The 72,089-nt window shown below is 34.5% G+C and overlaps 1 pseudogene; it reads left to right on the top strand.

The window, feature by feature from the left end:
• Positions 1-43,780: 43,780 nt before the first annotated feature.
• LOC150015779 (U4 spliceosomal RNA) lies at positions 43,781-43,902 on the top strand (annotated as a pseudogene).
• Positions 43,903-72,089: the final 28,187 nt, after the last annotated feature.

Below are 72,089 nucleotides of genomic sequence, written 5' to 3'. Positions count from 1 at the left end.
CATATCATCAAAGCAAAGAAACACCAAGGATATACAGGCATTGAACAACACACTAAACCACATGGACCTAACTGATATATATAGAACTTTCTACCCGAAAGAAGCAAAATATACATTCTTTTCAAATGCACATGGGACATTTTCAAAGATAGATCACATGATAGGACACAAAACAAGCCTCAACAAATTCAAGAAAATTGAAATTATATCAAGCATCTTTTCAGATCACAATGACTTGAAACTAGAAATTAATCTCAGAGAAAAAAATCAAAGACACCCAAACTCATGGAGATTGAATAACATGCTATTAAATAATTAATGGATTAACAATGACATCAAAAAAGAAATCAAGACATTTCTAGAAACTAATGATAATGAGCACACAACAGCCCAAAACCTGTGGGACACAGCAAAAGCAGTCCTGAGAGGGAAGTTCATAGCAATACAGGCATATCTGAAAAGGATAGAAGAATCGCAAATAAAAAACCTAACCATAAAGCTACAAGAACTAGAACAACAACAACAAACAAAGCCTAGGGCAAGAAGAAGGAATGAAATCATCAAGATCAGAACAGAACTAAATGACATAGAGACTAAACAAACAATCCAAAAGATCAACAAAACTAGGAGCTGGTTCTTTGAAAAAATAAACAAAATCGACAAGCCTCTAGTCAGTCTAATCAAGAAAAAAAGAGAGAAGACCCAAATAAACAAAATCGAAATGAAAGAGGAGAAATCACGACTGATACCACAGTAATACAAATGATAGTTAGAAATTAGTACAGACAAGTGTATGGCAAGAAATTTGACATTCTAGAACAAATATACAAATTTCTAGAAACATACAACCTTCCAAAACTGAATCAAGAAGTGGAAAGTCTCAAAAGACCAATAACAAAGAAGGAAATTGAAACAGTAATCCAAAATCTCCCGGCACACAAAAGCCCTGGACCGGATGGCTTCACAGGCGAATTCTACAAAACATCCAGGAAAGAACTAACTCCTGTCCTCCTCAAATTGTTCCGAAAAATCCAAGAAGAGGGAAAAATCCCAAACTCTTTCTATGAAGCCAGTATTATCCTAATCCCAAAACCAGGTCAAGACACAACAAAGAAAGAAAACTAAAGGCCAATATCACTGATGAACATAGATGCTAAAATCCTCAATAAAATATTGGCAAGCAAGATCCAGCAATACATCAAAAAAATCATACATCATGATCAAGTGGGGTTCATCCCAGGGATGCAAGGATGGTTTAATATTCACAAATCAATAAATATAATACATCACCTAAACAAAATGAAAGACAAAAATCACATGATCATATCAATTGACGCAGAAAAAGCATTTGATAAAATACAACACCCATTTATGATGAAAACACTCAGCAAAATGGGAATAGAGGGAGCATACCTTAACATAATTAAGGCTATATATGAGAAGCCTGAAGCCAACATCATACTCAATGGACAAAAACTAAAATCATTCCCCCTGAATTCAGGAACTAGAAAGGTTGTCTACTCTCTCCACTCCTAATCAACATAGTGTTGGAAGTCCTTGCCACAGGAATCAGACAAGAAAAAGAAATAAAAGGCATCCAAATTGGGAAAGAGGAAGTAAAACTTTCATTATATGCAGATGACATGATAGTATACCTGGAAAATCCTATAAACTCCACTAAAAGACTACTCGATATAATAAGTGAATTTGGCAAAATAGCAGGGTACAAAATAAATATACAGAAATCTACGGCATTTCTGTACACCAACAATAAAATATCAGAGACAGAGACAAAAAAGAAAATACCATTTACTATAGCAACAAGAGAAATAAAGTACCTAGGAGTAAACTTAACCAAAGAGATAAAAGACCTGTACTCTGAAAATTACATAACATTGAAGAAAGAAATTAAGGAAGATACAAATAAATGGAAGCAAATACCATGTTCTTGGATGGGAAGAATCAACATCATCAAAATGGCCATACTACCCAAAGCAATTTACAGATTCAATGCAATCCCTATTAAAATACCAATGACATATTTCACAGACCTAGAAAAAATACTCCAAAAATTCATATGGAACCAAAAAAGACCCCGAATAGCAAAGCAATCTTGAGACAGAAGAACACAGCAGGAGGAATCAAAACACCAGACATCAAACAATACTACAAAGCCACTGTGATCAAAACAATCTGGTACTGGCATAAGAACAGACCTATAGATCAGTGGAACAGAATAGAGAGTCCAGAAATAAACCCAGGCCTCTATGGTCAACTAATATTTGATAAAGGAGGGAGGAACATAAAATGGAGTGAGAAGAGCCTCTTTAACAAATGGTGCTGGGAGAACTGGATAGGGATTGCAAAAAAATGAAACAAGACCACCAACTTACACCACACATGAGAATAAACTCAAGATGAATCAAAGACTTAAATGTAAGCTGTGACACCATAAAAGTCCTAGAGGAAAACATAGGCAAGAAAATATCAGATATCTCACGCAACAATTTCTCATGGATACATCTCCTAAAGCAAGAGAAATAAAGGAAAAAATAAATAAATGGGATTACATCAAACTAAAGAGTTTCTGCTCAGCAAAAGAAAACATCAGCAAGATGAAAAGGAAACCAACCATATGGGAAAACATATTTGCCAATGACATCACAGACAGGGAACTGATTTCCAAAATATATAAAGAGCTGATACGACTCAACATCAAGAAAACAAACAACCCAATTGAAAAATGGGCAAAGGACCTGAACAAACACTTCTCCGAAGAGGACATACAGAAGGTCCACAGACACATGAAAAAATGCTCAACATCATTAGCCATCAGAGAGATGCAAATAAAAACCACATTGAGATACCATTTTACACCAGTCACAATGGCCATCATCAACAAATCAACAAACAACAAGTGCTGGCGAGGATGTGGAGAAACGGGAACCCTACTGCACTGTTGGTTGGAATGCAGACTGGTGCATACACTGTGGAAAACAGTATGGAATATCCTCATAAAAGTAGAAATGGAACTGCCTTTTGAACCAGCGACTCCACTATTAGGATTATACCCGAAGAATCTTGAAACACCAATTCAAAAGAACTGATGCACCCCTATGTTCATAGCAGCACTGTTTACAATAGCTAAGTGCTGGAAACAGCCTAAGTGCCCATCTGTAGATGAGTGGATCAAAAAACTGTGGTACATTTACACAATGGAATACTATGTAGCAGAAAGAAAGAAGGAACTCCTGCCATTTGCAACAACATGGATGGAACTAGAGAGAATTATGCTTAGTGAAATAAGCCAGGCAAAGAAAGAAAAATACCATATGATATCACCTAATTCAGGAAACTAAAGAACAGCACAAACAAAGGAACTAAATAGAACAAAGAGCAGAATAGCAGTCAATAGGGGGAAGGGGAGAGGAAAAGAAGGGGGATAAATAAGAGAAGGGTTTAGTCAAAGAACCTGTGTAAATGACTCATGGACATGGACAATGGGGAGGGATATGATTGCGGGAGAGGGGAGTGTGTTGGGTGGGGGAGAGAAATTGGGGGAAAAGGCGACAACTGTAATTGAAAAACCAAAAAGAAAAAAAAAATGAACTAATAGAAACACACTCAATTTTATATATAAGCAAAATTATTTTTAATAGTTATTTGACTTTCAATTATAAGAAGGTACCCTACTAATGCAAATTAAATATTCTGTAAAACATTAAAATATTTTTAATTTTTTTACTTTAACATTTTTTATTATTTTTTGATTGTAAAGCTCCACATAAAGATTTCCTCCATACTTACTCAAAACATACATGTCAGCTCTGGCCAGGAGGCTCAGTTGGTTGGAGCATCATCCTCATACACCAAAAAGTTTCAGGTTCAATTCCCAATCAGGGCACATACCTGGTTGTGGGTTTGATACCTGGTTGCAACACATTTGGGTACCAACCAATCGATCTTTCTTTCTCACATTGATGTTTCTCTCTCTCTTTTTTTCACTTTCCTATGACACCTCATTCTCTCTCTCTAAAATCAATCAACATATCCTAAGGTGAGGATTAAAAAAAAAATCTAGCCCTGGCTACTAAGGCTCAGTGGGTTGAGTGCTGGCCTATGAATCTAAAGGTCTCTAGTTTAATTCCTGGTGGGGTATATTCCTAGGTTATGGGCAGGTCCCCAGTTAGGGAAAACCAATCCATGTTTCTCTCCCTCTCTTCCAGTTTCTCTAAGAAGTAAATTAAATCTCTATCAAAATAAATAAATACATACATCCACTTCACAGTGTCATGGTATCAGTGATCATATACTACTTGAATGAAATGTTTCATACAAAGTGTACCAAAAACAAAACATACAAATAAAACAGAGAACACAAACTCTTGGAATAAGAACTTATTAGACTCTGCAGAGGATACAAAAATGAATGATTCTCTTATCAATCGAAATAATTTTTTAAGTATTCCATTTACATTTTAATAATCTTACTTCAGTAATTCATAATGTATAAATGTAGATGTGCATCAAAAGACATTAAAAATTTATAGTATTGCCCAGGCTGCTGTGGCTCAGTGGATTGATTCCCAGTCAGGGCACATGACTAGGTTGCACATCAGGTCCCCAGTTGGGGGCACAAGTGAGAGGCAGCCAAACAGTGATGTTTCTCTCCCTCTATTTCTCCTTTCCCTTCTCTCTAAAAATAAATAAACAAACAAACAAATGAATAAATTATTTTAAAAATTTATAGTATCAAATATATATATAAGATAAAATACATAAAATGAAATTCAAAGAATTTTGATTCTAATATTTTATATAAATACTTTATTTTTAATTAAAATTACATACATATATTCTAAAACTATCACACACTAAATATTATACACAATAAAATCTTACATACCATTTTTCTTTGCCCATACCAGTGTATAACCCTGGAAGTAGTCACTCTTAGATTCTTTCTCTTTTTCTTTCACCTCTTTTTTCTTTCTTTCTTACTTTTTAATCTCTCTCTCTCTCTTGCTTCCACTCCCGACACATACACATATACACACTTACACAGATAAGCATATGTATCTTGAAATTTTTAATTATATTTAGCATTATTTTGGGAATATTTTGATGTGATTACACCTCATTCTTTTCAAGAATTTCATAATACATATGTGCCATAATTTATTTTTTCTATTTCCATACAACAGGCATAGACATTGTTTCTAATTTTTGACTACAGCACATAAATATTTACATATGTATGCATAAATAAATGGCTGTATATGTTTATATGTTTATATCTGTGCACATGGTCAAATATTTATGAAAATATATCTTTTTAGAAGTGAATTTTGCTAGTACAGTTTTCTCAGTTTTTTTACTGTTATCCTATTACAGTTGTCCCAACTTCACTAAGTTTTTAAAGAAGTTTTTAAAAATAATTCGTTGGTAAGTGCTCAATATATTGTGAATATGAATTATTTTTATAATTGTGCATTGCAAAATTTTATTCCAGTTTGTCTCTAGCCTATTTAATTCCTTCACAGAGTCTTCCTTAAATAAATATGTTCCACATTTTAAGTTATAAAATCTCATAATTTAAAAATACATAGGTATAGTGTCTATTTTAGAAAAACTTTTTACAATCCAAGATTAAAAAATAAAATAAAATCATTTGTTTTTTTCTACAAGTTACACTCTTGCATGCATTTTTAATCTATCTGAAGCTCACTGTTAGATAAAGCTTTGAATAGAGATTTAGTTTTGTTTTATTTCCAAATGCATAATTAAATGTCCAAACTCTACTTATCTTTAAATATTCTTTCTCTTGCTAAACTAAACAAATTGACCTAATATTACGTCTATTTATTTGCCTATGCATATCCTTCTGACCCAAATTTCCTTCCATTTATCTATGTTTCTAATCTTGAATCTATCAATACTTACTCTTTTTAATAATGTTGCTTAAAAAAATTAAAAACTGTTATTGCTGACCAGTTATTTGAGTGAACGGAGAGTCAGTTTGTCCATATTATTAGAATTACTAATCCTTAGGATAGCATAATAATTAAAACACTACATATTAGAATCTAATATTCATATATAAAATCAATGATCGTCTTAAACATTTATTCATTAAATATATATTTATATATAATTAAGTTTTCAGATCATAAAGCTAGAAAAAATATAAAATTTAAAATATCTAATGAAATAATTATAAAGATAAAATTAGAAATTAATGAAATAGGGAAAAGAAATAGAGCAGACCAAATTAGTCAGCAGTATGTTTAAGAATATATAATTAGAAAAATGTCCAACAGAATTAATCAACAAAAAACATAAAGCATAAATATACAATGTATAGTATTTGATATAATTTTCAGTAGGAAAGAAATCTCATCTATGCTGATCTGCTAAATTTTATTTTTAATCAAGAAGAGTTATATTTTGTAGAATGAGTTTTCTGTTTACTGGATGAAGTACCTTGATAGATTTATACAATGGTGAATTATTCTTATATTCAAAGAATTAGCACAACTATGTTCTGATATATTATTTTTGGTACTCCACTCTGATAATACTTTATTTACAGTCTTTAATTTAAATGGCTAATTGAATAAAATTTGCAAATTCTCTGCATACTTTTCTAATTTTTGCATAAAAATTATGCTGTTCTTTGAAAACCAGTTGAATATCTTTCCCCCTTTTTATTTAATGGCTATATTTTACGTAAGTTTGCTATACCTTCAGGAGCCAAATTTGGTAATTTATACTTTACTGGAAAATGTCAATTACATTAAAGTTTTTTAATTTTTTGGCATAAAATTTGTTCTGGTTTTCATTTTACATATATTTATTTATTGTATCACAGTTTTATTTTAGTCCTAATTTTATTTGTACTTTTCTCTTTAATCCTGTGACTATTATTGCTAGACATTTGTGTAATTTATTACTTTCTCAAAAAATAAGCATAAAAATTAATATTTTTACATCTATTTTACTAATAAGTATGTGCATTTATAAACATTATTTGATTGTTTTCTTTCCATTTGTTCTACTGCTTTTTAAAAAATTTGACATTCATTATTTGCTATTAATTTAAAAAAAATAACTTAGGCTCAATTAAAACAAATATATTGGGACAACTGTAACAGCATAAACAATCCATAAAAAAGAAGAGAAAAGAAAAAAGAAGAGCCCTGGCTGGTGTGGCTCAGTGGATTATCAGCCTGTGAAGCAAAGGGTCACTTGTTTGATTCCTAGTCAGGGCACGTGCCTGAGTTGTGGGCCAGGCCCCCAGTTGGGGGGCTCTCAAGAGGCAATCCCACAATGATGTTTCTCTCCCTCTCTTTCTCCCTTCCCCTCTCTCTAAAAATAAATAAATAGAATCTTTTTTAAAAAATAAAAAATAGAAGAGGAAAGAAAATCATATGAAATTAAAAAAAACACTTGGCAAGTGAGGAACAGAATGGGATTTCAGCTGGGTCTCTTTTTAACTTCGAGTGAAATTCATTGTGCCAGTATTCCACTTTCTTAAGTGACTAAGTCAGTCTTGTAAGAGAATTATGTGCCTAATCAGTCACATAAAATAGTAAGTGCTATAAACCAATTGACTCAACAAATACATGTGAAAAGCGAACAGAACTGTGGAGCAAGAGAACTTTTCACTCACTGCTGTGGGAATGCAAAATGGTACAGCTACTTTGGAAACCAGTTTGGCAGATTCTTACAAAACCAAACATATTTTTACCACACAATCCAGCAACTGAGCTCTGGGGATTTACACAAAGGAGTTGAAAACTTACGTCCACACAAAAACCTGTACACAGATGTTTATAGAAGTTTTATTTATAATTGTCAAAGCTTGGAAGCAATCAATATCTTCTTCTTTAGGTGAAGGGATAAATAATGAAAACTATTTAGTGCTAAAAAAGAAATAAGCTATCAAGCTATTAAGACAAGGAGGAAATTAAAATGCATATTACTAGGTGAAAGAAGCCAATCTGAAAAGGCTACATACTATATGATTCCAACTATATGACATTCTAGAAAAAGACAAAACTATGGAGACAGTAATATTAGTGACTGCTAGGGTTTAGGGGGACAGGAGTTATGAACAGGTGAACACAGAGGACTTTTAGGGCAGTGAAACTACTCTGTATGATATCACAACACTGTACATTTGTCAGAATGCACAACACCAAGAAGGAAACATAATGTGAACTATGGAGTTAGGGTGATAATGTTGTGCCAGTGTAGGTTTATCAGTTATAATAGATGTACCACTATGTTGTGGGATGCTGATAATGGGGAAGGCTATATATGTGTGGGGGACAGGAGGATATGGAAATTGTGTGGTCCGCTGAATTTTGCTATGAACCTAAAACTTCTCTAAAAAAGTCTATTGAACAAGAAAAAAAATCTCAGGTTTTCCTGCTACATCAAACTAAAATGTTTAACCATCAACAAAATGAAAAGACAACCCACTGAATGGAAGAATATATTCACCAGTGATACATCTGATAAGGGGTTAATATCAAAAATTTATTAAGAACTTGTACAATTCAACACCAGAAGAACAGACAATCCAATTTAAAAATGGGCAAAGAACCTGAATAGACACACCTCCAATAGACATATGAAATGTTGCTTAATGTCATTGATCATCAGAGAAATGTGAATTAAAACCACAATGAGATATCACCTCTCACACCTTTTAGAATGACTATCATCAGTAAATAAACAAACAACTAGTGTTGATGAGGATGTGGAGAAACGGGATCCCTTATGCACTGTTGGTGGGAATGCAGCCTGCTGCAGCCACTGTGGAAAAGCAGTGTGATGATACCTTTTAAAAAATTTCAAATGGAACTGCCTTATTACCCAGTGAATCCACTTCTGGGATATACCTGAAGAAATTGAAATAATATATGCACCCCTATGTTTATTGCAGCATTATTTACAAAGCCAAAATATGGAAGCAGCCCAAGTGTCCATCAGTAGATGAGTGATTAAACAAACAAACAAACAAACAAACAAACAAAAAACTGTGGTACATTTACACAATGAAATACTATTCAGCAGTAAAAAGAAAGAAATCTTACCTTTTTTTAATAGCATGAATGGACCTGGAGACTATTATGCTAAATGCAATAAGCCAGTCAGGGGGAAAAAATGCCATATGATTTTACTCATATGTTGAATCTAATGAACAAAATAAACTGACAAAATAGAAAGAGACCCTTAGGTATGGAGAATGAAGTGAAAGCTGTCAGAGGGGAGGGAGGTTGGAAGACTTGATGCAAAGGTGAAGTGATCAAGAAAAGGAAAAAAGACTATAGAAATAGACAACACCATGATGATTATCTGAGGGGAATGAGGATGGGTGGAGGCAGAAGAGGGTAAAGGGAGGAATAAATGGTGATAAAAGGAGACTTGGCTTGGGGTGGTGAACACACAATATAATATACAGATGATGTATTATAGAATTGTACATCTGAAACCTATATACTTTTATTAACTAATATCACCCCAATTAATTCGATAAATAAAAAATGAAAAGAAATAGATACAATGTAATAAGATGAAATATTAAATAAACCTTTACTTAGAGTTCAATCTCAACTTTAAAAAATGCAAATTTCAACAAATTAACCAAAGTATTAGATGCTAATGAGGTTTCTACTGCACACACAGTTCTCTATGATTCTTTAACTTTCTGAACATACAGAGTTGAAGGGATGTGGAATCATAATAAATGGCCAGGCTGCCATATTACAATTCTTCTAAATTTATTCCAAAGGTTAAATCAGATAGCAGATCATTGTGAAGTAAATCCAGCTGGAAAACAAATCCCTTTAAAAAATAGTCATTATTTCAAAGGAACTTATAGGTAGAAAATGCTAAATTTAAAACAAAAAAAATCAACTTAAATGTCACATTTATTGCCCAAAATTTTATATGATGTCGCTGGTTAATATAAGACTGACTTGGTCCTTAATAACATTAACTGAACAAGGAAGTTTTGCATGTATCATAAAGACCAGCGACCAGATACTCTTCATTTATTAAAAAAGAAAAGAAAAAAGAGATGAGTTTAATCTGAAGCAGTAACATTTATTACAGTGTATAAAATATCCTCACTTTAAGCATTTTAAGATATTAGAATGAATTAGCAAAATAATACATAGTAGAAAATTTGAAGAAAAAACTATAGTTGAATATGAAATATTACTTTTATCTATTCAGGATAGAAATTAAAATGCAATGTTTAGAAACATCTTTTTAAAAATCTTTCAAAAGATTCAGAATACTCAATATAATGTAAATAAGAATGAAATTTAATATTGTATGATGTAAGGTACTTGGAACCCCTCCCTATTAAGCTATTAAAAATCAAGACTCTCTGTGCAATAGTTTTTAGGTAACAGAGTAGCATTTCTATCTTTTCATTCCTATAACATGTGCATCATTTCACAAAATTTTTTAATGGAAAAGTTGACTGTGATAACCACAGAGATCAGCACAGTTGTTTTGACAAGGATTGTGAATATTTGTAGCTAAGCTAGTAGATGAAATGAACTCAAACTTGAATTAATCACTTTATTTTTTAATTAAGGGAAGGGGAATTTAAGAGTGAATTCAGTGACATTTTAATTCATATGATGCTCCGATGTCCTATTTTATGTTTTTACTATGGTGCTGAGCATTGTAAATAACATTGTTGTTGAACATATTTGCATTACATGTGGTGTCATTGTAATCAGACAGGTTGATCATTATTCAATACTGATAGTCACTACATCAAACTTATTCATTAGTTTAGTCAACAGTCTGCTACTGAGTCTGCTCAAAGCACAGTTCTAGGTATGTGATCATTCTGTACGTTTTATTTTTCTATCTCAACAATGCATATGTCCTCTGATTTTATAATGCTCTATACTCAGTCTTACTTTGCCATCAGGTGTTTTGATAGAGAATTGAAGAAGATTTAGATTAAGTGATTGGGTTTCAGATCTGGGAGAGAATGGAAGTCTTAGTCTGTTTAAATGCACACAGTATTTGATTCTTGGCAAATGTGTTTGGAAGTTACATCAGATACTTTCATGTTTTAATAACAAAATTAAATGAGGTTGGAGGTTTCAGTTAAGAGGATTCAATTTGCTTGATCTAAATCAAGTACTTTCTTTATCTTTCAATTAATAATTACATTAGGAAAACTTCAAATGTCTCATAATTACTTTCTGTAATTTTTCTTTAAGTGGTTTTTATTTTCATGTTATTAATACTATAACTGGTGCTAATTATATTAGGTAATTGATTATTTCTTTGAAGTAAAAAATAATTTCATTGATTTATTCACAGTAAAGGAAGCATTCAAATGATTAGACATTATTCATGACCATACATTAGTAATATATAGTAAAGAAGAGAATTAAAATATACAGAATAGTTCTGCAACTATTTTTTGCATTAAAACATAAAACGGAAATGAAAATCATTAGTATGGGTCTCCTCTTTCAATTTCCATGATAGTGCCCAAACTTTAGTTCTTAAAATACTTTGGGATCATATTGTGTAGTCACATACATATATAAAAGTCCATGAAAAAGCCTTTGTTTATTATATTATTTACTTGAATTTGACCATATGAAAGAGTGGTGAGCAGCTTGAATTTTAAAGAAACTGAAACCATTTTGGAAATGAAACAAAGATAGATACTTATTTAAGTAAAAAGAACATTTAAACATGCTCATGTTGGAGAATGTAAACTGAGCAGCAATTTTCCTTTTATGTATGCCTTCACCAACTTGAAATTTTATATGGAAGAGGATCATTCTGGATAAGGTCAATTGTGTCTGCATTAAGAAGATTAGGAACATTTTAAAATGAAGACAATCTCAACAAAAATGCTATAATAAGGATTATAAAATAGAAGGAAATGTAAGATTTTAAATAAGCTTGACTTACAAAGCAATAACAATGCATACTTATGGAGTTAGAATGGTAGTGATTATTTTAAGGGAGAGAATAACCTCTATTCCTGGAGGTGAAAATCATTACGTATTTACCTATTAGATTAGTTTGACCTCTAAGAGTCTATTTTTACATAGCTGACTTTGAAAATTAACTCAGGTTCACATATTCATCATTGACTGTATGTTCACAATTATACTTAAACTTAAGGTAATTAGAACTCTAGGGTCAACCAAGGGTCAGATAAAAATCATGCTAATGAAGACAATTACTTCAGCAAAGCTCACTTTATAAACTGTTTATTCTGTTCTGAATCAGGAAGTACTGTGGCAGAGTTCCAGTCAGCAATGTTTGAACTGTATCATAAAACTTCCCCTATATCTTACTACACATTTTGGTTTGCCTCAAAAAGGGACAACTATGTATTTTCTTAGAAGGAAGTCCCTAGATTCAAGAATGTGATAAGAATTCAAACTTTACTCAGTAAGTTTTATTATATTCACCTTTCTATTAGAAGTCATCTATTTAGAGGTATGTTTCCATATATTGTAGCATAGTATAATATATTGACTATTATTTATAATCATAATTCACATGATCATATAATGCATAGGTAGAAAATAAAATAAAACAGAAGAGCTGAAATAATTTTGTTCAACAGCCTCAATTTTATTACTTAATTTATTTATCCATTCATTCACACTCATATGATTATTTACCATGGTGAATTAAATGACCACTGCTTCACCTCTATGATTATTTCTCTAAACATCCAACAGCCACTGAACATGGATATGTGACAATGTCAAAATATTTTTGTATTGATTATGTAGTCCAACGACTCTGTTTTATAGAGGAAGCTTGAAAACTATGACTGAGTTTCCTAGTGTTCATACAAGTAATCCAGCTGTGAAAAAGTGATTCTCTTGATTTTTGAGATTAAGACATATTTCTCTACATCATGTTTTATCTTCTTGCTATTTTAAGTTTTTTGTTCATTTGTAGGGGATTTAATTTGTTGATTTTTGAAATGGAAAGAGGTAGTTCTTTAAAAGTGAAATAAATAGAAAGAAAAAAAGAAAGAAAGAAAAAGGAAAGGAAAGGAAAAGGAAAAGGAAAAGGAAAGGAAAGTGAATTCCTGATCTTTGAGCTACTTAAATCTTTGCCAGATAGCTGATGGCAAAAAAGGCTATAGAAATAACATTGCTTATGATATGACATTTGATTGAAGGACAATTTGACATGTACTATGATATTAGTTCAGAATTTAAAATGTTTGAAATTAATTCATGAACTACAAAAATATACATTGTATATAACATACCCAGGTTTTATATTTTGTTGTGCTATTCACATTACTAGTAACTTCAAAAGCAAAATGACAAATAAATATGCGATTCCTCTCTGCACTGGAAAATTTAAAAACATGTATTGACCAAAACTCAAGATCTGGCCCAGTAACAGCATTATTACATATTCTTTTCAAATTAGAAACACAGCATCATCAATAGCATAGCAAAGAAGCACAGCCCCAGCAAACCACAAGCTATAATCTCTTCATTAGTTCAGTAATATCCCCAAAATACTTACTCATATCTTGCTGAAATGTTTTTCTCTTTTCATACAATTGTAATGTGTCACTAAAATATGATAGCAACAGGACAGACGCTATTACCCCAACAGATATGCATTGTCATACTAGTCACATTAGACCAGAGAGAAAAGGTGGATCTAAGTTATCAAGAACAATTTCTAACTTACAGATCTATTTCTTTATGAGTATATAAAAGGAAGAATTGCAGACAAAAATGCAATGAAATCTGGAAATGTTTTGGACTTAGGGATAAAAAAGGTACTATCAATTAAATTGAGAGTTTATTTTATTATTTTATTTAGGAAATATCATTGTCTCTGCTATGGCCCAAATGTTTATGTCTCCCCAAATTCCTATGTCAAACCGAAGCCCAATGTGAAGACTGTTAGGAAGTGGAGACTTTGGAAACTGATTAGGTCATGAGTACAGAGCCCTCATAAATGATACTGGTGCCCTTACAAAAGAGATTCAGAGAGATCCCTGAACCCTTCTGACTCATGATGATATAATGGCAAATCTGCAACTTGGCAGAGGGCCCTTGGGTGCTGGCACCCTAATTTTGGACTTCCAGCCTTTAGAACTATGAGAAATAAATTTCTGGTGCTCATAAGCTATTCATTATGTGTATTTTGTTATAGCAGTCAGAATGGGCTCAGACAGTCTCTTAAAGTAGAAACCTTATGGCAGCAATTTGCAACCTTTTTCATCTCATGGCACACATAACCTCATTACAAAAATTCTGTGGCACACCAAAAATATATATTTTTTGTTGATCTACAAAAAATAGGTATAATTTTGAATCACTCACACTGATGGCTATTGTTGTGTTGGCTGTTGTCATATTTTTATTAGACAATAAATAGCCAGGCATTGCATGTTTTAAAAATTCTTGTGATGCACTGGTTGAAAATCACTGCCCTATGAAAATAGTGTCAACTCTGTTTAGTCAAATGTCAATATTCTTCAGGACTTAGAGGTGAAAAATTTTACTTTTACTATCAAGTCCTCTGGGTTCACAGCTCATGGTTCCCCAGGGCTTGTGTTACTTCCTAATTCTGTACTTTTTCAATGTCCTCACTCCAAAGTGATTGATCTTTGCTTGATAATAGCTGAAGATAGAAAAGGGCTGTATTATTCTACTGTATTTCACTTGGATATCTGTGGATCTGTACACATTCACAGATATATTATCTACCTTGAAATTCAAAGACATATGAACAGTGATATCTAGAGTCAAGTCTTTTTGGAATATTAGTTCTTTAAAGTCATATAGTATCTATTGCATATTAAAATGTGCCACATTTATGAATCAGATGGGATAGAGCCATTGCGGTAATTAGCAAGGTAAAACAGAGCCACACATAAGTCTACAACTGAAGATGAACAGAATGATTTGAAGCACATCTATAAAGCATCATATAGTGATGTACAGTACTGAATCTCAGACTGGATATTCGTTCTTTGTCTTTTAATGTTATATCTTTCCTCCACTTCTTTTCATCATTTCCCATTCACTAGAATATTCATGCACTGGTTATAAGCTGCTTTTTATCTCTGTTTCTTCAGAATTTCATGTTGTGCCTAGTAAATGGTCATAAATTTTTACTCAATGAATAAACCTTGTTGGAACTGGATCTAGTAGGTATAAATGGGGAGAGTGTAAGGAAACTTCAACAAATGGCCTGGATATAAGACTGTTTCAAATGGATATTTTCAATAAATGATTTTGCTGGATACCAGCTGTAATAAGTTAACAATGAAAAGGAGGTCTACTCATAATCCTTACATAATATAAAATAGTAGAACATTATGTAGAGCCTGAATGAAAATAGTAAGATTTTATTAATATATAAGAATCGAGTCAATGAAGAGACAGATTGTTTGTGAATGGAAAAACCTGAAAGTCTAAAAATCTGTTCTTCCAATATTGATTTACTGAATTTAATTTTAATAATCTTTTCAAAATCTTATTTTATTATTCAGAAACTCAATGTTTAAAAAATTGTTCTTAAATATGAAAGAAGTAAATTGCCACAAATATTTTAAAATAGAAGAGTAAAAATGAAATTGTTTTAACTGGTATTAAAACCTATTTAACCACTTCCATAGTTATAAGAATAAACAAACAGATTAAAACAAACAAAATTGATAAGCAGACACTAACAATATTATTACCAGCATATTGGTATTAAAATGAATCATATTTCTATGAACTTGGAAATTACCTGGCTCTCTGAGAGCTGAACTGTGACATCATCACATAACTGTACACATAAAATCACCATGAAGAAGCCATATAATTGTGTACCTTTTAAAGCATCAGTAGCCTAACAGCAAAAACTCAAACTGTTCTTCCATTTAATTCAGTAACGCATACTCCTCCTTTTCCCACCCCCTACCCAGCCATTTTCATTGTTATTCTGAGCTATGTGCCCATCTGCCTTACAGAAATAGAATGCACCCATCCGGAAGACGTAAGTGTGTGCTCATTGTGACACTTATGTTTCTCACTGTAAGTGAATTCATTGACATCTGGCTTTGTATATCAGTCTTGTGAGACTTTGGTGTAGATATATCATTCCCAAGAGGAAAATCTATTTTTGATGTGTTGACAAATAAGGAGTTGGATTATGTCAGGCAGAAAGCCAGACCCTGAAATATAGTAATTTCATCACAGAATTGCCTTTCTAAGAAAGTCTTAGGGGGCAGCCTGATGGCTTCTCTTGATGATATCTGACTTGACTAATGGTTGCACATGATTTTCTTTTGTGATTTCTTGTTTGATATTTAATATTTAATAAATATCATAATTGGTGAAATTTTGTCATATTCAATAAAATATATCAAGAAAGAATATTTAGCAATAAATTAATATAGACTCATTTCTCATGCATTCATAAAAAATAATTCCAGTTGTACTAAAGTGATGAATGTGAAAAAATAAACAGATTAAAAAGCTAGACAAAAATGTAGGTGAATATTTGCCTCATCTCTGGATGCCAATGACTTTCTGAATATAAAACTGATAAAATATCAGAAAGATTAGTAGATTTGACATGAAAAAGTAAAATTTTATGTAAATATAAAAATTAAAGTTACGAGTTGAAAATAAAATTACTATTGGTGGCAAGTAAGGCAATTAGATAATACTATAGTCTTTGAAGATATTCTGAAGAAAATGTCAAAACCCATGATTAATGGAAATGGAACATCTGGAGATATTCACAAAACAAAAAATACATGTAATTGATACATTCATGAAAATGCAACCAAATTGACAGTAAAGAAAATGCAATTTAACACAGAAATGAGGTATTTTTTTTTTACTATCAACTTAGCAATAATTAATAACAACATTATTTTTTAAGGCTTGAATGAGACATATTAACAGATACTATTTGTTGGCAAAAAAAAAAAAAATGATTAAAGCTTTCCAGAAAGAAATTTGTTGATATTTACATAAATCTGATATATGTTTTAAAAGGGAAGGAAAAGTAAATTCCTGTTCTTCAGGGAATAAAGAGATTCTATCTCAGGCTATATAGGCAGTCATTTAAGTAAACTCAAAAATTAAAGAGCAATTCTAAACATGCAAATCTGTAATGCTTATATTTTAGTGGTATTGGGCTCTCTGAAATTATTTCGAAGCTACTATTACCAGGATAGGTCTGAAGACATATTCTTTCTCTCTCTCTCTCCCTCTCTCTTTTTCTCCCCTCACTCTCTCTCCTCCTGCTGTCCCACCCCTTTTGTGTTGGTGGTGATGGGGTGGGGGATACCAGGGAGATAAGAAACTATTTATCTAGGTTGCAACACACACACACACACACACACACACACACACACACACACACACACTGCAGTTTGAATTCTTCAGGAGCAATTGGAGGCTAATTCCCAGTGTCTCAGTTCCTGAGTGTTCTCTACAAAGCAATTAATCTTCATAATGACCTCTTGTTCTTGCTCTGTTGGCTTGCCTTTTTTCCTTCTCCTCTGATCAATTCATTACTGCAGGTGGCACATTCTCATAGATAAATGTCAGACATGACATTAAGAAGAGAAATGATTTTTAAATATTTGGAATCTTAACATACAGTACAATAATTCTTCCTTGGAGACTTTCTTTTGGAAGTATTAGTATTATGGTGTTTGCCAAGGTCATGCTTATGGGGAAAGTAAAAGAAGGAAGATGATTAGAATTTAGCAATTGATGAGGTAATCAGTAGCTTTTATGCCCCATGAAACATTTTCATGGTTAGAACAAGCTCACTCACATGTAGTACATACCTAGAACAGAAGGAACATAAATTCTTGCAGAAAACACATTTTTGTCAGAGTACAATATGTGGACTCCTCATTCCTTAAGGATTTCAATGTCTCCTGAAAGATGAAATATTGTAATTATCTAAGAATTTAGGTATCTTTAATTTAGTCTTTTGTATTGAATCCTTTTAGATATAGGCTCTACCACCTAATGGGTGGTGAGCTCGTATAAATTTGTTAATTTCTTTTGCACATGTTTCTCATCTATATAATGATGATAACATTCTATTGGGTTATAACAACAATTAAATGAGAAAATATATTGTGAAGTCTAATGTAGATGGTAACCACATACTTAATAATATATATTATTACTATTATTGCTTATCATCATTACTGTTTATTTATGAAAGAACAGTGGAAGATTTGAAGATAGTATCTGATGCCTCCCATAAAGTAGCTTAAATCATGGAGGAACAAGATGTAAGAAGGAGCATAGATAGGTTGTGGTAATATGCAATTAACCATAGATTAAATAATGAATTAACCAGCCTCAAGTTTCCAAATTGTAAGATATTAAGTAAAATAATTTCCAACTGTAAGATTCCTTTAGAACAGTGGTTCTCAACCTGTGGGTCGCAACCCCTTTGGGGGTCAAACGACACTTTCACAGGGGTCGCCTAAGACCATTGGAAAACACATATATAATTACATATTGTTTTTGTGATTAATCATTATGCTTTAATTATGTTCAATTTTTAACAATGAAAATACATCCTGCATATCAGATATTTACACTATGATTCATAACAGTAGTAAAATTACAGTTATGAAGTGGCAACTAAAATAATTTTATGGTTGGGGGTCACCAACCACAACATGAGGAACTGTATTAAAGGGTCATGGCATTAGGAAGGTTGAGAACCACTGCTTTAGAAAGAAGCACCATTTTGTATTTAAAGAGATATTTGAGTATGGATTTGACTTAAGGTTGGATTTTCCTAAATAGGAAATATGTAATATCTTTTAATATGCTTAATGTTTCTAAGGTCCAAAATTATAGTTATAAAATTATATTCTGATTATAAAGTAATTATATTTCTTATAAACATTTTTGAAAACACCAAATAATTTGTGTTAAAAAATAATAATGGCAAAAAAGCTAATGAAAACTCCATCTTCCAAATGTAATTGTTAATATTTGATACACATTTTCCAATATTTTTTATTAGACACATATCACAAAAATTTAAATACACAATAAAATCTATAAATATAAATATTAGGGTTTGCCTTAAAATAAATTGTTAAAATTTATTGAAATAAACAGTGATGTGTACTGGATAGGGAGAGATATAAAGATAAGAATCATATAGTATTATACTCATGTTACATCTTAGCAGTAATTAAGATTTCAACATATAATACATAGTTCTAATGGATAGAAATGAGTGTTAGAAAATAAACTTAAATCGAATTAGGGCAGATGCATCAGTTGGGGGCTAGTCAGGAACAGAGAATCTACACCAGATAATTCCAAGGATGGGAAACTAGTCACAGGATGGAGAAAGACCTGAGAGGGCAAATAGTGAACAGTGATCCATCCCAGAGGTTAGTGACAGGATTGTGCCCTATTGGTCAGACTGCAAGAAAAAAGGGATAAGCAAAGCCTAGAAACTGGGATCACTGGGGAACCAACTATAAGGCATATCCAGTAATGAAAAATGCCTAGCACACCTTCCTCCAAAGAAGCCCCTTTTTTTCCCCTTTTTTTTCTTTTTCCCTAACGTGGAACATTGAAAAATTAATCCCTGACTTTTGTCATCTAGTAGTTATGGATTGAATGATGTCCTTTAACCCTGTTGCCCCCAGAATACAACAAGGATGCCAGCCTGTTAAACCAAGCATGCCGTTGTCCAGAGACAGCCAACCAACCTGGAGTCTGCACGATCCTTCCCCATGTGGGAAGGCCGCCCTCCCCTCCACATCCCCACTCTTATTAGGGATTTCTGGACCCAAAGGTAGGTAGGATGACGACCATGTCCAGCTTGAAGCAGCTAGAGGAGCTTGAGACCTTCGCTCATTGTCTTTTACAAGATTACAAAGGGTCTTAATATCTGAGAGGGAGGGATAGTTATTTTTTACAAACCATGGGCATGGACTTGGGGGGGGTTTCTGGGGGAGGGAGATGCTGGGTGGAGGGGAGTAAAGGGGAGAAAATTGGAACTATTGTAACAATATAATCAATAAAGAAAAGCTGGGGGGAAAAAGAAAAATATTTTAAAGTTTATTTAATATTTAATTAACAGTTAAATATTTGAGCCCTTAATGTATCAGTCTCTTCCAAAAGTTCAACAGATTTTGACTTGTTTTAGACTCAAACAACACACAGGTAATATTAATTATCTCCATTTTAAAACTAAGAAAATCAAGTTACAGAGAGTTTTACCTGTTCAATTTTACACAGACCTTAAGTAGCAGAGCTAGGACTCTAATCCAAGCTATTTTGTTTGATGTATCAATTACCAACCTTATTAAAATCAAGTTATGCACATTTACCCAACTGCAGTTAATCTAGCATTTGTTTTTAACCAAGACATATAGTAAAATTTAAACTGTTAATCTAGCTGATTATAGGGACAACTAGTGAATCATGATTTTAAAACCTGCATAGATCTACAAATATAATCTGATGTCCTTTAGTAGCTTTATTCTCAAAAATTTCTATAAGGCAGAGTTACCAGGGCAGAGCCCTCTGCCATTGTCCTTAACCCAGAATACAGGACAAATCTGGAGGTCAAGTTACTCAGAATACATTTCTGAAAGTTCTTTCTTGCTGAGTTGCTCCAGTGCATGGAGGAACTTTGACTTAAGTTGAGTAAGTGTGGTTACCAAGCTCAGGTAAACCTTTCCCTTCTGTAGGTGACACAAAGCTGGGTGACAAGGTGATAGTCACTTTTCACCCCTGTACCTCCACTGCCTCATTTCTATAGCAATGTAATATAGCAGTTCTTAAAATCCTTTTCAGTAAGAAAAGTTTATGCACCTAAATTGGAATAAATACATAATCTCTGAAGTGTATCTCTAACTTTCCTAGTGAAAGAATTAAAAGACAATCAATTTGCACTTGAAGATGATTAAATTCAATAAAATGAGTTCTGAAAATGTTGCTGACATATTATCTTAGTCACCATATATTTAAAAAAATTTTATTTAAACAGAATATAAAAATGCTAACTACGACAGAGCAAATTTGCTATGGATTTCATTTCTCATCCAGGTTAAGAGTTTCATTTACTAACTATTTGGAAACAATCAGATATATAGACACACAAATAAAGAAAACTTATATCTTCTCCCCAAATGAATTAGGTTTTCAGTAATGAACTGCAAAGAGCTAGATAATTTTATTTTTATATGAAATGTCACGATATTAAACACTCTTGACTTTGATGCCATCATATGAGATAGTTACTGTCTTCAGGAATAGAATGATTGAAAAAGTGCTTCTGAAGAGAAAAACATTAGATTTTAAACAATTAAATTTTTTTTTCAGAAAATGTATCTTCCTTTACATTTATTGAATAAAAACTTAAAATAAAAATGATGTTGCAATAAGAACTATCTTTTCGGTAACTGGTCTTTTTTAGGAAATAATCAAGGGTGGACACCAAAGGGTGTATGAGGGATTTGAAAATGGCATTATGGTGACAAATTGAACAACCATAAATTTAATAGAGGAAAATGTGTAGTCATTAATACTGTTTTATTTTTAGTTTTTAACTTTTTGTTTGGAAAATAATGTCAAGCAGATATGTTTGAAACTGATTGTAAAACAACCTAAAGATAATTTGATAATATGAAGGAAAAAGAGCAAAGGCAATGAGTGATCAGCATGATCAAATGTGTAATAACAATTACTGTCCCAGAAAAGAATAGAAGACAGAAGATGAAAAAGATAGGCAGAAAGTAAATTCAAGGGTTTCAGGACCAATTTTTATAAACTACATTTATAATTCCTGGAGTAAAAAGAGAAGATAACTTCAGAAATCTTTCTGTAACTTTATCTGCTGATGTTGCTGTTAAATAATCAAATTACATTAGGTCCCTGCTCAGTAACAATTATTAGAAAAAGCCCAACTTAACGCCAAGCTGTAAGATTTAAATCTGCAGTGGATATTTCATTAAATTCCACAATGTTATCATGTAGTCAGGATCATTATAAATAACTTGTACACAGGACAAAATGTTAATTAAAAAATCAAATTATGTTTATAATAATACTTGATTTTGATGATTTTAAAAAACATTGCTCTCTAAAATAATTTTGCAGCCATAATTAATTATAGAATTAAATTTAATTTTATAATTTTTAAATTATGAGATGCAGGTGTTATATATGGCACAAAACAAACTACAATGTGTTAAAATAGCTGTGTCTTAATGAAATTTTGATTGTGCTAGGGATCAACGCCAGAAGCATTTTCTATGACCAAAAAACAACAAAAAACATGAATCTCAAAATTGATTTAAATATATATAAAAGTAAACAAAAATAATAAGAATATAAATAAAAGTCTTATTTATATAATGACTAACATTTTTTTTCTTGACACATAATAATTATTTAACAATTGGTTGATAAATATATTAATTTATATTGGTGTGAGTTTATCTATGCTTATTTATACAGATAAAATTTACAGTATTTTTTGCTCCATAAGATGCATTTTTCCCCCCAAAAGGAGGGGGGGTGACTGTGTATCTTATGGAGTGAATATTGCATCACAAACCTTGATGTGTATTACCTGACCTGTCAGCAGAGGCCATGGCTGTTAGAAGAGGAAGCAATGGGCTCATGCGAAACCCCTGGGGATGCTTAAATGTCCCACTTTACTGCTGAATCTCAGGGCATCTGGTCAGTATGAAGACAGTGAAGAAAATCATATCAGTGATTGTGAGCAACTGAGCTTCATATATTCTGACACTAGCGATGATGAGTTCTTGGGGTTCCCAGAAAACTAGAAAAGTACTTGAACCTTAAAGTCTCTCCTCATTTGTTAATTACAGTGATGATGGTTCTTAATACCGCTGTTGACTGCTGTTCTCTTTACATGGTTGAAATATTATTCTGTTATATTTTATTAAATATTTTAGTACACCATTTGGTTCATTTTTTTTCCTTGTTTTCCTCCTCTAAACCTAGGTGCCTCTTAGGGTCAGGTACGTCTTACAGTGTGAAAAATACAGTACTTATTAATGCATATAAAGCTTATATAATGTAAATATATATACATTATGTATACACAAAGGTATATACATTATTTTTATTTAAATTTGTGAAATAGCACTGATATTTGTGTTTTATATATGGTTTATATGTAGATTTTTTTTTTATGTAAAAATATATCTGGGTTCTAAATATCAGGGGCCTCACCTATTCAACTCTGTACTTTTTTTTATCCCAGGGCCTGGTGTATAGTACATGCTCTTTCAACACTTATGGATACATTTTTAAAAAGTGATGCAATGTTTGAACAGGCACACATCTTTTAGTTTTCTCAATATCCTTCATATGCACTTAATGCTGTGGTACCTCATTGTCTTTGCCTCTGTCTTTTTCCCCAACTCCATCGTCATATATTTCATCCATTAAAATCTCACACACCAGCTTTGCAGCTATGGCGTCTCTTTCTAAAGTCGTGTTAAGTCTCTTTGTACATAGTGTCTTCTTTTGCAGTAAACATAGAGCACCTATAAGCTGCCACACTCCGTCATCTCTTTCTGCGTTAGTTTCCTTGTATATAATTATTTAATCTTTGGTGTAATTATCTTCTATTTACTTAATAGTATTTGAAATTTTTGAGCAAATTGTGATTTATATTTTTGCATATCTATTTTAATTCCTTCAGTGGGTGCTCAATAAATATTTAGGGTCTTGGGAAGTCTCCCAAAGCGGAAAAGTATTTACCACTATTATCCAATGGTATGATGAAACTGTCACTCTCATAGACTACATTTGAGAGGTAAGTTTAAAGAATATTCACATAAATAGGTATATAGGTATGGTTGACAGGTAGGCCTCTCTGAAAACCTCTGTCTCTCTTCATTTCAACCTCTAGGAAGCATCTCCAATGTGTTCCTATGGCAAAGAAGCCATAATCCTAGCACTTACCCATCACTACTCCAAAATTTCTTTGAAGGTGAAAACAGGAAAATTTTATTGGCCAGCCAAATCCCTATGTAGCATTCACTAATTAAATATCTCTTTAATTGATATTAAAATTGTATAATTTGCTACTTGAATTATTTTATTTTATTAAAAACAAAGAATATTTTAAGATCATATGGAATTATTCACAGAGATGATGAAAATAAATATTTTTTGATAAGTGGAGTTTTTGGTAACTTCATTAGCCTTTATTTTGTGCAGTAGAAATACTCTAAATGTATATAATTATTTTGGTTTGAGAGAATATATCCTTGCTATGTTTCACTATGATTAATATCTGGAAGATGTCATTTTCTCTTAGCCATTGAAAAGGATTTCATGCAATGTAAAAATAGCATCTACCAAGAAGGGACAGACTGATTTCCCATGTAGTAACTCTGTCTGCCAGCAGAAAATTAAATTTTAATCTGTCAACATGTTTGTCTAAAGGACAGTATCTATGCAATTATTTGAGAATTTTATTGCATTTTTTTCCTTTAATAAAAATGAGTAACACTAGTGTCAAGCAGTATATCTCACAAACTCAAAGAAAAGTAAACAAAAATAGGAACATTATGCTTTTCAAAATCTTTGGCCACAGCCAGATGTTGCTTGGGATTGAATATGTGTTCAATTGTGAGAGGAAAGAAATGCATTATAAAACATGTAAAATACTGAAGCAATATTATCAATAGTTCTATCCAAAATTATGCTTAATTAAGGAGTTTGTAATGTGTTTAAGCTGTCTGGAAACAAGTTCTCTATAGCTTCCAAATCTGTTGTGCAATGTTAACTAATATTTCAAGAAAACTTTCAAGAATTTATTATTATTGAAACTAATGATAAAATTTCAAAAAATCCATTATCTCTTTGTCTAGCCTGGAGCTGGGCCTCAATAAATATTTGTGGAGTAACCAACAGGATAATGTTTACTAAATATATTAATTAATAGGAAAATAAAAATGGTAAATTGAAGTCTAGTTTTTTCTGCAAGTGGAAGCAGTGACATTGAAAAGGTGTGCGATGTGGAGTCAGTATATAAAACCTCCCCTATGAACCTGTCTTCAATTCTCCTAGAAAACATTGAGTTTACTCTTGCTTGTTCATGTTCAGAAATTTACTTTCGTTCTCACTTTAGCATATATTAACTTGAATTATAATTGCATGCCTTTTTCCTTCATAAGACTAAATATTTTGTGAGAGAGCCAACTCTGTATTCTCTCATGTATCCTTATCACCTAAAAATAGTAGCACACATTTAATCAATGTTTAAAATAATTGAGACCAGAGCAAGAGTAAGAGCGGGAGAGGGAGGAGGTAAGAGTAAAGAATGCAAGGAGGGAAAGATTCAGCAAGCTCAAAAAAAGTAGTATTTTACATTTTTGCTGTGGTGTATGAGACAAATATTAGAGAATAAAATAGCTCATATTACATAGCAAATGTATGTCTTATAAGCGTTGCTACAGCTTCCTTCAGCCCAGTCTGTGTATGTGCTGGCTTACATAGTTCAACAGGGTAAGCAAGAATAGCTGTGTGATTTGTGAGGAGGAAAAAATGTTAATTAATTTGTAGCTTTGACTGGATGAGTGCTACATTCTAATCTTGGTAACTGATTATTGCAAAATAATCATTATGCTATAGTGTGCTAAAGTATTTGCTTGAAACTAATTGTTTTGAACTTTTTATCTGTACCTTATGAGCTTCCTATGAATTATTAAAAGGCTAAGCAGGGCAACATTGTTTAAATAGCAAATCACTCTATAATGCATAAAATACAAGCTGCTGAAAAGCACAACCTTTCTTCTAAAGATTTTAGGTCACCCCATTCTATAGTGTGATCTCCATGACATTCAGATAACTGGTTGAAATGTTAAAAATTCAGTCAATGCTGAAGTTGTTTATACCTGTATCATGCCAAACATCTAGTCTGACATTTGGACTGCATTGTCTGAATTGATCATTTGTGTTGACATTGGGTAGATACACTGATACTACCTCAGACACACACACACACATACACACACACCACATCTATAAACATTACAACAGTGGCAGTTTTACTGCTTTACAATAATTTTTATTCATTGTAAGATATTACAAAAATCCATGTAATTACAAACATAAATTTATAACATAAGGTGATCTTTTTAGGTAACAAGCAGAAGGCAATTTTTAAATTTCTGTTAATTTCAGCTTCAGGACACAATGATATGCTAGGGGGATTCTCTGCTTTTTAAGTTATTTTTAGAAATTATGAATTCCTCTGTTAGTTGCAGAAATAGCTTTGATAATTAAATACCCATCCAGTGCATAAATAAAAATTCCAAATTCACATCTTTTGTGAAATGTTGTTCCTTTCCCCCAGTGCCTGCCTGCTTCTGGGAGGAGAACCTGTCCAGAGAAAAGGGCATGACTGACTTATGACCTGCTCAACTTCTCTCCCTCTAGCTGCCACTGTTCCTGATTCCTCCAGAGCTGGGCCAGGAAAACAGGTAAGAAGATTAAGCTCTTAATTAGCTGGGTCAACTACATTCTTGGATCCCATTCTCAGTGTACCTGGTGGAAAACTCTAGTTCTTTGTTCGATAGGTGCTCCGTGAATTTCTCAGGGATTATCTTCAAGGGACTGAGCCTGCCTCCTCTGTGGGGCTGCACAGCCCTCTCCCAACCCTCTAGAAGTGCTCCTTCGTTGTGCTCCTTTAAGACCTAGTAGTCTTGTTGGTGACATTTCATATAAGGTAACTGCAGACAGGTTCCCACTTACAGGGTCCATGTTGGGACCCTGGGAAACATGGCCTTTTCTTCATTGTCATGGCACGTGCAGCATTCCCTGAGGGCAGCAGTCCACTTTTGTTCCTCCACAGACATGAGAAGCTCCAGGCACTGTGGCTTCTTGACGTCTAGAGTGTGTTCAAGTGGCAGACTCTATGTCTTTCAAATTCTAGGTCACTCATTTGAGTGATCCTGTTAAAGTTCCTGTCACTGGAAACAAGGAGAAGTCATCTCTGCGTACAGAGCACATTAATACATCTCTCAAAATTATCGCCTTTCTCCCAACCTCCTAGACACCAGCTTCTTTGAAAAACCATGTTTGGTGACAGTCCAGATCAACAGAACTGGATATGGGCCTGCAGTGTGTGAGTCCTGAAAAGGAGGTATAACAACTCTTAAAGATGCATAGTGGGTTCCATATAGATTTTTGAAATATTTTTTCTAAATCCATGAAATATGCCATTAGTATTTTAATAGGAATTGCATTGAATCTATAGATTGCTTTGGGTAGTATGGACATTTTAATGATGTTTATTCTTGCAATCCATGAACACAGTATATGCTTCTATTAATTTGTGTTTTCCTTAATTTCTTTCTTTAGTGTTCTGTGGTTGTCTGAATACAGATCTTCTACTTCCTTGGTTAAATTTATTCCTAGGTACTTTATTTTTCTTGTTGCTACAGTATATGGGATTTTTTCCTCTAGGTTCTTTTCTGATATTTCATTGTTAGTGTACAAAAATGCCTTTGACATCTGAATATTGACATTGTATCCCACTATTTTGCTAAATTCACTGACTAGGTCAAGTAGTTTTTTGATAAAGCCTATAGGGTTCTCAGTGAACACTATCATGTTACCTGCAAATAATGACAGTTTTACTTTCTCCTTTCCAATTTGGATGCCCTTTATTTCTTTTTCTTGTCTGATCACTGTGGTTAGAACTTCCAAAACTATGTTGAATAAAAGAGGTGAAAGCGGACACCCATGTCTTGTTCCTGATCTTATGGAGAAAGTTTCTAGTTTTTTCCCATTGAGTATGATGTTTTGCCCATTGAATATGATTTTTGATGCAGCAATTCCACTGCTGGGATTATACCCAAAGAATCCCGAAACATCAATTAAAATGAACCTATGAACCCCTATGTTCATAACAGTGTTATTTATAATAGCCAAGTGCTGGAAAAAGCGTAAGTGCCCATCAGTAAATGGGTGGATCAAAAAGCTGTCGTACATTTACACAATGGAATACTATGCAGCAGAAAGAAAGAAGGAACTTCCACATTTTATGACAGCATGGATGGAACTGGAGAGTATTATGCTTAGTGAAATAAGCCAGGTGGCAAAAGATAAATGCCAATTATGATATGATATCACTTATAAGATAAATATAATGAACAAAAGAAAGAATGAGCAAAAAAGAACCAGAGGCCTGGAAAAAAGGAGCAGACTGACAGTGACCAGACAGGAAGGGGGAGCGGGAAAAGGGGACAAAGAAGGAGAAGGGTCTAGTCAAGGAAGAGGTATATATGACCCATGGACCTGGACAGCAGGGTGGGAATTGACTGTGGGAGTGGTGTGGGGGTCCAGGTCAGGGGGAGAGCAACAGGGGGAAATTGGGACAACTGTAATAGAACAACAATAAAAAAGAAGATGCATGATAGGTAGAAACAGCTGAGTTTATCCTTTTAGAATCTAGAGCATCTTTGAAAATGCTGATCAAAGAGGAAAACTTGCTTTTAATATCCAGTTAAATAAAGAATAACACAAAAACCACTACAGATGTTGCTTATTTTTTATTCATTCACCTCATTAATACAAATAAATTTGAGTTCACACTAGATAGAGTTATGTATCACTCATTGTGACTTAAGAGATAATGAGCATCTCCCCCTGTTATTAAATATTTATCCAAAATTAAAATGTTTAACTGATTGAATAGCATTATTGGATTGGGTGTCTGAAGGGACAGATAACTTGTCTTTCTAGTTCATAAATTATTGGCCACATGGAGCCATGTCTTGACCAGTTAAAAGGAGGGTCTCTGATATGATAATCCTGATGCTGAGTTTATCCAGTGACTGTCTAGGTCCCTGGATTGGCTCTCTTGGAAAGGAAATTAGTGCTTTTTCTTAAGTGTAGGATAATAGAAAATATATATGAGATACTTCCATAAAAAGTCCAGCCATAGTTAATATGAGAACATTTTGCACAATATCAATGTAACCTGGCAGCCAAAGAGCGTGGACTGGAATGATGACTTCACTGTTCTAGTTAGTGGGGGTGGTAGATGCCCTTGAGTGAGCGTGTGTACTGTGTGGCTGTCTCATCCAAAATAACTGAGTCAGTAGAGCAACAAATCTGCATCAAATGTTGCATTAAGCTTGAACATTCCTCCATGGAAACTATTCAGATGATTCAGAAGGCTGTTGCTATGGGCAACTGGTGATTGGCAGCCTCATTGAGACACTGTGCCCACTCATGTATCACATCTTGTACATTTTTTTTGGTAAAACATCAAATCACCTAGGTGATTCAACCTACCCCTGTCTCTCTGCTGCTACAGTGCAGACTTGGTGCCTGGCAACTTCTGGCTTTCCCAAAACTAAAATCACCTTAGAAATGGAAGGGATTTCAGAGCTTTGGTGAGATTCAGGAAAATACAACAGGGGAACTGATGATCTTTGGGAGACCTGTGTGAGGTCCCAAGGTACATGCAATGATTTTTGTATCTTGTATCTTCCTCAAGAAACATTTTTATTTTTCTTATTACATGGCTGGATAACTTCTGGACAGACCTTGTATATTAGTCTCTGTCCTGGTTCCTGGCATTGAACTTCTAAAACCCTTATAATTTCTTACATGACAAGAATTGTAGGGGCATCTCTTATTCTAATATTTGTCTTTGACCCCATCCCCAGCACATGGTTCCTAAATCCTTGTAAATTCTTAAATAATAAGAGCACTAGAAGCATCTTTGGTCTAATGAAGTGACTCTGGTTGGGCTTCTGGGTAGCTATTGAAGGGGGGCTCATCACTAGGAAGATAGAGCTATGATTAAAACTTGGAACTTTCAACCCAACCTCCATCATACAGAAAGGGGAGAAGGGCTGGAGATGAAGTTAATGATTGATCAAGATTTTCCCAAGTTGTAGCATGTATTAGTAGTTATCATTATTATTGATAAATACTATTCCATTGAATGAATATACCTTATTTTATTGATCTATTTATCAATTGATGTTATATCTTTGTTTTCATTCATACCAAAATATTTTCTAATTTTCTATATTAATTTATATGATATGATTTCTTCTTGGACCCATTAATGATTTCAAAGTGGGCTGTTTAAGTTGGACGAATTGGTGAATTTCCAAGATATCCAGCTGATTTCCTCTCTCTCTCTCTCTTTTTTTCTTTTTGTCTGACATTGCTCTGGAGCATATATTGTTGTATACTGTGATCCAATTAAATTTTGACACCATTGCAGGAGTGGTTTTTGAAGCCATTCTCTGGACCTTGTTCTAACTGCAGAAGGAAGTTCTCAGCTATGTCATTCCCTGGTATTGGTTCTCTTATGTAATCTAGATAACCTATAGTTTTGCTCAGTGGTTTTCAACCAGTGGGCCACAAGAATTTTTAAAACATGCAATACCTGACTATTTAGTCAGGGACACCAACCTCTTTTTCTTTAGATTGTCAAATTAAAAAATGACAATAGTCAACACAAAAATAGCCATCTGGTGTGAACGAACAAAATTATACCTAATTTTTTGTCAGATCAGCAAAAAAATATATTTTGTGAGTGTGTGCTATAGAATTTTAGTAATTAGTTTATGTGTATGTGTGCTATGAGATTAAAAAGGTTTATAATCACTGGTTAGCTTTTTTATTTCATTGAGTTCCCAGTCTGCTCCTAATTGTTTGACAAGTAAATCTTTCTTGTGTTTGAGAATGTCCTTAGGTTTGAACTTCCCCATACTCAGTTCTAATAGTCAATTCCATTGAAGTGAGCTTCAGTGCATTCTATCTTTATGGCATCCTTCCTCTTGAGCAGAATTTTTGACTCACTGTCCCAAAGCTATGGGCAGGATAGTGTCCATCCTTTGAGTCACATCTCTGCTTTACAAGCAGAGTGCTTAGTCGGATTGGTACAATCTGTTCTTCCAGACTTGCCTCTCATCTATAGAAACTTTACATTATGAAAAGTTAGGGTGAGGGTTACTTGGGTCCCAATTTCCTTGGCCTGTGCTGCCTGAGGTACAGTCTCTGCCCTATGAATGGGACACAGGAAATAATAGAGCCTGAGACATATTGATCAAACCCACCTGGAATTTAGCCTCAATGAAACAGAGCACAGAAGATGAGAATACTAGCTTTTCCTGATGAGACATAGTAACCATTGACAGGGTGCTGACAAGAGAAGGGGCCTTATCTTGTCCATGATGACCTGGAGGAGCAGAAGGAGAAGGTCATAGCTCAAACCTGACAGACTACCTGCGCTTACGAGGATTAGAAGATTCTCATAATTAAATGTTTCTTCTGTTGGCTCAGTTCCCTTGTGACAATTTTCAGAGATTTTGAGTGGTTGTTTTTGTTGTTTTACTTTTAATTATTTTTCACCAGTTAATGTATTTTCCTTGGGGAGCTGGTCTGCAGATACACACATGAATATCTGTTGAGAGTTAAAACTCAAATATACCTTATTTCTTATTATTTCAATTGCTGCAAAAAATTAGAATGACATCATCCTTCATTTACATTTCTGCTATATATGTTTGGAAATATAGTAAATTTAATGCTCAAACATAAGTATATTCCTTGTTCTCATACTATAGTTAGCATAGTTAAATTATCCTTTTATAATTTAGATTTACTTTCTCTTTAACAGTGTTATTTAAACTCTTTTTTGTTTTATTTTTATTGTTTTTCAGTTACAGTTGCCCCATTTTTCCCCATTGCTCCCCCTCACCCAGCCCACCCCTTCTCCCACAGTCATATCCCACCCCATTGTCCATGTCCATGAGTCATTTATACATGTTCTTTGACTAAACCATTCCCTTACTTCTCCCCCTTCTCCCCCGCCCCCCTCCCCCCAATAACTGTTATTCTGTTCCTTGTTCAATTTAGTTATTTGTTTGTGTTGTTCCTCAGTTTCTTGTATTAGGTGATATAATATGGTACTTTTCTTTCATTGCCTGGCTTATTTCACTAAGCATAATTCTCTCTAGTTCCATCCATGTTGTTGCAAATGGCAGGAGTTCCTTTTCTTCCTGCTGCATAGTATTCCATTGTTTAAATGTACCACAGTTCTTTAATGCACTCATTTACAGATGGGCACTTAGGTTGTTTCCAGCACTTGGCTATTGTAAGCAGTGCTGCTATGAACATAGGGGTGCATATATTCTTTTGAATTGGGTTTGCAAGATTATTTGGGTATAATCCTAGTAGTGGAATCGCTGATTCAAAAGGCAGTTCCATTTTTAGATTTTTGAGGTAATTCCATACTGTTTTCCATAGTGGCTGCACTAGTCTGCATTTCCACCAACAGTGCGCTAGGGTTCCTGTTTTTCCACATCCTCGCCAGCACTTGTTGTTTGTTGATTTGTTGATGATGGCCATTCTGACTGGTATAACGTGGTATATCATTGTGGTTTTTATCTGCATCTCTCTGATGGTTAGTGATGTTGAGCATTCTTTCATGTGTCTATGGACCCTCTGTGTGTTCTCCTTGGAGAAGTGTTTGTTCAGGTCTTTTCCCTATTTTTTAATTGAGCTATCTGTCTTCTTGGTGTTGAGATGCGTAAGTTCTTTATATATTTTGGAGATCAATCCTTTGTCTGAGGTATCATGGCAAATATGTTTTCCCATATGGTTGGTTTCCTTTTCATCTTGCTAATGTTTTCTTTTGCTGAGCAGGAACTCTTTAGTTTGATGTAGTCCCATTTGTTTATTTTTTCCTTTATTTCCCTTGCCTTAGGAGATGTATTGCTGAAAATATTGGTACGTGGGATGTCTGAAATTTTCCTGCCTATGTTTTCCACTAGGACTTTTATGGTGTCATGGCTTACATTTAAGTCTTTGATCCATCTCAAGTTATTCTGGTGTGTGATGTAAGTTGGTGGTCTAGTTTCATTTTTTTTGCATGTCCCTGTCCTGTTCTACCTGCACCATTTGTTGAAGAAGCTTTTACTCCATTTTATGCTCCTTCCGCCTTTGTCAAATATAAGTTGACCATATAGTCCTGGGTTTATTTCTGGGCTCTCTTTTCTGTTCCATTGACCTATATGTCTGTTCTTATGCCAATACCACACTGTTTTGATCACAGTGGCTTTGTAGTATAGTTTGATGTTTGGTATTGTGATTCCTCCTACTGTGTTCTTCTGTCTCAAGATTGCTTTGGCTATTCGGGGTCTTTTTTTGGTTCCCTGTGAATTTTTGAAGTATTTGTTCTAGGTCTGTGAAATATGTCATTGGTATTTTCATAGGGATTGCGTTGAATCTGTAAATTGCTTTGGGTACTATGGACATTTTAATGATGTTGATTCTTCCCATCCATGAACATGTTGTTTGTTTCCATTTATTTGTATCTTCCTTAATTTCTTTCTTCAGTGTTATGTAGTTTTCCAAGTACAGGTCTTTTATCTGTTTGGCTAAGTTTATTCCTAGGTACTTTATTTTTCTTCCTGCTATAGTAAATGTTTTTGTTTTTTTTTTTTAGTTTCTATCTCAGATATTTTATTGCTGGCATACAAAAATGCCTTAGATTTCTGTGTATTTACTTTGTACCCTGCTATTTTGCCAAATTCACTTATTATGTCGAGTAGTTTTTTAGTGGAGTCTATAGGATTTTCTATGTATACTATCATGTCATCTGCAAATAATGACAGTTTTACTTCCCTTTCCCAGTTTGGATGCCTTTTATTTCTTTTTCTTGTATGATTGCTGTGGTTATAACTTCCAATACTATTTTGAATAGGAGTGGAGATAGTGGACATTCTTTTCTTGTTCCTGATCTCAGGGGAAATGCTTTCAGTTTTTGTCCATTGAGTATAATGTTGGCTTCAGGTTTCTCGTATATAACCTTAATAATGTTGAGGTATGCTCCCTCCATTCCCATTTTCCTGAGAGTTTTCATCATAAATGGGTGTTGTACTTTATCAAATGCTTTTTCTGCATCTATTGATATGATCATATAATTTTTGTCTTTCATTTTGTTTAGGTGGTTTATTATATTTATTGACTTACAAACATTAAACCATCCTTGCATACCTGGGATGAATCCCAGTTGATCGTGGTGTATGATCTTTCTAATGTGTTACTGGATCTGGTTTGCTAGTATTTTGTTGAGGATTTTAACATCTATGTTCATCAGTGATATTGGCCTGTAGTTTTCTTTCTTTGTTGTGTCTTGACCTGGCTTTGGAATTAGGGTAATACTGGTTTCATGGAAAGAGTTTGAGATTTTTCCCTCTTCTTGGATTTTTTGGAATGGTTTGAGAAGGGTAGGAGTTAGTTCTTCCCTAAATGTTTTGTAAAATTCACCCGTGAAGCCATCTGGTCCAAGGCTTTTGTGCGCCAAGAGATTTTTGATTACTGTTTCAATTTCACTCTTTGTTATTGGTCCGTTCAGACTTTCTATTTCTTCTTGATTCCATTTTGGAAGATTATATGTTTCTAGAAATTTGTCCATTTCATCTAGGTTGTCAAATTTCTTGCCATACAATTGTCTGTAGTAATTTCTTAAAATCCTTTGTATTTCTGTGATATCAGTTGTGATTTTTCCTCTTTCATTCTGATTTTGTTTTTTGGGTTCCTTCTCTTTTTTTCTTGATGAGCTAAAGGCTTGTCAATTTTGTTTATTTTTTTCAAAGAACCATCTCCTACTTTTGTTGATCTTTTAAATTCTTTGTTTAGTCTCTATGTCATTTAATTCTGCTCTGATCTTGATGATTTTCTTCCTTCTACTCGCACTGGGCTTTGTTGTTGTTGTTCTAGTTCTTGTAGCTGTAGGGTTAGATTTTTATTTGAGATTCTTCTATCCTTTTCAGGTAGGCCTGTATTGCTATGAAATTTCCTCTCAGGACAGCTTTTGATGTGTCCCATAAGCTTTGGGCTATTGTGTGTTAATTATCATTAGTTTCCAGAAACTTCTTGATTTCTTCTCCGATGTCATTGTTAACCCATTAATTATTTAATAGCATGTTATTCATTGTCCATGAGTTTCAATGTCTTTAATTTTTTTCCTTGAGGTTGATTTCTAGTTTCAAGGCACTGTGGTCCAGAAAGTTGCTTGATATGATTTCAATTTTCTTGAATTTGTTGAGGTTTGTTTTGTGTCCTATCATGTGGTCCATCTTTGAAAATGTCTCATGTGCATTTTAAAAGAATGTATATTTTGCTTCTTTAGGGTGAAAATTCCTATATATATCAGTTAAGTTCATTTGGTTTACTGTGTTGTACAATGCCTCAATATCCTTGGTGTTTCTTTGCTTTGAAGATCTGTCTATCATTGATAATGGGGTGTTAAAGTCCCCTACTATGAGTTTGTTGCTGTTGATATCCTTCTTGTAGTCTTCTAATATTTTCCTTATATATTTGGGTGCTCCTATGTTGGGTGCATATGTGTTTACCGTGGTTACATATTCTTAATGGATTGTTCCCTTAAGTATTATGAAATATCTTTCTTTGTCTCTTTTTATGGCCCTTGCTGTGAAATCTGTTTTGTCTGATATAAGTACTGTTACCCCAGCTTTTTTTTTTTTTTCATGTCCATTTGTTTGGAATACTTTTTTCCATCCCTTCACTTTCAGTCTGTGTAAATCTTTTGTTTTGAGGTGTGTTTCTTGCAGACAGCATATATGTGGGTCATGTTTTTGTATCCATTCTGCTACCCTATCTTTTCATTGGAATATTGAATCCATTTACATTTAAGGTTATTATTGAGAGGTATTTATTCATTTCCATTTGTACCCATGTTCTTCTCCCTCTCTTTTTTCTTTTTTTCCTTAAAGCATTCTCTTTAGCATCTCTTGCAATGCTGGTTTGGTGGAGATGTATTCTTTTAGTCTTCCTTTGTCTAAAAAATTCCTTATTTCACCGTCCAGTTTCAATGAGAGCCTTGCTGCGTAGAGTACTCTTGGTTGTAGGCCTTTGTTTTTCATTGCTTGAAATATTTTTTGCCATTCCCTTCTGGATTGTAGTGTTTCTGTTGAGAAATTGGTTGATAGCCTTATCGGTACTCCCTTGTATTTTATTTGCTGTTTTTCTCTTGCTGCTTGTAGGATTCTCTCTTTGTCTTTGAATGTTGCCATTTTAATTATGATGTGCCTCGGAGTGGGACTTTTTGGGTTCATCTTCATTGGGACCCTCTGTGCTTCCTGGACTTGTTTGACTTTTTCTCTCATCAGGTTAGGAAAATTTTCTGTCATGACTTTTTTTCATCAGGTTTTCTACCCCTTGCTCCTCCTATTCTCCTTCTTATATTCCTATGATTCTAATGTTGTTTAGTCTCATGTTGTCCTGCAGTTCTCTTAAACCCTCTTCATTCTTTTTAAATCTTTTTTCATTTTGTTGTATTGTCTGGGAATTTTTTTCTACATTGTCCTCTAACTCACTGATCCAGTCCTCTACTTTGTTTAGCCTGCTTTTGATTGATTCTACTGTGTTCTCCAATTCAGAAATTGTATTCTTTATTTATTCCTGGTTCTTATTAATAGTTTCTATGTCTTTTTTTATGCTGGTGTAGTTCTCTGTAAGTTCCTTGTAGCTTCCCTGTAACTTTTGTAGTTTCCTTAGAGTTCCTTGTAATTTCCCTGGAGTATGTCGTAGTTTTCTTTGAGGTTGTCAAGTTCATTGAGCTTCTTTATCACCATTCCTTTTTATTCTATGTCTGATAGTTGGCTTATGTCTATTTCATCTACCTCTCTTCCTGGGGATTCCTCTTTTCCTTTCATTGGGAGGTTGTTTCTGTGTCTTCCCATGTTGGATTATTCTTGTTTGTTTTTGTTTATTAGATTTGTCTGCTTTGATTTCCTGCCTTTGTGGTATGAGATTCTTTATAGGAGACCTGGTGGATTCAGTGGTGCAGTCTCTTTGATCTCCTGAGCCTGATGTTCTTGGGATGCCCTTTATGACATTTGTTTATGCTGTCTGGTTGTATTTCATTTACTCTTTGGTGGATCCTTCCTTATGGCTAGTTGATTGAGAGTCATTTTGCCCACCTTATCTTGTCTTTTGTGGAGATGCTGTTAAAATGTAAACACACAACCCAGGCAAGAAACCCACCCCTCAAAAATACCCCCCACCCACAACCCCACTATCAGCAGCAAATGAGCCAGTATTAATATAAATTAAGAGGAGTTAAGACTATTATACTATAGGAGAAACAGATAAGAGTTGTTTTATATAAAAGAAAGATAATTTTTGAGAGGGAAGATGATAGAATAATAATAGTAGCAAGTAGGGTCAAGGCTATGTGAGACAGTAAGTAATATTTACATTGTATGTTAAAAAAGAGAGGGAAGAATGCAGAATAAAGTGGGAAAGTGGAAGTGTATAGTATTAGGTTTATATAGCAGTTATATGCTATATGTTTAGTGTGAAAGGGAGGATAACAAAACAGACAAACAAACAAAAATTAAAGAAGAAGGATAGGAGGGAGAGAAGGTAAGAAACAGATTAAAGATAGAGTTTAAAAAAGAAGGGGAAGGAAAGGAAAAAAAAAGAGGGGAGGATAATATTTTAAAAGAAAAAGAGGTTTTACTCAGTTCAAGCTTTGGGCGCAGTCTTCTTTTTCTGGATCCACACCTGGTCAAGATTCCATGGGTTTCAAATCATTTCTGGTTGGCTGGCCGTGAGGAGATCTGGCTGGTTTCTGTGGCTGTTTTTCTCTCACTGTTGGCCCTGCTACAGTTTTCTGCTGTGAGCCACACTGAATTAGGTCTCCCCACTTGTCCTGTGGCAACCTTCAGCAATCCTCAGGCTTCTCTAGCAACATTGTTCTGCTGGCAAGCCAGCGCGAATGTCCCTAGTCCCCGCCCAGCCTCGGGTCCCGTCTTCGCTCCTCCTCCCAAAAAGTCTCTGTGCTCCAAGCCGCAGCCCTGGGCTGCTTCCATCCCTGGCTGGCAGCTCTCACTGTTCACCTGTGTGCACTTCTTGCCTGCCTGGGGTCCCCACTGAGTCAGCGTTTCCACCACGGCTCTCCAGTATGGGCTCCTCTCCCCAGCTCAGTTCCACTTCCTTATTTAGTGGTGCCATGATGCACGCTCCTGGGGCGAAGGGTTGCCAGCCCAGAATTGCCAGCCCAGGGAATACCCACTTAGACTCAGTTCATACAGCTTCCCACAGTCCAGGCCGTTCGCTATCTTCCCACACCTCTGGCTGTTTCAAGGAAACCTTCTCATTGTCTCCCTCCGGGACTCTGCTGGTCCCAGGGCCTATGGCAGGTGGCAATTTCCAAGCAGATCCTGGATAATGAGCCGGTCTGCAGCTGCCCCTTTGGGGTGCGGTGTGGCAGCAGCGCCGGGCTTGGGGGCCCAGCGACTCCTTTTGAAAGTGTGGGCGAGCTTTCTGCCCTCTTCCACACCACTCCCACACTCCCTTCCCTGTTCATGCTATCTGAAATCCGCACTCACTCACTCCAAATCATTCCTCAATGGGAGCAAGCAGACAACACTTCTACCTACTCTGCCGCCGTCTTCTCCCTCCAGGCATTGCGTTTTTTTCAAAAGTCTTTTCTTAATGCATGCATCAAATCTAGTTATCTGTGGAAGGCCAGTTTGAATGAAGAAGTATTAATTTCTGGTATTCATTTCAAATATGTATATACCTCTATCTATGATTTAGATATTGTTTCATGTGTCAGTTTAACAGCCTTATTGTGTAAATGCATTTTAGAGGCGCATCAAAATATTTTTTATGTATTATATCATTTTAATTCTGAGTATGGGAAGCTACATTTTCTGGCAGTAAATTTCCAGAAAAAGATAACTCAGGAATTTCTAGGGTAAATGTTTATTGCTTCATTTCTTTTCCTGTAAAGTAAAGGTAGTTGTTCAGTGTTATCATAAAGATTAAATTAATTCATGTAAGATATACAAAAGGAGTGCCTAGAATATAGTATGCACTCAATTAATGTCGGCTTTTGCTGTGATTATTGTTATTATTTTGAACTAAGATAGCTTGGCAATGAAACGCACGTTTTCCAATAAAACATTTTTGTCAGAATGAATTGATTTTGAAACATGAGGGGAGCTTCATTTTCTTTTCACTCTAAACAGTAAGTTTCCTGAGAGACTAGAGAAAAAGTTGCATCTGCTCATATTCATTTCCTCACAAAGAACAGTTTTGATACACTCACCCACTGATTTAAAAGCTCACTTAAATTCACAGCACTGTAGTCATTTCTTTGATTTTAGTTCACATCATGAGGCTGTTTTTGAGAACTGCCATTGCTTAGCTTGGAGCTGAATAGAGGATTTTTTTGAATGCTGCTTCATCATTGTTTCTAATCCGTTTTCTACACTGATCTCTTTGAGATTAAACAATCTTAAATCAAAAGATTTATTTGTTTGAGCTTATAGAATAGGCTGAAATTATTTACAGTTACAGCCTTTTTCATCCTTAGCATGTGGAAAAAAATTTCAGAAAAAGAACTCATGAGTACAAAGTGACAATGCAAACATCAAAAATGATTTTTTAAACGTGCTTATACTAAACTTGGACACTGGATTGTATATCACATAATAAGATATGTCTACCCCTATCTATATTTGTGCAACTAGTGGTTATTTTTCAGTATTGCTAAGTTAAAAACCAGAGGGTAATAGTTAAAAAAATACAATGTGATTTCATCAGACAACTTATTTCAATATTGCTTCACACAATATTTCAAAATTTTAAAATTAAAATAGTGATGTAAAATAATCCTATAATTAAGGAAAGACAATCTGAGATATATTTTATAATCTAATTTTGAATTATGAAGAATGATCTCATATTGACATGAATTTTTTTAAATTTATTTTTGTTGTTTTTCTATTACAGTTGCCCTACGTTTTTCCCCATTGCTCCCCACCTCCACCTATCCCACCCCTTCTCCCACAGTCAATCCTCACCCCGTATAAAATGAGGTTCAAAGAAAGCAGAAACATGTTAGGGGTAGGTTTAAAAACTAGCCTGCATGTCACAAAGGAAGTTAAACAAGGATCACTTTGAATTGTGAAATACTATCCTCTTCAAAAATTTCATGAAGCTCAACTGAAAGGAATCAGTACAGACTGAAATTCTTTTAGATGTGGTTCCTTGGGAAACAGAGCCTGTGGCAGACATATGTACTAAGGTCTTAGTGGGAGGTAAAAATCCCAGAGCAGCAGCGTTGAATGAAAAAACGGAAATGAATTAGGGAAGAATTGAAAGAAAATACAAGACAGTATATTCCCAAGCTGGCCAGAGCTTCACAAAAAAAAAATGTGGTGGCTTCTTCCAGATAGGTCATGTGGAACCACCAGGCTGTAGAACAGTCCATCAAGGAGAGGAAAGAAGAGACATGTATCTGTCAGTTCCTTCTCATTTCCACATTTCATCCCGAGAAGCATTCATCTCATTCCCCAACTGCATCTGTAATTTTTGCTACCTGGTGCCTTTGGCCGCCTACTGTAGAAGCCAGATTTTATGCTCTATGATGACATAGTTCATCATAATCCAGAAGTAGTGAAAGAGCTCATCAGTGTCTCCGAGTCTGGTATGGTCAGACTCGCTGCAGATGCCCTGATCACTGGAAGCGTGGCTGAAAACCAGCAGCAGTGGGAGGTAACACGGTAGAGACAGCAACCAACACATCTCCAAGAAGCTGCCAAGGCAAGGGAGCTGATGGATTGAAAGAACCTGAGTGTCTCAACTGGGTCAGATATATAAAATTAAATAAAAATTAATTTCAATAATTACAGGTGTAGCAATTTAACAAATATTTTACTCACTTACTATGTGTCACATGCTATGTTGTGTTCCAGTAAATTCAAAAATAAATAAAACCAAGCCTTGGCCTCGAAAGGTTCATAGTCTTTTGAAAATGATAGGCATCAAAACAACTTAGTAATGAGAAATACCAGAAACCGATAACAAAATAACCTTTCGGTTATAGTGGTGTTAAAAAAGTAAAATACCCAGTTATCAAGAGAGATAATAAGTATGCCTAATTGAATGCAAAAATATGTTTATAAATTTTCAAGATGAAAAGTATGATAATTATAACAAAGCTTTTCAGGCCAACCTGAGTTCCCATCTCAATTTTGTTGTTTTTTAGCCTATGGCCTCAGGGAAAGATTTATTCTTTTATGGATTTCTTTTTTCCTTTATAAAATAAAAGGATTTGGATTAGAGTAAATATAAAGTCAATCTAGCTCCCCAATTTTAAATTTCTTTCTGTTTTAGGAATTTTTTAAAAAATCTGTGTTCTTGAGTTGCAACTCCTGCCACAATCTGCACATTTATATTCTCCCTAGTTTACCATTAAAAATATAACTTTTAAAAAGATGTTTTATCCTCCTTTACTCTTTTTTTAAAAAATGTTACAACTCATTACTTCCTATCAAAACCATTCTTTGACATGAATCTTTAATATTAAATCAGCTTTTCTGCCTTGGAATAGGGATTTATCATTTGTTACCTGGACTTTGATCAATGTCAAGAGATCCTAATACTCCTCAAAGAAACTCCACTTTCCTTTATTGCTTCATTAGGTTTTCTTATAGGTGATCTTTTATTCTTTTATTTTCTGTATCTTTCTAATTCTATTTTCAGATACTGCACAGCTCTTCAGGAAATAGGATTTATTTTCCCTTTGAGAAGTTGTTGCCTTAGTGAAAATTTAGTTGTACATTAGATCAGTGGTTGTTCCAAATGATGTTAAAAAGGGGTAGTATCTACATAGGTTGAGATAATTTGAAGTGGTACTGACACTTTAATTTTTTGATTGTTTCTAAAAATGGAAAAACCTGGTCTTAAAATAAAATAAAGCTATATATGACACACATGTTGAGAAGCCAACACAAAATTGGCACATATGATATTAAGCTGTAAGGTTTTTATATTTAGCAATACTTGCATAAGTGCTTCCACAGCATCAGGTAATATCAGGCTTCTGTGATCCATAAATGAATTGCTTTGAAAAAAAATCAGCCTAAGAATGAGGGGTCTGACAAGTGAAGAACATTTTTTAGCTTGTATTTGGAGACTCATTTAAAAACTCAGTGATTGGTTGACTCTCTCTCTCTCTCTCTCTCTCTCTCTCTCTCTCTCTCTCTCTCTCTTTCTTGACAGGAGAAAAATCAATACTGAATTACAAAATTAGAACTAGAAATTTTGAGGTATTTAGGTGAAAATTACTGGTGTTATTTTGTTCAATGCATCCACACCAAAAAAAAAAAAAAAATAATGTAATTATACACATATACCTGATTGCATTAGATATCTAGTTTCTGAAGTTAGATATTGCTAGATACAGCCTAGCATATAGTAAGTTTTATTATATACTGATAAAATTTTGCTATAGCCATTAGGGAAAATAATACTGAGGTTCCTCAAAAAATTAAATCTAGAATTATCATGTGATTCACCAATCTCACTTCTGGTATATAGAGGGGTAAGTAAAAGTAGGTTTACAGTTGTGAGGATAGGAAACATTTTATTCTTGTATTATTATTTATTTATTAATTATTATATTATTTATTATTATTAACCTACTTTTGTCTACTTCTATATCAAAAAGAAATGAAATAAATATCTCAAAGACATATATGCACTTCCATGTTTATTGCATTATTCACAATAGCCAAATATGGAAACAAACTAAGTGTCCTTCAGTGGATAAATATAATAAATAAAGAAAATATTCTGTATATGATAGACTATTATTCAGCCATTAAAAGAAGGAAATTCTACAATATTCAACAGAATAGATAAAACTTGATTGCATTATGTTAGGAAAATAAATAAGTCATGCAATACAACATTTAAGAACTCAAAATTTTGTTTCTTATTCTTCCATTCTACCCTTTCTCCCTGAGATCAACAAACTGTAAGGGCATTACTACTTACATCCTTAAATGCACACAGTACAAACCCTTATATCTCAGAAGGTATCCACTCAGTTGTGTAAATGCATTCCTGTTAATCTGGTATCTTCTCTTTCCTCACTCCCTTCTCTTCTCCCTTATGGTCTGTCCCAGCAGATACCATCACATCAGTGTTCCCGCCCAGATATATAACAGATGTCTGCATTTCCAGTTTGGAAAGGAAGAAATAAAGCTGTCTTTTTTCACAAATGACATAATCATCTATGTAGAAAACCTGAACAACAAAAATACTCTTGAAACAAATAATCAATTATAACAAGTTTGTATGATACAAGGTTAATACCCAAAAGTAAATTACTTTCATATATACTAGCAATGAACAAGTGGAATTTGAAATTAAAAATACAACTTCATTTACACTAGCACCCCCAAGAAAGTAATACTGAGGTACCTATTTTTAAAAATCTGTATAAAATCTATAGGAAAACTACTGCAAAACTCTGATGAACAAAATCAAAGAACTAAATAAATGGAGATATAGTCCATGTTTATGGATTGTAAACTCAATATTATCAAGATGACAATCTGACATTGGTAAACGGATTCTACAGTTTATATGGAGAGACAAAAGATTCAGAAAAGCCAATACAATATTAAAGGAGAACTAAGTTGGAGTACTGACATCACCTGACTTCAAGACTTATGACAGAACTACAGTATTCCAGGCAGTGTGATGCTTATGCAAAGATAAACATCAATGGAACAAAATAGAGACCCTAGAAATCAATCCACATAACTATGGTCAACTGATCTTTGATATAAGAGCAAAGGCAGTACAGTGAGGCAAAGGCAATCTTCAATATACGGCTACTGTAAAAAATTAACCTATACAGCTTTGCGCAGTGGCAGTATCGTAGCCAATGAGGTTTATCTGAGGCGCGATTATTGCTAATTGAAAAAAAAAAAAAATTAACCTATACAGAGACCTTACAATTTTCACAAAAATTAACTAAAAATGGATTACATACCTAAATGTAAAACACAAAACTATAAAACTCCAAGAACACAGCACAGAGAAAATATAGATGACTTTGGCTATGGCAATGACTTTTGATACAACACAAAAAGCATGATCCATAAAAAAAATGATAAATTGGACCTCATTAAAATTAAAATGTTCTGATCTGCAAAAGGTAATGCCAAGAGATTGAAAAGACAAGCCACAAGTGACAGAAAATATTTACAAAGGACACATTTGATAAAAAACCATTATTTAAAATACTTTTAACTCTTAAAATTCAACAATAGGAAGATAAACAATCTGATTAAATAATGAGCCAAAGACCTCGATAGATACTTCACTAAAGAAGATACAGATAGATGACAAACATGCATATAAAAATATGCTCCACCTTAAATGTCATCAGGAAAATGCAAATTAAAACAATTGAGATACAACTACAAACCTATTAGAATGACCACAATCTGGAACACTGACATCAACAAATTCTGGTGGAGAGCTGGAGCAACAGGAACTCTTGTTTGTTGTGAGTGAGAAGATAAAATGGAACAGTTGCTTAGGAAGACAATTTGGCACTTTCTAACAAAACTAAACATACTCTTACTATGCAATGCAGTAATTGTCTACACAAAATAGCCTGCACACAAATGTTTATAGAAGCTTTACTTTTAGTTACAAAACTGGAAGCAATAAAGACCTCCTTCAGTAAGTGAATGGGTAAATAAATTTTGGTATATTTAGACAATGAAATATTATACAGTGCTAAAAAGAAATTAGCTAACAAGCACTGAAAAGACATAGAAGAAACTTACATGTATATTACTAAGTGGAAGGAGACAGTATGAACTTTACATACTGTATAATTTCTATTATAAGACATTCCAGAAAAGGCAGAACATTAGAGACAGTAAAAATATCTGTGGTTGCCTGAGGTTGGGAGTGAAAGGGATGAATAAATAGAGAACAGATATGTTTAGGGCAGTGAAAATACTCTGTATGAAATTAATGATGATACTTATTCAATCCCATAGAATGTACAACACTAGGTACAAACCAGGTAAACTTGGATTTGGGATGATTATGATGTGTCAGTGTAGGTTCATCAACCATAATAAATGTACCACTTTGGTGGGGGATATTGACGAAGGCTATGCATGCATGGGAGAAATGGGTTTATGGGAAATCATAGTACTTTGCATTTTTCCCTCAATATTCTGTGAACCTAAAACTACTCTGTAAAATAAAGTCTTAAAGATAAATATATGCACAGGCTAGGTCGTTCAGTTGGCTGGAGCTCATCTCATACACGAAGAGGTTGCAGGTTTGATTCCCAGTCAAGGCACATACCTAGGTTTTGGGATCCATACCCAGGTGGTGAGCATATGGGAAGCAACTAATTCATGTTTTGCTCTCACATCAATGTTTCTCTTTCTCCCCCTTCTCTCTCTATATTTATTATATGTAATGTACATTTATATAAATGCTATAAACATCACTATGTTAATGCATAAAATGCAAAAAAAACCCAAACCTTTTGGCAATACACTTGACATTTAAACACAGTGAAAAAATTCTTTGAAAAACACCTACCATAACTGAAACAAGGGAAACAAAATCTGAATACATTTCTCTCTTAAAGAGCATAAAGACCAAGGTTGTTATATTTGCTTGGAAGAAGGATAGAAAGCTCCAGGCCCAGATGATTTTATTGGTGAATTTTACCAAATATTAAAAAGGAAGTATATGAATAATCTATCTAGTTTTACACAGAACAAAAAAAAAAAAAAGTAGAGGTTGCACTTCCACCTCAGTTGTAGGAATGCAATTTTTAAAACCCCATACAGACACTAATAAAAAAGAAAAATTACTGGCCAATATTTCTCATGAATATAGGCATGAAAATTCTAAACAAGAGATTTTGAAATTGAGTCTTAAGTTACATAAAAAGAAATAGTTCACCATGATCAAGGGGGGTTTATTCCAGTAAAGCAAGATGTATTTAACATCAGTAACTAATCATTACAACTTACCACACTAACAGATTAATAGAATAAAACAATATAAAGTCTCAACAGATGCAGAAAAGCATTTGATAAAAGTCAACGGCGATTTATGATAAAAATTTCAATAAACCAGATATAGATGGAAAATTCTATAATCTGATGTAAGATCCTGATACAGGCATGGTGGGGGGAGATGAGGGGAAGGGCCTGAGGCAGGGTGGGAGAGTCTGCATTCCGTGGCAAACAACCTAGCGGATTCCAGGTGCAGAGATGTGGCAGGAGAAAGTCATTGAATGGAGTTTTCTTGACGCTAAACAGGGAAAAGACCTTGTGCCCTCTTCCAGTTCCTGATTGGAGGGGATACCAGAGGTCCCAGCCACATGGGTACCATAAAGGGTAAAATAGAGGAAGGAGGAGGTGCAGATCTGTCAGTTTAGCTTGGGAAAAGGATGGGATTGGCTGGAGTGTTGAACCCTTCCCAGTCCTCTCTCCCCTTCTCTTCATTTGGGATCATAGCATGGACATGTGGGTGGAGCACTCACAGGACTAGAAGCCACGTGGCCAGGTGGCAGGCCCTGCCTGGGCGGGGCACAGTGAGAAGTGGCCAGCATGGTGATGGCAGCACCAGACTCCAGGGAAGCTGAAGCCAGAAAGCAGCCTGCCTAGCAGCCTTATCTGAAGGACAGATAAGAATGGAGCAGGGTTTCTAGGCATGGTCTTGAGTTTCAGTCTTTGGGGAAACAAATGGTTTTTTTCTGTGTTTTGTGGAAGAGATTGGCCTGGAGTCAGGAGTATCCCATTCTCACAAACTGTGCAGCGTTTTAATAAAGACCTTTTCCTTTCCCACCTTTGTCTTTAGAATATGCCTGTGTTCTCTGTTCAGTGGCAGGCAGCTGAATACCACTTTTGTTTGGTTAAAATACTGTATCTGTCAAGAGTCAATCAGAGAAACAGAACCAGTGAGGTATGTATTTAGACATTTATTGCAAGAAATAGGCTTATGTGATTGCAGGGTCTAAGCAAGTGTGAAATCCATGAGCAGGTTATCAGAAAGGACAGTGTAATATTAAAGGGTGGGAGCTGAACCTGCAATCCTCAAAAAACTTGTCCATAATGTATAAAGAAATCCTTCAAATAATTAAGAAAAAGTCATAAAAATTAATATAGACACTTCACAGGAGACATAACCAATAAACATGATAACATACTCAACTCATTTAGTCATCATGGAAATGAAAACTAAAGCCATAATTAATACACAACCACCAGAATGTCTAAAAGGAAAGTGCCAAGGATTAGGGAGGATGTGGAGGAGCAAGTAGAATTCTCTTACTGTGTTTGGTACAAGCATTTTGGAAAACTGTCGATATTTATTACAGGTGACCCTACATAGACTTCCAATAACTCCCTACAACTGCACGATTCTTCTTCTAGTTGTACATGTGGCAGAAATAGGTTCCTATGAATACAAAAAGAAAGTAAATAATGTTCAGAGAGCACTATTTGTAATAACTATACACTGTAACAATGCAAGTGTTTATCAACAGGAAAATTGACACAATATATATTATGGTATAACCATTCAATAAACCACTTCACAATAATAAGAACTAAAGAAATTTTGTTATACACAAGTGAATAAATTTCACAAACAATGTTAAACAAAAGAAAGAAGTTACACTTGGTATAATTACATTTATATAAAGTTCCAAAAACTGGAGAAACAAATCAAGTAATTATACTTTAGGAGAGGGAGATATAACCAGGGATGAGTATGAGCAAGATTTTTCAAGTACAAATACTGTTCATTCTTATTTTGGGTAATAAATATACAAATGCATTTAGTTGTTTTTTAAATCTGTTTTTACAAAATCATTGAGCTGTGCATTTCTCATTGTGTTTTATACTACAAGAATTTAAAAATTACTATTAGTCAAACAACTTGTTCCACATATTATTTACAAGTTGTGTGATCTTGGGCAAATTGCTTATTCTTTTCTATTTTACTCTCCTTCTATTAAAAATGGGAATAATAGTAAACCTACTGCTTAGACCAGTTAGAAGAAAAAATATGAAAGTGTAGGAAAAACACTAAGAATCAGAAAGTACACAAATAAAGTTGAATAATGTTATAAATATGTCAATTGGGCAATACATAACTGGTATATATTCATATTTTAATAAAGAATATATAATCTCCATGACAGCCTTTCTTTCCTTCTTTCTCTCTTTCTCTTTCTCTCTCTTTTCTTTCTTTCTTTCTTTCTTTCTTTCTTTCTTTCTTTCTTTCTTTCTTTCTTTCTTTCTTTCTTTCTTCTTATCTTTTAGTACCTTATTTCTCTTTTGTAGTTATGTAGACAAAAATCTGGTACTAAAATGTAGTTTATGAGAGGGCTCTTAGGAAAAGACATTACAATAGCACCCTTTATTTCCTTTTTCAGGCCTAACACTAAATTCTATGTAACAACCTAAAAGATAATGTTATGTCATTTTTAATTTATATAACTTGAGGATTAAGCTATATCATCACTGTGAAATCCCTCTTTACTACTTGTAAACAAGTGAATGGCTTGCTATCCTAATACAAAGCAAAGTGCTCTTAGTATATTGTATATTATTTATGACTATTGTGGAGATTGAGTCACTGGCATTAAATTAGAAGAAAATAAAATACCAATATCAAACCTCAGAACAATAAATTGGTCCTGGGAGTTACAGAGCATGACAGAGCAAAAACAGGAGAGCATGATGTGTGATAATGCATATTTTCCCCGGAATCCTGGAGACTACATCATTGGCAGGAATTCAAGTTAATTTTATCTACAGTGACCACAGATAGTTTTTGACTAAACCAGAATATTCTTGAGGATAAAGAGAGATGTTATTAATAATTTTGCTGGGACCTCAGGAGTAAGGTAGGATTCCTCTAGGCTAACTAGATGTAGGTAGGTCATCTTAGTTACAAGGTTTCCTTTGAAGAGAAATTTAACCCTTAAGTGTGTGTGCAGTAGGGAGGGGTGAGTTGTGGAGTGGATTGCTGGTGTGGTAGGCAAAAATGCAGCCTAAGCTCTAAGTGGAGTTGATAAGGCAGTGCAGATGTTTCCTACAGTTGCTCTCTCTCAATTCATGCATAGTCCATCTGCAAGGGCCATCTCATCTGCTGTAGCATTTTAATGAGTCCGTGAATCTTCTTGCTCTTAAAATGACAAAATGGAAACATAGTTGAAGCAACAGACTCCCAAGCTCTTGATTAAGTAAACATCACTATGACATAGAAAACATTAAGGTTGAAAATTTTGATATTGGCATGCAATGCTCTTAACAATTATTTATGTTTGTAACTCCCAAGGCACCCTCTTCTCTCCAAGTCCTCAAGCCCCATGTGGACACTCCTCTATATCCACAGGAAACCCTCTGCACACTTCTCTGTATTCAAATACACTGTCCACCTGCCCAATGGCTTTATTAAATATATAACTAGTATTTGCATAAAGCTTTATATTTCACAAAACACCCATTAATTCCACTTAAGAATTCCTCAAATAGAGTAGATGCTTGAGAAACACATTTCAGTTGACTTTGTTTTTGTTATTTATTCAGAATAATGCAAAAACTGTCAAATTTATATTTAAATAAGTTTCCACTATCTATTAAAGGGAAATTTTGAAAATTGGTTTGTTTACTGGCTATAATTCTATTTTCATGAAATAGTTAGAGGAAGACATCATTCAGGATTACACATGTTTGGTAGAGCAGCCATCTCAGCAACAATGATTAGTAGATTTGTTCAGCATATTCAGGAATGTCACAATACTGCAGTGAAAGAATACCCAAATTTAGTATACTCTATTATTGATAGTAGTGTTTTATATATGATTGCTCAGCTCATTCCAAACACATCAGAGTTCATTGCTGACCACCGATTACACATTTACTCTTGTTTGAGAACTTTAAAGAGCTTCTTTTACTTTATTGTCTTATTTAATTTACTCTACTCGACAACATCCCAGTGGAAATAACTTCTTACCACTTCCATTTCTTTGCTTTGGAATATTAATTTCTCTGTGTGTTCTCATTTTAAGCTGATCTTTCAACATTTTAGATTTCTCCCTATACATACTTTTTCTAATTAACTATATAAGTAGATAAATAGACAAATATTTAACTTACCTAGCTCATTTAGTTCTAAAATTTCATTTTCTACTTAATTTCTACTTTATATTATATTACGCAGAAAAAATGTTTTAAGTTTTAACAAAGAAGTGACTTATTCATACACATAGTTTTAAACCCGTCTTATTGTAAATTGTTTGATTATTAGGTTCTCATTTGTATTTGATATATATGATATATAATAGTCAAATATATGTATTTGATTCTGCTTATGCTATGACTAAAAGCAGTCACAGGTCAGAAACATTATACTCTATAATTTGTATATCGATATAAGAAAATGTAGTCAAAACCAGATTGCCAAAAATAAAACTTGGAAATTAGAACACAATGTTATATACGTATGGCTTTAGTAAATACTAATGACTATCTTCAAAATGTATTCATTAATTTTTGTAATAAAATTATGAAAAAAATCCAGAATTAATGCATCGCATGGTGTCCCTTGACATCAACACTGCATTCTTTCTTTAATTGTCATAATTTTGTAACATTGTACAACATCACTCCACTTTTCCATCTTATTCTCTGAATTAAGGAGCTTTTATTCTGTAGTTGGTCATATATAATTATCTGGAGTACTTTTTTGACCTACTCCTCTTTATGTCAGAATTTTGGTTGATTAATTCAAGGAAACTGAAGATGTTAATAGATCCCACAGAAATCAATGAGTGTATCTAAGCCATACTGTAACTTCCCTTTTTATGCTCAGAGCTAATGGTTTCTGAATCTGCCAGACATGGTCATTAAGCAATCTAGTTTTCTGCTTTCCATTTGGGCTCCTGTTTCAGATTAACATGGAGACCTCCTTTGACTCTCCTTCCATTGAGTAGACCATAATATGAATTTGAATATGTTCAAAACTACAGCAGAGAGATAAAATAGAAAGTGTTTCTTTGAAGACCATCTTTGAATCTGACTGTATCTAAATTATTGATACATTTTAGTATGAAATAGTCATAATATATGTATATTCATTCCATATATAATACATGCAAATTACATAACAACATGATACAGATTATGTAACATAATATGTTTAAATTATTTCTTTAATTAGGTTACTACATGGTTAATATTACATATAAAATATACCATATTTTGTTTTTAAATCAGGAATTTACAGAACACAGTAAATCATGTGAATTTCCCTCTTCAGAGACAATTAAAACTTCACAAGACATTTAGAGAAACAAAGCTGTGTAGCAAACACTGACACAAAGTAGACACGACTTATCTGCCAGCTGTACTAAATGTTTTTAAAGCTCACCGAGTTAATCAGTTTCATTTTACCACAAGTTGCAGAAGACGCACTGGTTCATTGAACTTTACCTAACTGAAATGATACCTGGGGAACACTTTAACAGGAATCGGCAAGAAAAACAACTTTCATTACTGAGCTGCTGAATTTGCAATCTAAGGGCTCCAAGGCAAGGTTTATTTTCACAGAATTAATTTTTTTTTAAGTGTGCAGAACTGTGTGAAAAGAATTAACCTAGACTCATATGAATCTGATTGATAACCTTAGCTTCAAATGGGACTATTCCAGTTTTAATTTAAATCTAAAAGAGAACTAAGTTAATAATTTTTCTAACATGCTGAGGTATTATTCATTCAACTTTCTATGTCAACTTCAAGGCCACACAGGTCTGCTGATCTTAGTAATATTTTTTTGAATTTTCAGTTTTGAGAACTATATTTTTTGTTTTTAAATTTTCTCATGATTAATAAAATTTTTCAATGGTAGATCATTTTAGATAAGCTTTTGCTAAGCATTTTTACTTCATTATTAAATATTTTCTTATATTAAAAATCTGAGGAAAGAATCTTAAACAACAATACACTGTTCTGTCCTTTGAAAGAATCTACTTAGGATGATTGTTTATTACTAAAATTGTAGAGCTGAACAAAGACTAAAGCTAACGATCTATGTCTTATACAAGACATTATGGAGCACAAAGAAAAGTGGAAAATAGTTAAGTAGATAGTTAGGCATTGCCTAAGTAGGTAGATTAGTAGAGAGAGAGAGGTATGTACTCTATCAGCTATAGTATCAGTTTTCGTAGCAGATATTTTATATCACTTAAAGAAATGTATTTAAACTGTGCATTCACTCCAATGTTACTGAACAATAACCAAGTTTCAGCTGCCTGTTGTCACAAAAAGCCAAACTCGCGATACAGGTGTTGGTGAAAAACGAAAGAGGTTTATTCAGGTGACGCACAGCCTGGGAGAATGGTGGATTCCCATCAAAGAGACCTTCTCAGTCTCCTCCTGCTCAAGCCTGCAGTTCTTACAGGGATAGGGAGGGGAGGGCTTTTTTTCCTAATTCAATTATCTGTCTAGCTTTTGGCATGCTCAGGGCAGTAGCCATTCATGTTTCTAGCTTTTGGTGTACTTGGGCCCTATTTACTCATTTTTCTAGCTTTCAGTGTGTTAGGGCCTTAGCAATTCATCTTTCTAGCTTTTGGCAAGCTCAGTGTAAGAACCTCCCCCTGCCACCATCTTGGCCAATGGGCCAAGACTCTCCTGAAACTCTGACTGACTATTTTATAGTAACTCCAAGACTTCTAAACCAACACTTACTGGTTGAGAGTAAATAGAATGCATACAACATAAAGGAATCAAACAGAATCCCTTCACATTTTTTTCAAAAAGTTTAATATTGAATGTCTAAATGATATAATGATGTCCCATTCCTAGCCTACACGGTGCATAAGATATAATGAATGTTTTAAAAAACATTTAGGCAAACTATCCTCTATAATTATCAAAATGTATTAACTTTATGTTACTTGCAAGCATTTTTTTGTTCCTCTGAACACTATAGTGTAGTAATCGAAGGTAGATATGAATTTATACTAAAAAATGAAATAGCATATAATATATTGCTATATTTATAATGATGAAGTTACATATCGCAGCTTTTCATCTGTGTTGCTAAATATTTATCACTATGGTGACAAATCAAGTCTTGAGCTGCTTGAAAAAAGATGATACATACTTTACTATTTATCTTTTAAAATAGTAAAATGCTTTATATTTTTGAAATTATATATTTTATAATAATAATTATTAAAATTGTTATTACTATGAAGTGTTTGTATTTATAAGAATATTTGTAGTATTTAATCAAATCCATTTCCTATAATTCTCCAAAATACATTTTGCCTTTTAGTTTTATTATATTTTCTTCTTAACCAACTTCTTCCTGAGAAGTTACTTGAACTTCTGAGAAGTTGGAAAAAGTTGTTTTCTTCTATTACTGACCCATCTAATAAATCCAGAGACAAACTAATATGCAAATGTGAAAGCAAAGCTGAGGAGGGCAAAAGAATATGAAGAAGACACAATCATCTCTTAAAAGCCTTGGCCTTGAGTGTACACATATTTTTAAGTCATATTCTGTTAGTGAGAACAAGTTACATGCCACATACAACTGCAGGGGAGGCCGGAAAACAGGTAGCTATCTGCTCTTCTGGTCACCACTTAGTTTTATAGCCTTTGCCGGAGCTCATCTCCCTCTTCAAGATAGACAATCTAAATTCAAATTCCATAATAAAGGCCATATATGATAAACCTGAAGCCAACATCATACTCAGTGGACAAAAACTGAGAGCATTCCCCCTGAGGTCAGGAACAAGATAAGGATGTCCACTCTCTTCACTCCTATTCAACATAGTCTTGGAAGTTCTAGCCACAGCAATCAGACAAGAAAGAGAAATAAAAGGCATTAAAATTGGAAAAGAGGAAGTAAAACTGTCCTTATTTGCAGATGACATGATAATGTACATAGAAAACCCAATAGACTCCACAAAAAAACTACTTGAACTAATAAGTGAATTCAGCAAAATAACAGGGTACAAAGTTAATATTCAGAAATCTAAGGCATTTCTGTACACCAACAATAAAATCTCAGAGATAGAAACTGAAAAAAAAATCCCATTTACCATAGCAACAAGAAAAATAAAGTACCTAGGAATAAACTTAACCAAGGAGGTAAAAGACCTGTACTCAGAAAACTACATAACACTGAAGAAAGAAATTAAGGAAGATACAAATAAATGGAAGCAAATACCATGCTCATGGATGGGAAGAATCAACATCTTCAAAATGTTCGTACCACCCAAAGCAATTTATAGATTCAATGCAATTCCTATTAAAATACCAATGACATTTTTCACAGACCTAGAACAAATACTTCAAAAATTTATATGGAACCAAAAAAGAGCCTGAATAGCCACAGCAATTTTGAGGAAGAAGAACACAGTAGGAGGAATCACAACACCTGATATCAAACTATACTACCAGGCCACGGTAATCAAAATAGTCTGGTACTGGCATAAGAACAGACATATAGATCAGTGGAACAGAATAGAGAGTCCAGAAATAAATCCAGGTCTGTATGGTCAACTAATATTTGACAAAGGGGGAAGGAACATCGAATGGAGTGAAAAGAGCTTCTGCCACAAATGGTGTTGGGAAAACTGGACAGGGACATGCAAAAAAAAAATGAAACTAGACTACCAACTCACACCAGACACCAGAATAAACTTAAAATGGATCAAAGACTTAAATGTAAGCCGTGACACCATAAAAGTCCTAGGGGAAAAAATAGGCAGGAAAATTTCAGATATCCCACATAGCAACATTTTCACTGATATATCTCCTAAGGCAAGGGAAATAAAGAAAAGAACAAACAAATGGGACTACATCAAACTAAAAAGTTTCTGCTCAGCTAAAGAAAACATCAGCAAGATGAAAAGGAAACCAACCATATGGGAAAATGTATTTGCCAATGATATCTCAGACAAGGGATTTATCTCCAAAATATATAAAGAACTCATATGACTCAACACCAAGAAGACAGGCAACCCAGTTAGAAAATGGTCAAAGGACCTGAACAAACACTTCTCCAAAGAGGACATACAGAGGGTCCATAGACATATGAAAGAATGCTCAACATCACTAGCCATCAGAGAGATGCAAATAAAAACCATGATGAGATACCACCTCACACCAGTCAGAATGGCCATCATCAACAAATCAACAAACAACTTGTGTTGGAGAGGATGCGGAGAAATGGGAACCCTGGTACATTGCTGGTGGGAATGCAGACTGGTGCAGCCACTATGGAAAACAATTTGGAATTACCTCAAAAAACTAAAAATGGAACTTCCTTTTGAACCAGCAATTCCATTGCTAGGATTATATCCAAAAAATCCTGAAACACCAATTCAAAAGAACCTCTGCACTCCAATGTTCATAGCAGCATTATTTACGATAGCCAAGTGCTGGAAACAACCTAAGTGCCCATCTGTAGATGAGTGGATCAAAAAGCTGTGGTACATTTACACAATGGAGTACTATGTAGCAGAAAGAAAGAAGGAACTTCTACCATTTGCAACAACATGAATGGAACCAGAGAGAATTATGCTTAGCGAAATAAGCCAGGCAACCAAAGAAAAATACCTTATGCTGTCACCTATTACAGGAAACTAATGAACAACACAAACAAATGAGAAAAATTGAACCAGAGGTATGTAAACAAGGAGTAGACCAACAGTAGAAGGGGGGAGGTGGGAGGGAGAGAAGGGGGTAAGAAGGGAAAGACTCTAGTCAAAGAACATGTATAAATGACCCACAGACATGGGCAACTGAGTGGGGACTGAATGTGGGGGAAGGGAGGGACAGGGAGCAGGGAAGCAAGAAGGGGAAAAAATGGGACAACTGTAATGGAAAAACAAACAAAAATTTTTTTAATGGGGGAAAAATGAAAATATGAAGAATGGAAATACCAGTTCAGTGAATATTAGAAGGACAAGGATTTTCCTTTATGTTGTATATTTTTCTCCATATCTGATCCCTCCAGAGTTTGGCATTCTAAAGAAGTAAGTAATGACATAAGTTTCTTTGCATAAAACTAATAAGACCAGTTGTTAATAGAGGGTTTTTTTTTTTTTGACCAAGTCTTTGACTGGAATGTCATGCCTAAAGGAGACATGCTTGGGCTCAGGTTGTTACCAAAAAGCCCTGAGGAACTGGGACTGACTTTCAAAGGTAATAAAAGCCCACAAGATAAAAGGCCTGGTACGGTGGTTGGTTGTGCGGTCCACAGCAATCTTTCCAGGAAAAGAATGAAGGTTGTTTTCCTGAAAGATGGCCAGAAGGGACCTTAAGGCACAATGGAAAACCAGAAGAACTTGGGAAAGACAGGTGTATACAGGCAAGGCTGAATGCCAGGTATGTAGCTCAGCCTCTGTGCCCTGAAGGGCAGACTGAAGGTCACCCTAAATGTTCCTTGCATAAGTTCCAGCAAAGCAGAACTAAAGATCATAAGTGATCATTTGCTGCTCTTGTTGTGTTTATGCAAATGAACAGGATAAATTAAAAGTAGACTTAATGCAGTCTCTTTAATGACAAGGAGGGTAATCTAAGGGAGAAAAATCATTATTCAAGGAAAATCACAATGATCAGTGATAGACTATAATGTAGTGCAGCTAATCATCTTTAAAGTTTCTTTTCATTTAAAATATGTTTTCACGTGAAAGTTAAACTATGTGGTATCATCAAAGATATTTAATTTACAGGCAAGAAGAATGTCAAATGCCTTGCAACTGGATGTCTTTCCAATAAGACAGTCTTACAGATTTAGAGACTTGTTTGTTGGTTATGTTACATAAATTAACATGTGTTTTCTGTTTTCAAAGGGCATAAGCCTATGATCTCATTACCTGAGTGATCCTGTGTACGTATAGGCCTCACTTAATCCTGTCTGCATTGCTGCCTCCTGAGACTCAATGGTTTGGCTGAACTAGGTGGCTGGGTTGGTGAAGAATGGGGTGGTCTGTGGGCTTCACTTTAAAACTGGTTTCTCTTTTCTATCCTAATGGCTTGGACCAAAAAGGCCCAGAGGTCTGAGAGGGGGTAAACCTAAAATGTTTCCCTCAGCCCAAACTAAGTATAATGGGCAAAAGGGTTTTGGACAGGGGAGATGTGCCTGGGACACCTTCCTCCAAAGAAGCCCTTTTTCTTCCCCCTAATGTGGGACATTGAAAAATTAATCCCTGCCTTTCGTCATCTAATAGTTATGGAGTGAATGATGTCTTTTAACCCTTTTGCCAAATCTGTTGCCCCCAGAATACAACAAGAATGCCAGCCTGTTAAACCAAGCACTCTGTTGTCCAGGGACAGCCAACTGACTTAGAGTCTGCGCAATCCTTCCCCATGTGGGAAGGCCACCCTCCCTGCCACATTCCCACTCTTATTAGGGATTTCTGGACCCAAGGGTAGGTAGGACGATGACCACGTCCAGCTTGAAGCAGCAAGAGGAGCTTGAGACCTTCGCCCATTGTCCTTTATAAGATTATAAAGGGTTTTAATATCTGAAAGGGAGGGATTGTTATTTTTCATTATTAAAATAATTAATTAATCATTTATTTATTAAAAAGAAGAAGAAGAATATATGAAAGGGTGAACGGAAGAACTTGTATGTACAAACCATGGGCATGGATTTGGGGGGGGATTGCTGGGAGAGGGGTAGTGCTGGGTGGAGGGTAGCAAAGGGGAAAAATTGGAACTATTGTAACAATATAATCAATAAAATATACTTAAAAAATAAAGTCACATTTCAGTATCTCCTGTTGATGCAGAATCTGATCTACCAAGTTCAAAAGTAGTTCCTCATGTCTTAGTGACAAAAGTCAAATTATCTGCTGCCTTTAAGCATACATAGTCCCGCACACCCATGCCTTGGCCTAGATATGGTATGTATAATTTTGCTTACATTCCATCAAAGGTTATCAAATGTCTCATTTGACACAAAAAACTCAGAGTTATTTAGTTGTTTGTGTTTTGTAATACCCAGGTGTTATAAGGTCCTTAGTTTTGCTATTGTCTGACAAAATACCAAAATAATTTAACAGTGTTTTTTCTGTTATTTTAGACTTTTATAATTAAAAACACATATTCATAGCCTCTATTACTGCTGTTTACACACAGGTACACTTACATGTATCCTTTTGAAAATTACTATTTCACTTTTTAAAATTGGATTAAGTAAAATAATTATTTTTACGTGTCTATATCCAGTGGCTGAAAGTTATTATAGTTTTGAAATGCTAAAAGCAAAGGTGAGGCATTTAAACCAGTAAGGCTGTGTGTTCCTTAGAGGTCAACAGAAGTGGTAAAAGTTTGAGTGTGTGGTGTATACATTTATAAAAAGCCTACAGTGTCTTGGAAGTTTTACTTTAATGTTTTATATAATTACAAGGTGATTTAAATAGCAAAAATAATTATTATAACCTAATTTTTATATCTCATCAAATTTCCCTAAAATATTGTTTAGTTTTTTATTTTTCCCTTAGGAAGAAACTCTCTATTATTATTTACAAAGATTATTTACAAAGAATAGAAAATAACTATTAAAATAACCTCATAGATCTTATAATGGAAATAAATTTAAGAATTACTAATTTCCTAAATCCTTCTATTCACAAAGCATTCATTTCAACTTCTAAGGAAGGAAAAATGGTCTCTTTAAAAAAGGCCCTGCACATATTTTGTATCCCCCACATTTCAAGGATCCCAGAACAAGCAACAGTATTACAGTGCATTCCCTATCCTGATGAGGCATTGCTGAAATTCTGACTGGGTCCTCCCCATTCTATCACAGTGCAATGGGAAAGTGGGTCTTACCTCCTACTACAGTGTCAAAATCTACATGAATCATTTTTCGTTTTGGACACAGACAACAGTGTGGTGATTGGGGGGTGGGCAGTGGAGTGAGTGGAGGTGGAATAGGGTATGGGGGGACAAATGATAATGAAAAAATACAATAAAAACTGAACTATTCATAAAAATGAAGAGTACATAAGTATTAACCCTAAGATTATACTAAAAAATCTACATCTGCTAAACCTTTATACATCATTTCTGAGAGTCCAAGTTTCCCATGAAATTGAGTCTTTGGTGTTCAATTATTATCATCATTAAATGAACCTGAATCAAACAGAAACTTAAAATCCATAATTTATTTCCTCGATCCATTAAACACCTCCTTCACCCATATTTTGAGCTAGTTTTTTCATGTTCAAATATTGTGTTAAATTCATCTCCATCAGATAAAGAAGCTATGTATAGCTATAGGTATAGATATAGATAATTAAATATAATTCAGCTATGAGAAAGAAGTGAATCAGGCTGTTTACGAAAAATTGAATAAACCTTGAGGGCATTATGCTAAGTTAAATAAGTCAGTCAGAGAAGAGACAAATACTGTATAATCTCACTCATATGTGGAATCTAAAAATATCATCTCAGAGAAACAGAAGTAGAGTGTGGTGGCTACCAGGAGTTGAGAAGTTGGGAAAATGGGAAGTATTTAACAAAGTGTATAAACTTACAGTTATAAGATAAACAAATTTGTGGATCTAATGTACAGCATTATAGCTAATAACACTGCATCACATATTTGAATGTTGCTAAGAGAGCTTAAATGTTCTCACCACACACACAAAAAAAGAAGAATTGGTAGTTATGTGACAGGGTAAAGGTGGTAGCTAATGGTACAGTAGTACTTCTTTTGTAGCATAAATATGTTATTAATACATTGTATACCTTAACCTTATACAATATTATGGATCAATTGTATCTCAATAAAACTGGTAAAAACCCACAAAACTTAGCTTCATTAGCCTCATCCTTTCTCTCCTTTTCGCCCATAACCTTTACATTGTTGCACTGATGACCCTTGTTAAGAACTACATCAAAAAACTGCTGTTACCTTTTAAAGAAATTCTTTCAAACTGTTATTAGAAAACCATGATGGTATATTTAATCTGTTAAATTAGAGTAAGTGCTCCAGGAATTTAACTGAGGACAATGAAATATTAATTTTCTTACTCTTACACTAATATCAGTGAGTATTGAACATTTCCATAATTCTAGTATATTCTCTTGTCTTTGAAATGAAATTTCATGTGTGCCATCCTTAACATATAATACCTAGTCAAAATCAGATGTATTGCATTTAAAAATTATCAATATACCATCGTTTGAATAATCTTCAGGGGTACACAGATATCCACTCCAAAATAAGACATCTGGTTGCAAAGGAAGTTAGTTGTCTGAGTAACTTATTTAAATGGCTATAGCACATTTGGGTGGGATGCAGATTAAATCAATCTATGAAGCAATAATTCATATTAGTTAGGAAGATCTTAGCTTTGTTGACATTTGGGGCAGGAAAATTCTTTATTGCGGGGAAAGCTGTCCTGTGCATGAAGGATATTTAGCACCCTTGACTTCTACACACTACATGTCAATAGTACTCCCCTTATCCCCTCCACTTGCAACAACCAAAAATGCATCCAGATATTGTGAAATACCCCCTGGGGTTGGGGGAACAAAACTACCCCCAGCTGAGTGTCAGGTGGCCTTGCTCTGAGAAATCACCCAGAGAACAGTCTAAGATTTTACACCAGGTTTATTGAAGGAAGGGAGGAAGAGAGAGAAAGGGGTTAGAGATAAAACTCCTAGACCAACTTGAGGACCTGTAGGAGCAAGGGAAGGGGAAGAAGACTCCCAATCCCCCTCGAGGACCTGTAGGAGTCCCCTGATTATATACCTGCAGGCGCCATCCCCACACCTTTCCGAACATACATTTCAGTTAGGGTGAGATTACCCATCAACACACCCAGCAGGTTATTTACATCTCTGCTCCACCCCCCCCCTCCACCACCACCAGGCCAGTCAATATATCATGCTAGGTCCATCAACATTTCTTCTGAGGATGAGCAAAGTCCATTTTCATTTCATATGGGAGAGGCTGGGACCAGGTTAATTTGCATATGTTTCATTTGCATACATCAAAAGTCTGGGTCGGCAGTCCAGCTACGTCCATGTTCTGACACTGAGAAACACTGGGGAAACACTAACTGCTATAACAGAGATTCCCAAGCACGCAAAAGTTTAGGTAAAATAGAACTTCATTTCTCTCCTAGTATGCCTGGGCAGGAAAGTGGATTGGTGAATCATCTCTCCTTCATGAAGGAGAGATGAAGACTTCAATGAAGTCTTTCAATTTAGTCTTGCATTTCCTATCTAAGGCAGTGAAAAATGATAGAAGAGTCTCAAAGGGACACTTCAATTTCTTAAAATCTTTGGTCTTGAAATAATGTATATTACTTTAACTTACTTTTCATTCATGATAATATATTGCATGGCCACATTTAACTGCAAAGGAGGCTGAAAGATTATCATAGACCTATGACCAGGAGGAGAAAGAAACTCTTTTGGTGAACCATCAGATATAGGCCATCCTACTCACCGATGATGCATTTGCATCCTTCATTCACACATGCAACACATTCACATCCTTTAACCAAAAAGACAACCCCAAACTCTCTATTTACAACATTCAGTTCAGACTCCAGAATCCCAAGGTCATACAGAATCTTTTTCATAGAGTCCAGAAGTAATTCTCCATGGTTCCATGGCCTATGAACTAAAGAAAAATTCATGTGTGTCACCTCTAATCTAAAAACTCCCAATAACAAATATTTCTCACATCTTCACATCTTAAAAGACATGACATATACATTATTTCACTTGCATTCCATTGGCAGGAAATAAACACTATACCATACCAAACAGCAAGGGAGTTTGGAATATGTAGCCAAGCCAAAAAGGAGAAGAAACTTCTTTTTGATGAATAGGTAGCAAAGCTATCAGTGTCTGGCACACAGCCCAATTTGAGGAATGAGATACAACAGCGAAAAATTAGGCCCCAGATAATATTGAGTATAAGGCATGCATACAATGTTTTCATTCTAAATGATCAGTCTGTAGTAAATTATTTTCTAAATGGAGATTGGAGGTCTCTTCTCTATGTGGGGAGAATGGCAGGACATAGACTTAATCTGAAGGCGGGATGTCATTCCCAAGTGAAGCGCAAAACTAAAAAAGCAGGGGAAATGTTCCTTGTCTAAAGAAAAAAATAAAATCAATGGATTAGGAAAGAAGGCTGCAGCTTCAGGGGCACATGATTTTCCAAGGATCATTCTGGGTAGTCTGGAGACTGTGTTTAAGATAACTCTAGACCTCAGGGACTGGAGGGTAGAAAATTGTTTACCAACACATCAAAAGTGATCTGATAAGAGAGTACTTCACAGGTTATGCTGACACTAAAGGCCCGCTGAAAGGTAGGGACAAACACATTATCTTCAATGCTACTTCAGTTGTAGCTTCTTTATTACATTTCTGTCTGTTTTCTGAATGTGTATCAGTTTGTTTGTAGATTTTTTGATATGTAGTTTCTAGAACTTTTGCCAAAGAAAAATTGCACCAGACAAGTTAAATCGTCAAGGGAGACTATTCATATTATTGCAAGAGGAGAGAGATATTCAACTCAGCTCTGCTGAAACAAAAGGCACAAGAGTTTTTAAGAATTGGGGTGGAAAAGTACCAGAGTAGGAAATTACTGGAGGACCTTAGGGGGTAGATTGGTCAATGCAGTATGGCCAACTGTGTTTGCTAATTGGAGCTTTTTGAACTTAGGCTCATATTCTCCCACAGAGGCTAGAAGACAGGAGCGTTATCTTTCTTGATGATCACATTTAAAGAGATGGCTCCCAGTCCTTGAGAAAAACATTCTGGGGTTGTAAAACTGGCAACAGGGTATGAAGTTTTACATATTAAAGAAGCAGAGACTGAATTTAGAATGGAAAGTTTTCTAAAGTAAATATCAGAGAAAAGAAATGTCAAAAATCTATATCAGAAGAAGTCTGTCTAATGTTCAGTCAATCTGAGGGAAACACTAAGGCTATCTATTGGGTACTAAAGTATAAAATTGTTTTATTATCCTTAGATTAAATCATCCCAAGTTCTGGGTGTATATATCAGGGGTGGTCAAAAGTAGCTTTACAGTTGTGAGTATGTGAAACAGTTTATTCTTGCATTATTATTTATTAATTATCATATTATTTTCCATGCAAACAACTGTAAACCTACTTTTTCAAACCCCTTGTATACGCCTTATATTTCTCCTTTAACTTTGAGGTGGTCTAAACCCTCAGTTAATTGCAAAATAAGTGATTCTTTATATGATTATTTTGCATCATTAATGTCTCTCATGAACACTTTGAAAGAATTATTTAGCTCTTTGGCAATTTTAATGACCTTGACTTTGTAGGGTGCCCTTGTCATTCCTCAGTAGGCCCATTTCTTTTATTTTCAAAGAGAGTTATAATATTTTGTTGCAATAATAAATTTAAGTTTTAACTTTTAGTAAAAAATATAAGTAAATTTTTACTATAAAATTAATTTAATGGTCACTAAGCTTCAAGAATTTATAAAGAAGTTTTACTTAACTTTTTAAAAAGTGATATGACTATTTCAATTAATTTTTATTTTTAATTTATTAAAAACTTTAAGTGAAATAAAATTTAAATGTTATTTTCCCTTCTCTAAAGTTAAATATAAATAAGTATACAATAAATGATAGATCATTCTCTGATCCTTTAAAAATTTTAACTTATCTGAGAGAGAAGATTTATTATGAATTCCGAGGATTTCTCAGTAAGAGGAATAGTCACAATATCTTGTCATTAAGTATATGAGAAATGAAAATAATTATGATAAATAATTTATTTTTATAAACTTAATAAAATTTCATTGGTAATATAGCAATTAATTACATAGTATAGTTAGAGAATTTTCAGAAGTAAAGGTACATTGAAAATTAAAGATTTAGTCTTTTGTAGTCAGGGAAGCCACACAGATTCTTGAGTTATAATAAAATTATAATTCTATGAAAAATAATGAGCCCCTGTATTTAATATCTGTACTAGGCAATAGTCGTTATTAAAGTCTTAAGATGTGTGGTAAGTTATCATACTGTTGAACCACGAACTTGGATTTAATTGCCTTGATCTGAACATGTTGAATCAAGTCCTTCTGACAGTGAATATGCTTAGCTGACTCTTCAGCATTTGGATCTCAGTGTACTTTGGGTGCTGTCTGTTGAATATTTAATACTTTAGTAAAGTGAAAGAAGAAACCACCAGCACGCATTTCCCAGGGCTTCTGCAAAAAAAAAAGAAAAATATCAAAAACTAGTGTTTAAAAACAACAGAACGGTATTGTCTCGCAGATTTGGGGGCTAGAAGTTTGAAACCAAGGCTTTGGCAGGGCACCTGCTCATCAGGTTCTAGACACGGATCCTTTCTGGCATCTTCCTAAGTTCCGGTAATTGCTAACAAGCCTTGGCATTCCTTGGTTTGTAACTACATCACTCCCATCTGCCTCACATGCCCATCTTTCCTCCATGTGCATCTGAGTCTTCACATAGCCTTCTTATAAGACTCTATGTCATCGGATTTAGGGCCCACTCCAATCCTGAATGACCTCTTTTTAACTGCAAAGGCTCTGTTTCCAAATAAGGTCACCTTCACAGGTGCTAAGGGTTAGGATGTCAATATATGTTTTGGGGGGAAACAATTTAATTTACAATACCACTAAACTTTGTTCTTGTAAAAATTAACCAGCTAAGTCATTCAACTACTGTGATGTGGCCTAAAAACATGATGATTCTTAACTATAAAATAAAGGCTTTGAAAAATGTAAAATATGCAGTGTTAATCCATCTTTTATACACACACACACACACACACACACACACACACACACACGAAAAGAATCTTTGTTGTCCAGAATATAGAAGCTATAATATCCCCTTCCTGGTTCCAGACTTAACTTACTCTGCCACCAGAATTTGGATGCCGCCTCATAAATCTGGCATGTGATTGCAAATGTCCATTCATATTTACCTATATTATTCAGATTGCTTTTCCAGATAATCTCAAATTAACCAGAGCATTGTGAAGCTGTCTTATGTTCGCTGTAATCTCTTTAAAACTTCTGTTACTGTAGAAATCACGTTTACATTTTGTGAATGACAAGCGATTGCAGTTATTGCACATTATTGATATGCATAATCACTGTCACGTTTATCATGGAATTTGTTTCCTCATAGTGTTTGCTGCAAAGTTTGGGAGTGCTCACGGGAGGCACACACTCACCGGGGCTAATTGTATATCATGGAGATCTAAAGAGTCAAACTTCTAACACTTAGAAAATATTATTCCACAGAAACAAAGGGTGAAAATTTGAAATTTAATAATAACAAGCTTCTTGTTTTTGAGAGAATGCCAGTGAACTACAAAAGCTCATAATGACTAAGGAAAGAGATTAAATATAGATGTCAAACTATTAAAAGCGTTAATGAATAAATTCTGAGAACTTGTAAAGACTAAATTATTCAGGTTTTTCTATCCCCATATTTTAAATAAAATGCTTGATTTAGAGAAGTGAGTATCTCTAAAAGATAATGTAGATAGTAATTCTTATTTATATAATTTAATTATGTTTTTAAACAGCATGCAGCCACTTTCAAATGAAAAATTTTATCAATTACCTTAATAGTCTTAAAAATCAGGAAGAATAAATATTTTTGACCTTTTGTATTTCTTCATATTTTGACCAAAATTTTACATTTTATTACTTCAAGCATCTGGATAAAATAAACACTTTCAGTATCTACCATCCTTCTAACTTGTTCAGAATATGTCACAGTGTCTGACATATACTAGGAACACACACACAACAATGCCCATTGCATGTTTTTATTAAAGAACAAAATATAAATTTTCTAATTGTCATTTATGACTAAAATTATACATAGAAATTGATGACATTTTAAAAAATCTTAAAATAACATGTCAGAGTAAAGGTTTTTCTTTATCCACCCCATATAGAATATTTTTTTAAGTATATTTTATTGATTATCTTGTTACCGTAGTCCCAATTATTTCCCTCTTTGCTCCCCTCTGCCAAGTACCTGTCAACCAGCAATTCCACACCTCTCAGTTCTTGTCCATGGGTCATGCATATAAGTTCTTTGGCTTCACCCTTCCCTATATTATTCTTAACTTCCCCCTGTCTATTTTGTACCAACTGATTATGCTTCTTAATCTCTGCACCATTTCCCCATTTTTCCCCCTTCTCCACTTTCCAGCTGATAACTCTCCAAATGATCCACGTACCTATGATTCTGTTCCTATTCTGGTTTGCTTAGTTGGATTTTGTTTTTATTTTTTAGATTCAGTTGTTGATAGTTGTGAGTTTATTGTCATTTTAGTGTTCATAGTTTTGATCTTCTTTTTCTTAAGTAAGTCCCTCTGACATTTCATATAATAATGGCTTGGTGATGATGAACTCTTTTAGCTTTACCTTGTCTGGGAAGCACTTCATCTGCCCTTTCTTTCTAAATGATAGCTTTGCTCGATAGAGTAATCTTGATTGTGGGTTGCTTTTCATCACATTGAATACTGCTTGCCAGTCCCTTCTTGCCTGCAAAGTTTCTTTTGAGAAATCAGCTTATAGTCTTATAGGCACCCCTTTGTAGGCAACTCTTCACTTCTCTCTTGCTGATTCTTTCTTTATCTTTAACCTTAGGCATTTTAATCATGATGTGTTTTGGTGTGGTCCTCTCTGGGTTCAGCTTGCTCAAGATTCTCTGTGCTTCCTGGACTTGTATGTCTATTTCCTTCACAAAATTTGGGAAACTTCCCCGCATTATTTTTTCACATAAGTTTTCATTTTCTTGCTCTTCCTCTTCTCCTTCTGGGACCCCCATGATTCAGATGTTGGCATGTTTAAAGTTGTCCCAGAGGTTCCCAAACCTCTCCTAATTTTTTTCAATTCTTGTTTCCTCATTCTGTACTGGTTGGCTGTTTTTTTCTTCCTTATGTTCCAAATCATTGATTTGAACCCCGATTTTCTCCCATTTACCATTGGTTTTGTGTGGATTTTCCTCCATTTCACTTAGCATAGCCTTCACTTCTTCTCTTATGCATTTGCCATACTCAAGCATATCCGTTAAGCCTGTGAACATCTTTGTCACCAGTGTTTTGACTTCTGCATCTGTTAGGTTGTCTATCTTCTCAGCTGTGATGTTGACTATCTCTTTGTATCTTAATTCTCCCACTGAAACCTTGATCTGTTCCCCTGTTTGGGCCATATTTCTCTGTCTCCTAATTCTGACAGGCTCCTGTGTTTGTTTGCCTCTGCAAACCAGGTAGAGCTGTCATTCCTGCTACATTGTAAGTGGCAGAGCCTTAGGGATTCGTCAGTACAAGATGACCTGTTTCATCACATTGTGGCACTGTGCGTGGGGGAGGGGTCTGAGAGGGAACAATGCTGCTTGCTCAGCACTCCCTCCTTTTCCAGGCACTTCTCCCACTTCTGTATGGGACTGACACCCCTCTAGCTGTTGCCCTGGCCATTGTTCCCAGAGTGGATGGGTCTGTGGATGTTCTTGGACTGTGGAAGCCCTTTAAACAAGCAGACTCTACTGAGAGACCAGCAGTTTCTGCCTCCACCCCAACCCCCAGTGGTTTGCACAGTCAGAAGCAATGAGGCTTGATTTTCCCTGGTGCTGGGACCATAGGCTGCTAGGTTCAGTGAGGAGCTGGGAACACTCCCCAGGTGTCCCTTCTGCCTTTTTAAAACATGTAAATATGCTTTCTGTTGGCTTGTTTCTGCCATCACTGCACCACATCCTCTCTGCCTGGCTCTGCCCCTTCTACCTGTCTGGATGAGTATTTCTTCTCTATATCTTTGTTTGCTGGATTTCATGCATTTTGTTTTCTGGAACTTCTGGTTGTTTTTAGTTTTGAGGTAGTTGTAGTCCTTCTTAGTTATGGAGGGAGACGCAGCGTGTCTGTGTATGCCTCCATCTTGGCCGGAAGTCACTGGGAACCCCATATAGAATCTTAAAAAGGAGCTATGATTAACAGAACAACATATTTTGCAAATTGACTGCTATCTCATTAATGTTTATTGGAAAATTCTGTATATTACCTTTATAATTTTTAAATAAGTGTTACTAAAACTGTGGTCCTCAGAACATCTCCCTTGAAATCATTTGTGGTAATTTTTTAAAATGTATATTACCAGGCCACACATAAGCTCTCTGTATTTAGGATCTGGGGAATTGTCCAAAAATTGTCATTTTCAATAAATTGTACTGATGTGTTTTAGGTACTCATTTTATTTTATTATTTTTTAAAAGATTTTATTTATTTACTTTTAAAGAGAAGGGAAGAGAGGGAGAAAGAGAGGGAGAGAAACCAGTGTGCAAGAAATACATTAATCGGTTGCCTCTCGCACGCCCCCAAACAGGCACCTGGCCTGCAACCCGGGCATGTGCCCTGACTGGGAATCAAAGTGGCAATCTTTTGGCTCACAGGCCAGTCCTCAATCCACTGAGCCACAATAGCCAGGGCTGTATTCTTATTTAAAAACAAAAACAAAACTCTTATAATACAATTTATGCGTGTGTAGAAAAATGATGTCAAATTTTTAAATCATTGTTTTTTAGAAGTGGGGATAATGCTGAAAATCAGAGCTAATATATATGGGTTGGAAGATGTAACAAAGCTAGAGACTAGTTCTTTGAAGGTAGGCAAATAATTCAGTATAGGATTGTTCAATATATATATATACACACACACACTGCAGGCAGAGCAGTTTCAGGTGTAATTCAGTATAATGCCTATAAGGAAGCTTAATTTTACAGGCAGATATGGTAGTGGCAGTTTCAATGAAAGATGTTAAAATTCTGAGTCAGTCAGGCTTAGATATCAATTTATAAGAGGAATCATGAAGTGCTTACGGAGTGTGGGAAGTAGGATCTTTCTCGGGGTTTGGCGCATTATGTACAGAAACCAGGGCAGAAGATCTACAGTTCAATCATGCAGAGTTCTAGAACTTGGACATGGCCTAATTGGTCATTCAGGAATAAGGCATGGAATAGTGAGATCAAGAAACATAATAGAGGTCCTGATTTGTCATAACTGACTCAGAAATTTTGGCAGGTATGGTATTTGTGTTCATCGTAGATCTCACTCCACATTTTACAAAGAGAGCAAGCAAGATGTAGCTGGGGCTGGCAACATTTCTTGAAATATCTGAGGTGCTGTTCTCTGTAGCAATAGGACCCAATCTCTTCCTCAGAAGCACTAACAGGAATATTGAGCCCACCTACATGCTCTTTAAGAGTAAATGTGAACATCTTCTTTGTCTTCAGTAAGTCCCTTTAACATTTCATAAAATAAGGGCTTGGTGATGATGAACTCCTTTAGTTTTACCTTGCATGGGAAGCACTTTATCTGCCTTTCTCTTCTAAATGATAGTTTTGATGGATAGAATAATCTTGGTTGTGGGTCCTTGCTTTTCATCATGTTGAATATTTCTTGTCAGCTTCTTCTTGCCTGCAAAGTTTCTTTCGAGAAATCAGCTGATAGTCTTATGGGAACTCCTTTGTAGGTAACTCTCTTCTTTTCTGTTGCTGCTTTTAAAATTCTCTCTTTACCTTTAAACTTTGGCATTTTAATTATGATATGTCTTGGTGTGGTCCTCTTTCGGTCCAACTTGTTTGGAATTCTCTGTGCTTCCTGGCCTTGTATGTCTATTTCCTTCACCAACTTAGGGAATTTTTCTTTCATTATTTTTTCAAATAAGTCTTCAATGTCTTGCTCTTTCTCTTATCCTCCTGGCATCTCTATGATTTGATGTTGGAACTTTTGGAGATATCCCAGAGTCTTCTTTTTCTCTCTTCATTTTAAAAATTATTCTTGTTTCTTCATTTCATTCTGGCTAACTCTCTATTTCCTCCTTATGCTTTAAATGATTGATTTGAACCCCAGCTTCCTTCCCTTCACTGTTGGTTCCCTGTGGATTTTTATTTATTTCACTTATTGCAGGCTTCATTTCTTCCCTTATGCTCTTTTCATACTCAATGAGTTCTCAGAGCATTGTTATCACCAGTGTTTTGAACTGTGCATCTGATAGTTGGCTATGTCCATGTCGCTTAGAAAAAGAAAATCAAAACTATGAACACTGAAATGACAACAGACTCACAACTATCAACAACTGAATCCAAAATAAAAATAAAAATAAAAACAAAAACAAACTAATCCAACAACCAGAACAGGAACAGAATCATAGATATGGGGATCATTTGGAGGGTTATCAGTGGGGATGGGGAAGGGAGAGAATGGGGAAAAGGCACAAAAATTAAGAAGCATAATTGGTAGGTACCAAACAAGGGGGTGTTAAGACTAATATAGGAAAGGGTGAAGCCAAAGGACTTACAGGCACGACCAATGGACATGAACTAAGGGGGGTGGGATTGCTGGAGGGAACGAGGGTACTGAGAGGAGGAGAGCAAAGGAAGAACATTGGGAAAACAACAATAGCATAATCAATGAAATATACTTAAAAGAGAATAAACCAAAAAATAAATAAATAAAATTATATTTTTTAAAAATAAAGAAAAATAAAATAAAATAAAATAGTAAATGTGAACATCCCTGAATTCCTATTGTCCCTACACATAGATCTCTGGGGAAAACTTGTTTTTCCTGGTGTTCACAAGTTTCTCATACATTTTCATTATAACATGTTTTAAACCAGGGCTTTAAACCTAAAGTAGGGGAGTTTTTTTACCAGTGATATAGAAAGGAGAACTTACATGATATATCTGGGGCAAGGTGAGTAGAACGGGGTTGCCAGGTGTATTTGACTGCTTGGGACCTTATTCGGGTATAACCAGGGATGGGAGACATAGGGCAAAAGATCTCCACATCAAAGACCTTGTTTGTTTCCCAGTTCTACATTATCTATGCTACCTCAGAGAACTCACTTATGCTTTTATTTTTTTCATTTAACTTTTCTAACCTAAGTAGAAATAAGTTAACTTACAGAATTATACTGAGGATCAAGAGCAAGCACTTTGTGAATGATAAAATACTGGAGAAGGGTTTGGATGCTTTTCAGCCTGTGGCAGTGGGCTGCAGAAGCATCCACCTCTCCCAGGAGCAGTGCCGCTGCCAAGAGCAGAATTAATTAACAGAAACCTTTAGTGGACAACTGTGCATATTGGAGTAGAGTGTACAACTAGATAGAGATCTGGAGAAATATGTTCAAGAAAGTAGATTATACTTGGCAATTTGATTATAAAATAAATATTTTGAATTCTCATTTTGAATTAGTGTTAACATTATGCAATTGTAAAACATCAAATTTTATACAACTTTTAAAATATTTGTCACACTTTTTGAAAAGCATCACATGGAGAAAAGGTGATTTTTTTATTATGGAATCAAAGCTAATATCTCTGGTCAATATTTAACCTGGCATACTAATGTGTTTAAAAAAACACACGCACACACACAGAGAGAAATTCAAAATGTGGGCATTTTAATTCATAAGATGACAGAGCCCCCAGAGTTTGTAACCACATTTGAGGTGAGAGTCCTGATTACCTGTGCATTTTGGGGAGGCAGAGCATTCCAGCAGAAGCCATCTGGGAAAAGAAAAGAAAGGAAGAAATAGAGATTAAGGTGAGGGTTTACTGAGCTGTATGGCTCTTTCCCCATAAGGCACAGTAATTGAATAAATGACTAAATGAATCCTTGCCCACTTGACTAAGGTCAAAATAAGTTGGCCTTATTCAAGTGGATAGAAATTCATTCATTTATTTACTCACTCAATCTGCCTATAAGTATAGGGAACAATCAATGTTAGACGTTGAAAACAAAAGTGAATCAAGCAAAGCTCCTGTCTTAAGCTTTTTAAAAATCTCATAGAACATACTTTTTAAATTAGTATTATTTATTTGTTAATAACAGCTAATATCTGTTGAACATTTACCAGGCTGAAGACGTTACATGAATCAATCAAAAACTCTGGGCTGAAAAAATAAAGCTCTACCTTAATTAATGTCTGAAGTTGCTAGGGGCTGTGAAGGGCAGGAACTAAAAATTAATATTTACTTTTATGAAAGTTAATGCAAGTAATGAGGAAATCATTATTTTGAATCATAATATTGTAAGAGTTGAAGTAGAAAAATAAAGATAGTTGACAGAATTGGGACTTT

This window comes from Furipterus horrens, unplaced genomic scaffold (genome assembly GCF_987537825.1).
Source record: "Furipterus horrens unplaced genomic scaffold, mFurHor1.1.pri manual_scaffold_3, whole genome shotgun sequence".
NCBI classification, from domain to species: Eukaryota; Metazoa; Chordata; class Mammalia; order Chiroptera; family Furipteridae; genus Furipterus; species Furipterus horrens.
The sequence above is the reverse complement of the archived record's forward strand: the minus strand, read 5'-3'. Positions and strand labels throughout refer to the sequence as shown.